This window comes from Melospiza georgiana, chromosome 1 (assembly GCF_028018845.1).
Source record: "Melospiza georgiana isolate bMelGeo1 chromosome 1, bMelGeo1.pri, whole genome shotgun sequence".
Lineage (NCBI taxonomy): Eukaryota > Metazoa > Chordata > Aves > Passeriformes > Passerellidae > Melospiza > Melospiza georgiana.
In genome coordinates this window covers 32072127-32144215 of record NC_080430.1, presented here as the reverse complement: position 1 = coordinate 32144215, position 72089 = coordinate 32072127, and the positions used below count along the sequence as shown (strand labels likewise).

At 38.2% G+C, this 72089-nt stretch overlaps 2 long non-coding RNA genes across 2 annotated transcripts; both read right to left on the bottom strand.

Moving 5' to 3' along the window:
- Positions 1-32377: 32377 nt before the first annotated feature.
- On the bottom strand, positions 32378-41521 carry LOC131093918 (uncharacterized). The gene is made up of 6 exons (XR_009115632.1): positions 40722-41521; positions 39143-39277; positions 38157-38235; positions 37196-37334; positions 35178-35302; positions 32378-34546 (listed from the first exon to the last, which is right to left on the bottom strand). It is a non-coding gene; the product is annotated as an uncharacterized LOC131093918 (long non-coding RNA).
- An 8474-nt stretch (positions 41522-49995) lies between these two features.
- LOC131092424 (uncharacterized) lies at positions 49996-71863 on the bottom strand. Its single transcript, XR_009115494.1, has 4 exons — positions 71784-71863; positions 68570-68837; positions 64613-64794; positions 49996-50076 (listed from the first exon to the last, which is right to left on the bottom strand). It is a non-coding gene; the product is annotated as an uncharacterized LOC131092424 (long non-coding RNA).
- Positions 71864-72089: the final 226 nt, after the last annotated feature.

Sequence of the window (72089 nt, the reverse complement as noted above, 5' to 3'; positions counted from 1 at the left end):
GGACACCACAATTTATATTTCCAAAGTTGTACCACCCCTGCTTATCTGTGCTTCTGAAAGATAGACTAACAAACTCTAACGAGGGCAGGATTTAGACCACTGTGGAGTTCTCCCTCTAAAGCTGAGCCTCTAGATGCCATGAAATGTCAGAAAATCAGCAGCATTTCTGTGCTAAAATTACCTTCTATCAGCTTCAAGGGGTACCAAGCAGAAAAGTAGCTATTTCTCATGGAGTTGAGATTCACTCCCAGCTGTGGCAGTGGAGGCTCTTCCCTTTGTGCCAGCCAGGCATCAAACCACCAACCATAACTCCAGCTGCCAGCAAATCTCAGCACACTGCAGAAGGGGGCCCAGAGCTCTGGTGTGGCCCCGTGGTGGGTCCCACTCAGCACCACATGGGGTTTCTCTCTCACCACAGAGACCAAAAGGCAGCTGGAGGCTGGAAATATCTCCTCACATACTATGTAAAAATCAAAACAGGCCAGGCACATTTAAAACAGTTCCAGATGGCCACTGAGTCATGTGTTTCTGAGGAAAATGAAGAGATAAAATGCCTGTCTTCATTCACCTCTGACAGCAAGAAGAGGGGTTCATGATCAAAGTTCAAAGGTTCATTTTCTAAATTTGTTGAAAACTGGACAAGCAAATACAAGATATCACTCCAGTCCTTTGAATTACAGTATACTTTGCCAGGATAAACAAATAGGAAATCTCCAGAATTAATTTCTGTTTGTTTCGAAGGACCCTATCCACATATACTAATAGCATAAATTCACATACATGTCTAAACAAGAGTACTGTATGCAAAATTAAAAGGGAAATACTAAGAAAACCCATTTAACTCCATCACTGTAACTAACTTTCATTTTGTCCTCTATGACTTCTAGCACACTTAAGCTTTATCATTTGTGGAGTCACATCTCCCTCATTTTAATGATTATTTATTGCATTCTCTACAAGACGAACCCAGTTCAATTAATCAAGGGAAGCCTAAAAATCAATTAATATGAATTAAATGAGCTACACCAACTCTTAGGAAAGTCACACATAATTTACCAAAGCATTGTCAATAATGCTTAGGGAACTTTGGGAAAATTGCTCATGAGTGGCTGTTGATGCAGTCAAATGTTTTAAGCCTACATCATTAATATTGCAATCAGGTTGATGCAGAAAGGCTTGCCGTTTTTCTCAGTAAGAAAACTCATTATTTCCTTGTGCCTTTTCAGAGCTAGTTTAGAAGAATACTTATTTCACCTGTGATCAGAAAAACAGAAATTAAAGCAAGAACTAAATAAAGAACGATTTGCATTTAGGGAAAGCAGAGGCAAATTGCTCTACAAATAGGAAAAAACCAGAACATCATTAGTGGAAGCAATGTAGTACAAATTCATCTTTTAGAAAATCGTTTGTAAAAGCAAGGCTAGTCAGCAGGAATAGACATTTTATGCAGATTTGAGCAGCATTTAGCTTCCAACTGAAATGCATTTCAGCCCTTTTCTCCTTTTTTCATTGTTTGCGACACACACGCACCCTGCAGTACCGCTCTTCCCAGTGAAAGACAACCTCCTCACACATGATCCTTATGAGAGGTCTCTACTCAGCAGCCCTGAAAGGCCCTCTAACAACAGTTTCATTTGTAAATCAGTGAGGGACGGAGTGGGTTCCGGTGGAGCTGGAAGTGGCCCGAGACAACTCGTCTCAATGGGGCAAAATAACTATTGTTATGGAGCTTAACAAAATGGCACAGCATGGGAGCCACGCCGAGCCAGAGAGCAGCTGGTTGTAATTCACACTGGTTTTCAGAAAACACTAATCGTTCCCGAACAGACCTCTTTGAGGATTGGTCTTCCCTGCATTTTCAATTTGTCACTTTCTCTTATGATAAGGTCAGCGGTGACAGCACTTCCTGACATTAACAGCTGTGGCTTTTAAAAGGGTCATTGTGGAACTACTAATTGCAGTAATTTCATTAGCATAAATTATTTATTCTGCCATTCATTTATCTCCAGGATTTTTTTTTATAATACTACATTGTACTTTTCAATATATGCCCATTCAGGGTTGTAGGCAAAGGAAATTATTATTGCTAATTTAGCCTTCTTTACAGGAGGAAAAAAAAAAAAAGCAAACAAGAAAGAGTTGATACAGTAACAAAATCTGATTTAACAGCAGTTCACTAGAAAACATAAAGTAGCTTGAAGCCAAAAATGAAGATTAGGCTGGTACAAATCAAAACCATTCATTAGTGCTAAAGACAACTAAGCATTAAACCTATGTACATTTTGAAAGAAAATATGAGGGTGAAGTAGGCTCATTCTTCTACAATCTCTCTACTCCAGGCCTTGGCTGATTGACTTTAAACATAAAAAACCCTTCAAGGCAAGTTACAAACAGTTTATACAGGAATTTTGCCTGCCTCCTCCCTCTACCTTTTCTCAGGATGTAAAATAGTCATTACTATCAAATATATAAATCTTAACTCTTTGCAGTTAGGTTGAGCTAGCTGAAACATGCCAAGTGAAGAACAAAAAAGACCAATATCACTGAAAATTAACACATGTTGCAGGCAATTACCAAAATTGAGGAAAAAAAGCCAAGTCAACGTTTGCTAGAAGGAAAAGGTAACCAGGAAGTGTGAGTGGGTGGACAGGGCGGAGTTTTAGAGGCAAGGAGAGAAAAATCAAATTTTACTCCAGGTGGACTCTTTGCCACACTGAATGTTGTAAAATACCTCAGAGTATGATGAAGTAAGAGCATAATGAATTTATCCTTGGTATGCTTAACAGTGGGTGATAAGCAGCAGAAAAGCAGCATAAAACACAGCAACAATAAAATACTCAAAGATCATAGAGATGTACACGGTTGTTATTTTCAAAGAGGTGAATTAAAGAATCCTGATCCTTTTATTCTGCACTGAGTGATATGTGACACCGGATGAAAGTAAGAAAGGGAGGGTGCCTGTCATGCTGAATTTGGACACAGATTATTTTAAAATACTGTAGATCATATCTTATATCAAATGAGTTATAAAAGCTCCTTTGTAAGCTCATGAAGCTCAGTACATGGATTTCAGAACTGCTACACCCTCTTCTTTTCTTGTGCTTCTTTAAAATGAAGCTCAGCAATTTCAGTACTGAAACGGGAGAGGGCTCTTTTCCTCTCCTCTCCTCTCCTCCAAGAATCAATCAGAATTGATTAAATTTCTGATACTTTCCATTTCCCTTCAAACATCTCTAAACTCACTGTTTCTTGTCCTTGACCCACAGATTTGGCCCATGTCCTTCCAGTTGAAAAGGGTCTTGCAATGCCTGCTTCCAACAGGCACCATGATTAGGGGGATCGCTGTTCCTTCTGTTCGGACACTTTCACCCAGGGTTAAAAGGATGTTCACAGCAGCACCCTTCATAGAACATACTGACCGTGCTGCTCACCATCTCCCTGCTGACCTCAACCTAAACCACTTTCCCTGGATAAACTGTGTCTTCCAGAAGGGCAATTGTTTTTTTAATAGAAAGAGCTAGAGGAAAAGATAAACTCAAACTAAACCTCCCAAAACTTCCTTCTCAGTTCCCATCATCACTGGGAGTTTTTTATGGTTTTCCATCACCATTTAAACTCAGAAATTGTCCATTTTTTATTAAGCAATATAAACATGATGCCATATTTGTATTGAACTTTTAAGAGAAAAAAATCCATTAGCTTAATTTCAAGCTACCCTAAATAAAATTAATCTGTAATATTGTTATACAGCATTACACAAAAATATCCTTTATCAACTACTATTGCTCAATTTTTTTGAAAGTGTGAAAAAGACAGTTAGGAGCTAAATGTCAATTATGCCAAAATAATCACTCAGTAGCAGACCTCACACAGCTGATCAATGATAAGGAACAGCACAATCCAGTCACAGGTGAGCACTAGCTAAGAAGAGTTCTGTGCTGAGAACAAAGGACTTTCCTGAAGTATCTAAAATGGAGCAAGCAAAATGAAACATTAACACTCCAGCACTAGGGAGAAGGAGAGGACACCACCTCCTATAAATCTTTGATGTAGAGGGAATGGCAGACTCTTAAGATTCCATCTTCTTCAGGGTGGTCTTTTCCACCCAGCCCCTCTCATTCTTTTGATGCCCTAATACATCTCTGCAATTGTCCTGCTGCCCCTCCCTTTGCTAACTTGGTCATTCTCCCTTGACTTTCCTTTTGCTCCTCCTCAGACCCTTTGCTTTACACCTCTCCTACCATTCTGGTTTGGTTTTTCTATTTCTTCCTGTCTCCTCTTTTCTCCCCACCCATAACACTGACATAGCTTCTCTGTTATCTCAAAGGGTTCTGAGTACCCTTTTCTCATCACTTTAAAACCTTTGCCCTGCCTTGTCCTATTATTTTTTGCATTCTGCTCTTTGTTTTTCGGTCTTCCCATCGGCTGCACATGACTCATGCACCCAGTATTGCTTTAGGTACATTGATGACACAAACCCCTTAATTCCCTGTCAATAAAGTGTCATGTTATTCTGTTAGTTGGCATTTATTTCACTTGCTGGGAATCAAACAAGAAAGATACTTACCAGGAGCAGTCAACACCAATGAAAGAAGAAACTCACTAACAGTTGCTAAGATCAGAGAAATCTTTATTATCTAAAAATAAAAGAATTATTAAGGAACATAATGCTTAAATTAAAAAAAAAAAAAAAAAACACAAAAAAACCAAACCAAAACAAAACAAAAAACCACCAACAAAACAAACGTCTTTTCTCCGTGCAATCACATCTGTTTCTTTCAAATAAGAAGTTGGTATCACATCAAAAATAAATGCGCTTGGATATCCCCCCCAGCTCACCAGACAACAAATAACTACCCTGATGACACTAGAAATCTGTTAAAGTAAAGCAGGAGCAGCTGATGGAACATAACAAACGCCAGGTTTATTTTCGAGCATCTCTCGCTCCCCTGCAGCCCTACAGGAGGCATCCGTGTGCCGCGGGAGCGCCGCGGGAGCGGGAGCGCGGAGCGGGCGGGTCCTGCAGCCCCGCACGGCCCCGGGCAGGAGCAGAGCCAGCCCCTTCCCTGAAGCAGCACCAGGCATCCCTTCCCTCTCCTTCACCTGCGTTTCACGACTATTGCTGCATTTTGTATGGGTCTGAAAGGAGGGTAAACACTGCAAATGCAGCCGCCTGGTGCAGCACTCAACTAAAACCCGACAGCACTTCCTTGGGAATTCCTGAAATCCTCAGTCTTACCTGATTAAAACCCCTCAATACAAATAAGTGGTCTCAAATGTAACAGCACTCCAGAGTGAAACTTCTGCAATGGCAGTCTCTGAAGGAGAGAAAGCATTTTCCAGGTCTATGCAAATAACTCCAGCAGTCTCTCTTGCCAGTGTGGAGGTTGCTACAGGTTTTCCCGTGCTGGGAAGGACATCAGAGGCAGCTTACTAAAACTCATAGAAGAATCTGAGAATATTCCTTTCCCCTGAAGAGAAACTCACTAATGCATGTGGTTTGTTTGGGTTTTTTTTCTGAAAACAAACATGTCACACTCTGCATCAATCAGTGGCAAGAAAAGAATAATTGCCCAGGTATTAAAGTGCTAAATGCATTTGCCGTGTGGTGCCATGGATTGCCTTTCCAGGGGAAACTTAAGTCCTGAATAGATGGAGAAGTCTTTGGTTCACCTGGACTCTGCACAGCAATATTTCACCCTTAATTGTTACAGCTCTAGTGATTATATTTAACTGCATTGGAAAGGGTTAAATGAACTCTGTGTCTGTAAGATCCTAAAAGGATCTTATAGATTCCTTCCAATCCTTCTTGAATGGAAAGATTCTGCAAAGGCAGTGTTAAGAATTATGTGCTTCTCTTTTCCTCACTTCTCTGCCTGTGCTAGGCAACTCCCTGAAATCTCGTGAAGGAATCAGGCCATGACATACCATTAAAATTCAACTTTTAGCAGGGATGAACTTGAACAACACCAAAGGCAATAAGTATGCAGCAAGGAGTAAAAAGAGTGTTGTTTTTTCCCAGCTTATTCAGTTATTGATCTTTCAGTGATCTCCATTGCTTTCTTAGGAAACTGATGAACTTGAAACTGTACCTCAACCCCCTCAGCTTCCTCAATGAACCTCCTGCTGCTGAAGGGCAGGGCTTCCCATGGCCACTCAGGAAGCCAGTCAATAGCAGGGCACTTAACTAAGGCTGGGAAGTTCCCAGCTCATGTTCACAGCATGGCAGTGCCAGGACAGGAACACAGGACAATCTGCAGGGAGGAGGGAGGGAACAGGGAGAGAAAAGGATCACAGGGCAACTTGAGGCCATCAAAGAGAGGCGTGCAATGAACCATGGTCCAGCACCAGCCAGTACACAGCTGAGGCTACAAGCCAAATTTGGCAGTTAATAAACTTTGTCAGTCAGCAACCTTGGGCAAATAGGTTTTGCTCCTTTCTCCTTTTACAAACATGGCACCTTTGCAGCTTCCTTCAGCTCTCTCCATGTCAATATCAATTTCTCAGTTTGATAGCTATAGATGGTAAGGCAGGCACAGGGACTGGCTGGCATGCAGACAGCCAAAAGGGGCACATTCTGCTGGTCATGGTGACAGAAACTCTGTTATTGTGTTTCTAAATCTATTCAAGCCTCTTTTTTTGACCCCTCTAAAAGAGCAGGAAGAAAAGGAGATTTGGATCTTAGCTTGCATGGGAATTTTAAGGGATTATTCTTAATAAAAGTGGAAAGAGATATACGAAAAGGGGAGGCCAAAATATTGAAGGGAAAATAAAAATGTGACTGGGTCATGACCAGGTCTACACAAAGCAGCTCACATTTGAGAAGGAAGGTTTATTCTAGTCCTCAGCTGATTCTGTGAACCTACTCATTGCAGTTAGCACATGCTTTGGCCATTGTACATGCTCTTGGTTAATTAGTAAAATGACAGACATCAGGCTGTTAAGACAGGAATGGAGTCTCTCCTCTATGCTTCTTACTAAAGGAGCTATTTTTGCTGCACAGGGCCTCTCAAACCATATGTCACTGATATTGTTAATTCCAATAGAAAACATCCAAAAGGTTTCAGAAGAGTTTATAACTTGTCCAACAGCCACAAGAGCTAGGAGAGCCATCCGGCATGCCAGGGAAGTGACAAGTTTATTCTTCATTTAGGATAATTGGGAACTGACATTTGTATAAGAGAAAACTGGATTAAAAAGAAGAGCAAAGAATTGAAAGAAAAGAGGTAAAAAAAAGAAGCAATGAAAGTAAGAGGTTGACCTGTCTCAATACTTCACTGAGTTTTAAAGCAGTCAGAAGGGATAAAGTGATATGAAGATAGTAACAATGGAAAATGGTTCAATGGTATCTGGAAAGAAGATAAAATAGCAGATGGAAAAGAATTGCCACTATCTCATAGTTTCTAAAATTACATATCTGCACTAGAAAACATAGGACAGGAATTTATGCAAATAACCTAGATAGTAGAAAAAAGTCAAACAAAGAATACCCAGGCTGTCCAGGAATCCACAAAGATGGGCCAATCAGCAAGTTGGCTTAAGGTACAGATGGAATCATCTACTTTGAATGTTTGAAGAGGCAAATGGCAGAAATGCCCATGTAGAATTCTAGCCAAGTGGTGAAAATAATACTGAAACTGTACAAAGACACAGAAAGATCTTGGAATTTACTGCTGATGATAAAGATGGGCACACACAGAAGAAAAAAATCAAAAAGATACAAGAATAAATGGTCTCTACCACAAAACTCTGAATCAGAGAAGAAGAGAAAATGTAGGGGAAGAACCTGCTAGATCTGTTTCACGACTCTTGAACACTGTTGAGTTTTCTGAATTTGGTTCTTGGTTACACTATGTATCCTTCAGTTAGATGTTTCTCCCCCATGTCACCTCATTTTCTGAAAAAAATTCTATGCTCAGTTGTAACACCAAGACTCAAGGTGAGCAGTGCTGAAGCCCAGGGAACCCAATTTTCTCTTTTTCATTCCCCTAGTGGCGACCTTCTCAGGCCTGCACACCATCCCTGCTATGGCAGCAGCAGCAGCAGTGGAGAGCCTGGAGAGATCTGTCCCTGCTCGGATGTGCTGCTCCAAGTGCCCTTGCTGTAGCAGTGGTGCCAAACTGAATCCATCACACCTCCAAAGCTGCAAACCATACACAGACTTGCTTGAAGTTTCATCTGCTACACCCTCCTACGCTCCTCACACTGCTCATATTTGGACTTAACTCTCAAAGTACTGGACTGCAAGAAGAGTTCAAATCAAAGTCTTGGGCCATTTGCCAAAGATAAAAACACCAGAATTTAGTATTTTCTTTAGTCTTATATCCTCAGTAATATTTTAATCTCTCTATTGAAAAATTGTTTGTATGGAATGATTGCTGTTTACATCAATCTTACACTGAACTTTAGGGGAGAGGATGCTTTCCCTATCCACTGTAATTTGTTAGAAGTGATTTAGAAGAATTACTTCTATATATAAGGAGCTGGATTAGTTTATATGAACTGCAGACCCCTGAGAAGGCAATACTGGGCTTTTAGGATTGTTTACTTTAGATGCTTACTCTAGCATCTAAATTCTAGATATACTAAGTGATACCCAGAACTCTTCTGTTCTCTCCTTGCCCTTGGCAGATGTATTCAAATGTGTAAATACAATCTTACAAGTACAGGTTTACAAAGTAGTAGGTAACAATTGAATTAAACTGTTACAAGGGCTAAGAAGAGAGAAAGTAAATAAATTCTGCAAAATTGGATTCTAGGAACCTTACAGCAAATGAAGAGAAATTATCAAATCAATTAAAAATGTAGCAATAGGTAAAATTAATTACTTACACAAAAACTTTGTATTTTATTGTGACAGAATGAGGTGTAGAAGAACAATTTCTCAATCATTTAATAAATTACTTCTTGGAATATCTGGCCCTAGAGCTCCAACTGTGAAATACTATTCAAAATTTCCATTATTTTTCCTTAAAACACATAGCTAAGAGATTTTTACTATACTGTATTGTTAGGCAGGAAATTCCAGAACAGCCCTGGATATAATATAATACCCCGATTAGATAACTATCTATTTGTAAATTACTTTTTGTGAACAAAAATATAGGATACAGCATATACTTGAAAAGGTAGTCATAAAAAGAATGTAACCAGATGCTGACCACAGCATAACCCTTCTTTTTCCTTTAGCTTTAGTGAAGTTTGGTAAATTCACACCAGGCATAGATTTGATATGGCATGTTTTCAGGGTTCATTTGCATTCTCCCCAGTGAATTCCCTATACTACAAAGGACCTTGTGCACTGCTTGCTTTGCACACAGAATAATGAAGATGCCATGTGATCTGCTAGCAAGAGAGCTGTGAGGAAAATTCAGTAATTATTACTGACTACATTTTGTACAATCTTTGCATAAGCAAGAAGGTCTTATTTTGAAAACATTTATCTTTTGTCCAAGCCATACATTACAGTTTAATTTGACAGAGGGGAAAAACCCCCAAAGAATAGGAAATTCTCCATGTAAAAAAATGGAGAATGTCTTGCAAGACAACCAGGATATAAATATCACATTGAAGATATTTCATCTAGAAATAGAAAGATGTAGTAAGTTTTTAAAGATAGACGCATGCTTTTCTTTGAGGATTTTTGAGATTTAAACACACAATGGAGTAATGAAGATGATCATTGAGGAAAAAAGCACTGCTATCTTGTGAAATCAGTATCAACTTCTGTGTAACATTCACTGCTCCTAAGAACACAACCCCTCTTTTCTCAAGTGTCCATATGAACCTCACACATGTCACTCTCACTACAGATGTGCATCTTACACTGCATTTTTTTGGCTCAGCCTCCTCCTGCTCATCTCAAATATGCAGACCCTCTAGGTTCACTAAGTGTTTCAAACAGAGAAAGACAGAAAACTAAACAGCACCTTGGCACATACTTGGCCACTGGTCTGATGGGGCTCATCCTATTTGACTGTTAGTGCACTCATCGTTTTCCCACGTGAAACTCAGCAGTGCTGGGGTGGGAATCAGGAGCTGCACAGACCAGGAATTAGTCCTGACCAGCTCTATGCCACCACCATCACTTTGTGAGTAGAGCACAGGAAAAGATAATCCATATGGATACCAGTCTTTTCGTGCTACTGGTCCTCAGGACCACAAAATGCCCTTCATAATTTTACTAATACAGATGTACCCTTAAAAGTCAGTTCTCTGAGTGCTCAAGAAGAGATGGCTGACATCCAAATCAGAAAAGCCTGGAGCTATTCATACAGAAACAGGAACTCTGTAAGAGCCTGCCAACAGAAGAAACAGATGTTTTCTGTGCTACAGAACTTAGAAATCCTCGATAGCTACTCCCTACTGAATCAAACAAAACAAACAACAAAAAATAAACCCAAACCAAAATCCAAAACAAATCTGGGGTCAGTATTAGTTTAACATAGAACCATAAATCCTAAAAACATAGTTCTCTTTGGCTGAGATTTAAGCACTCGAGCAGATAGATGTGTATTTATGCCCTCAAAGGAAAAACCATGACAGCTGGCCAAAACTGAGCTCTGATGGGGCTTCACAAGTTCCTCTCACATTCACAGATAAAAATAGATGTTCTGTCAGTAGCAAGACAAACCACAAGGAAAAGTCTAATTTGTCCTAATGAAAGAGGATTTGGAAATGAAAGACAATAATTTAAAAGAAAAGTAATCATAAAAATGTGGACAAGATTGCCTGTAGCAATGCAGGACACCCATTCTGCCTATGTTTGACTTTAATTCTGGTTGAAGCATGAAATTACTGCACTATTAAATTCCATAGAAAATGGAGAGCCAGCTAAATCCTGACAGGACTATAGAAAGAGGAGACAATTATAAGGATGTGATGACTAAAGCAGTCATGCCAAGCTGGAAGGAAATTGGAGAAATGACATTTCTCCAAAACTAGAAAACTTAGTTCTTAATGCTGGGACTTCACAACAACCACTGAAGGACTGTAAACATTACATGAGGAAAATACACTGTAAAGAAACTTTCTCAAGGATGGAGGAGCAAGTATTTGAAGTACTCATCAGCAGCTCGTGAAGAAAACTGGCTGCATATGGACTGAATAACAGAGATTCAGTTCAAAAGAAAAATCATTTAACATGTCTGATTTTGGAATATATAGCAATGTTTAAGAGCACTGGAGGAGACTGAAGTGAGAACCTGGAAAACATGCAAAAATGAAATGCTGCAAAGAGTATGCTTACTGGAAAGAGTTCATTAAGGTATATTTGTGTAGGGCATGAGGGCTGTGAGGCATTCAGACATGGCGTTCACATCTTTGGGGAAAAGCCGAAGGCTTACCATGACCAAAAAGTGATGTAAAGTAAAATCAGATGCAGCTCCAGAGACAGCAAGACTGACTGACCTCATCATATTCATGCTTTTGAGAAATAATTGCTTCTTCTGGCCTTTGCTTTTCCAAGAAATTTTGGTGATGTGCAGAGTATTTAAGACTGATTACTGCACAGAGATTGGGATATTAAAAAATTCTATAACTCAAGTAAATCACTGAGCTTCAGAAATGCCTCATCCTGTTTGTGCCTTAGACCCATCAGTGCATTAACATTTACTTTTTTTGCTTGAGCATCATTCTTCCTTTATAATTTATTTCATCATTTGCTATGAAAGTTTTTGAAATTCTTAGGTGCTTATCTGTCCTCAGATACACTTCAGTTGTGGACTCATATTTTATAACAGTGCCACCCATTGTCTTCACCTGACATACTTGCAACTCAAACTTGCACCTACAAGGTGCGTTCTCAGTACATTGACAACAGAATTGATTGCAATGTCCAGATTGAAAACAAGCAAAAGAAAACCAACACAAAACCAAAGAGATTCAAAGAACAGCACTGAGTAGTTTTGGTTCCTGAGCTACAGATTCCTCAGCATAAACAGAACTGCAGGATGTAAGATTACAAGTGAGCTCAAGGGAAAATGTGGCTTTATGTAGGATGCTGATTTTTCTAAAATGAAATGGAAAAATCAAACTGCATCACTTCACTGAGTTTTAACATTAGGAAACTGTCTGAATTCACCCTTTTGTTCTCTTTCTCATTATATTAGTCTTCTATTCTTCAAATCTAGGGAAATGAGGAGGTGATAGGTCACCCTGCACTAGCTAAAATTTCATATGGATATCTAGCACTGTGTTAACTCATGAAATTTATGTCTCCTTCACTACTATAATGTCACTACTTTGCTCCCCTGTAACATGAATAGGTATCTCCTGTTCTTGCCTCCAGAAGTGCTAATTTTCACAGTAGGGTACTGATGAAATTGTTGCAAGGTAAAAGAAGTTTGAAAGCTGGCTTTCAAATGGCCCTTAAAAAGAAAAGAAAAAAAAAAAAGGAAAGAAAAGAAAATAAAATAAGAAATTACTGTAGGAATAAGGAAAACATAAAGGGTAAAAATGTGAAAGGAGAAAATGAAGAGAGATATTAGAAATAATTTTTCCCCGTTCTTTCTTAAAAAAATACAAACACAATAGTAATGAAACAGAGACAAATAGCACTCTCAGAAAAAGAATGCAGAAGTTAAGCACCACTACTGAACATGTTACTGAAGTCTAAAATAGAAAATGATACAGAATATGTCACACTAGATTGTTCGGAAGTCTCCATTGGCCTTTAAGTTGCAAAATAATTTTGTGTAACGAAGAAGTAATGGTAACAAAATTACAGTTAGGAGGGAAACTTAAGCAGGATTGGAAAAAGAGAAGAGGAGGGAGGGGGAAAAAGAGAAGTGGTATGTTACAAAGTACAAGAACTTGGCAAAAACTCAGTCAAATCAGAATGCTCTTTAGAACAGTGGTGGCTAAGCACCTCAGAAAAACAGAGCCTGCACAGAAGATCATTGTGGAATAATCTGCTATGGGAAGGCTCTTCTAATCCCCAATCAAGCAGATCATTTTAATACAAAAAGTATGAGGCAGATATCCCTTCCAAAACATTCTCATTCTTAAGGGTTAATGGCTTTCAGACTTCTCATTTTCTTAACAGTTACACAGATATTTCAGATGATGAGTGAATTGAAGCCTACACAACCTGAAAGTTCCTAAAGATGCCACTGCAAAACCAGTTTTCCTAGCTACTGCTTTCCAGCTCTCAGGAGAGAGCTACAGTTTCCCTCCAAAACAATGTCTCTGAAAGAGAGTTTAGGTGAGACACTTGCTGCAATTATGGTATCATATTGTGTATTGCTAAACAGTTTTACAGATGTACTTTAATTTTTCCAGTTTTATACGGCATAGGAAAAGTAGAAAGAATTAACATTTTCTATGAAATTCCAATCATTTGTGCAAAAGTTTGAGAGTTGAGTACATGTACTCAGAATTACTATGTGTAAAAGCAGGAAGAGTATTTACAATTGCATTAACAGCACCACAGACTCCTCATGAGCACCTTCTCTCTGAAGTGCCTCATTATGTCCAAGACATGAAACTGAGACACAGAGCAGCTGTGTGACTTTCCTCTGAACAGGCAGGAAGGCAACAGCAGATCTAGGAGCAAAACTTGGTGTACACCAACCTCCACACAGGCAGGTTATTGCAGGGGTGACAGAGGAGAGGCAAATTCGGTGCCACACGTCAGCAAGGAAGCTTTCAAGAGAAGTATGCCAACATATGCTGGGTTATGAGGTAACTGAAATGTGCTGCTATTTTGATCAGCTCATCACTGTTTCTTGCCCCTGAAATATGCCTTACTTTCTGCTGCAGCCCCAGCCTCAGGAATCACCTCCAGGAGTGTTTGCTGATGTCCATCAGGCCCAGGGCTCAGACTTCTTTTCTAACTGCTGCAGTTGTGACCTTCATGTCTTCATCACAGAACAGATCTGGAGCCTCTCCTGTGAAAAGACAAAGGGGTAGGTAACATGTGACAAATAATTTTCTACATGGTATTTAGCCCAATGTGTTTTAAGCACATAACAAGAGCTACAGTATGATGCTACATATATCTAGTAACAAAACAGTCTCCTCTTTCTCCCTACGTCTTTTTGCCTAAAAGGATTTTTTAAAATTTTTTAAGGGGTAGAAAACAACTTTGTTTTGAATTTTCCCTGATAGGGACTTCACTTCTAAATTATGTTCCCCTCAGAATGGTGGTTTTTTTTTGTCACAGGCTGTTTACATTGTTTACTAGTCTGGTTGCAAAAGTAAATATAACTTTATAAAAAATCTTTCAAGATGCACTCCAGGTATCTAGAGGTGTGGTTTCTTCTTCCATTTTATCCCCACACTCAGAGTCCAGATTCTCTAATCTTCCAAACATGGGTGAAGCTTCATTGCTACATGCTACACTTGTACAGTCATGGCAACATTGCTTGAAGTTAGTGAAATCACACCAAAGCAAAAATGACATTAAGTCAAAGGAACATTCTCATTTCCTCCCAGATCAATACATTTTTGCATGGTAAACCTTAGCAATTTGTCTCCTCAACAGGTCATGCTTTCTTAACCAAGTTTGACTCAATGCTCAGGTTGGAAGGCTTGACATGGGCTCTCTAAAATCTCCCCCTACAAATACCTGCAAGAGAAATAATCTCTTTAAAGTTCAATGAAAACACAGATCATTTGTCATTGGAAAAGATCTTTCAAGAAATTTGTTGCTTTAATCACCTGATGCCAACAAGTCATTAATCAGCACAAGAAAGCATTCATCTGGAACTTGGGCATCTGTCAGCAAAAACACAGTGGGCATGTTCTTGGCACCCGTCTTGGCAAGATCTACCTGTAAGAAAAGGAGGCAATCACTCATATGCTGTTAAAATGTTGATACAGAAAAAGTGTGAAATACATGTTTGTGGTGGCAACACATCGCTGACTTCTCTTTACTTTTTTTCAGTTTATTTACATATCACTAATTTGCTGTATAACATCCAAAGTGAAATGCAGTTTGCCATTTTTTCCCCTGTATCAGATACTGAAGTTTTGACGTTGTCTAGTGGTAAAGATTGAAGAACTCTCTCCACAAATGTACTAAAAAGGGATATTGCAACCATGAAAGCTCCCATCAAGAATAGCCATTACCATACCAAAAAATATGTGGGAATGGTGTTGAAGAATCAGATCCATTTTAAAATCTGTTTTTTTTTTCTGAAAGACTAGTGAATTTATTTAGGAAATCATTCTTATCTGCAAAAAAACCCCAACAAAACTGAGGTGTGCACTGTTGCCCTGAGGGAGACATGGTGTGGGATCATGTGGTATAAACATGGAATACTTTTTGGCTTGGATGTCCAGAAAGAAACCAACACACATCAGTTGCATTCAAGTGTGACCAAATTTGAAATACAGAATAAGGTCAATGCTGGTTGTTATGACCGAGCTGTCACAAAACCTAGCAAAGCAAATCTTTAGGCTCGTTAGCAGAGGCTTACAAATTTTCCTGCTTGGAAACAGCAAGGAGGAAATGACCGCTCAAGTCCACATCTTACCCTGCACCTCATTTGAGCAGGGAAGGAGGGCACAACAAGTTGGACACCATGAACACACTGAAGAGCAATCTGCCTTTTTCAAAGCAGAACAGCCTTCCCCTGAAAACCAGAGACTGAGAAAGCCTTGAGCTACACACACAGTGGCAGTTTGGCCCTGGACCAAGGAAACAGAAGGGCTTTTTGGGGACTGGCATCCACCAAATTTGGCCACAATCAAATCCTCCTTCAGTCACATCTGAGATTCAGAAATGTTGCTTTTCCACACAGAGCAAAACCGAAAATGTTCCATCCTTTTCTGTTTGCTCACATAGGGCTCAGCCTTGCAAGGTCTGTAAACCTGATAAGAGCATCTCAATCAATTCCATTCCTAATCATTGCACATGGGCAGTTTATGTGACTAAGGGACTCATATGCAACAAGGACAAAATTTTTTCCTATGTTCACCCACTTCAACTTTACATCCCTAAACCAATACATGTTCAATGACACACCAAAATTTATATTAAATCACTAACTATAAACACCAGAACTCCAACCACATCTTTGTAACATGTGAAGCAGCTACCTTGGAAAAAGCGGAGAAACTACTAAAATTCTGTGAAGAATATAAGGAGAGAGACACTAAAATACATTTTGACCATCCAGTTTTCAAAAATAAAGAAAAGAGGTACAGCTGGAAACCACAGGAACCATGGAGTTGTTAGTGTAAATTCCACTGTTTTGCCTGTGATTTTATCAAGTTTATGCAACAACAAAACACATTCTTGAAGTGGTGAACTCAACAGACTAAAATAATATCTATTAGTTTACCCTGAGGCCCTGATTTCTTCTGTGTAATTTGGAAAACCTCCAGGGAACAGATGTATCCTGCCAGTCCAGACAAGCTCTGTTTACCACCTACTCCAATCAGAAGTTCATAACCCCTAGAAGCTTATAGGATAGGATTGATTCAGTGCCTGATGTCAAAACATAATAAAGTAACAGTAACATAAAATAACTTCAATAACTTTCTCAGCAAAGCTCCTAAATTCCTTTTAATTGCACCAAGCCTTCTACCCCTCCCCTCTTTCCTTTTTTTTTGTCTGTTTTGAGATAAAGTTCTCCTGACACCTAAAGGGACATTGTCTTTACCTCAGCATTCTCTGTTTCTTGCAATATTCGAGCAAGTGGAAAGAAACATTCTTTTCCTTTATCTAATATTGAAGGTCTGCCAAGGAGCAGAGCAGTCTAGCTACACATTCTTTACATTGAGCTGCTCCAAAGCATCCCACCAGGAATCTGGTGGGCCCTGACTGAACCCAGAAGAGAGACCCAGTGAACTTGGAGGGAGGTTGACTGGGCTGTAGGAGCACATGAGAATTTCACATCTGGCAGTTTGCACCACAAAGGCCAAAGGACAATAAACCACTTAATGACAAATTTGCATCAAGCTTTATTAACTCTTGGAATATCTCTCCCAGACTAATTAGAGCATGCTGTTATTTGCTGATCATAGAACTCCATAGGAAGAATGAGGCCAGATGAGGACTTTGCCCAAAATTAGATGAGATCCAATTGCTAAAATTTTGAAATGTGTGTATTGAGGTAATTCCTCCGACAGAAAACTATGTTTGAGACATTGAAAGAAATCTCTTGTGGTGTATATTCTAATGATTTATATAAGCATCTAAAATGATTTTCAAATTTTTTTTTTAACATCAGATAGAGATTCTAAGGGATGAAAGACCAGAGATGGGAGACAGCAGGTTGGACTTTTTGCTTAATTTTTGCTACATGTGTCATTGAGATAACCCCTTCATTGTCTGTATGTCTCATATCACTGAAAAAATTATTGAAAAAAGTCTTGAAAAAAACATTGTTGAGAACCTTCTCAAATAAAGAGATAATGTGTCTAATCTGGTTGCATCTAATAAAGAGCTAAAAACCTGTCCAACCAAAACATTACTGGAAGCAAATTCTCCTTGACTTCACTGTAGAACTTTGTCAGCCTTATTCATCATTTCACAATGGATCCATCAAAAGACCCCATAAAAGGTGCAGAAAAAACTTACAGGATTTAATTTCACAACCACTTTTCCAGGACTGCCAAACTGTAAGCCTAAGATGCCCTGCCACTTTGTTTGCCAAACTGAGATCCCACTCTCAGTCACCAGACTTTAGAGAGAAGAAAATAGCTTACCAACATTTTCAGACAAAACTAGTGATACCTGAGAAGGCTTCTTTCTGCAGGTCTGATGATTATCACATCAACCTCCAAATCAGCCTAAAAAAACCCTAAATCTACAATCCCTATGAAAGGTCCCCATGATTATCTTTGAAATTCAAGCATTTCCTTAATCCTCTTGGAGCAAAGCTCCTACAATAGATTGCTTTGTCAAGAGTGCCGTCTCTTATATAGCTCCCATCTGATAATGTGCAAAGTGAAAGCCGATGACACTGAAATCCTAGTACAGCTCACTGAGAAGAAAAGTTTGTGTGTTAAACCATTTGACACTGCAAACAATACAAACTGCTTCAACAAAGCTAATCTCTGCCAGCAGGGGCCTCTGTCTCTTTCTGGAAATCACTGATATTATACATGACCACAGTGACGGTATCTGTTGAAGAAAGATCACAAATAATGACAAGGAACAATAATGACATCTGTCCCTCAGTTACTCAGCAATATCTTCATCTTCGGAAAACTGGCTGGTTTTCTTCTGGACAGGAAAACAAAGAAAATGTAGTAAATCAGATTTTAGAAGCAGAAGCTGAGATTTGGAGCCATGATGGGTACTAAGATATTGCCTGGCGTGAAAAAACCAAATTACATTGAACTGAGGTAAGGTAAGCATATGTATGAAAAAATGTTATGGGTAAATAAAATAAATCTATGATGACACTTAGAAGTTCTGGCTTGTTTAGATTTAAAAGGTACAGCAGCTGGACAGCAAAGCAACTCCAGGTCTGCTATGCAGTGGTATTATTTACTGTATGCTTAAGGTATTGTCCTTGCTTTGAACTAATCTAATTTTAAAACATTTTCCCATTCTTGGAAACAAAAGACAAATATTGGTTTTCTTATAAAGGCCTGCTACATCATTAACTAATTAAAAGATAAGGCAAACTATCTACAGCATCATAGATTATCTCTCCAGCCTCAGAAAATAAGTGGTGTTAATTTCTGTGGAGTGCAAAAACACCCAGTGAATCTCTGTTCAAACAAAATGGAGATTATTTTTAACACTGAGCCACAATCTGCTCTTCCATGAGGGCACCAACAAAGTCCATTTATCAGCTCTGCTGCTGCATGGTGCCCTGCATAAACCTTCCATCAAGAGTGTTACGAGTTTGCTCTGCAACAAGCCCTGAACAGCAGAAAGCAATGACTTCTTGCAAGCACAGCATCACGATGGATTACATGTTCCCTTTATAGATATTCCAGTTACACCCACTGCATGGCAGCCTCAGACAAGGCTGGGCTCACAGAAGCAGGCATGTCAATGTGCTCCCCAGGAACTCCTCAAGTAGCTCCCCACAGCTGGGTAGAACTCCAATAAACAAGACCTGTCACCACTCAATTTTTAACTTGCTGGCACAAGGCAAAATACTTTCCAGCTACCAACATATCTCAAAATACTTGTCTGTAGTGTTCATCACCATCTTATAACAGAAATGACAGTCTTTGCTTTCCACTAGTTTATCCCCATAGACATGTGCTGACTCATGACCAGAGATAATGACTACCATTTGGTTGCTGTAAGCATTTGGGTGCAGCAAACAAAATGCCCTAAAGATAAAAAAATATTTTCTTTTGTAATATTTTCATCTGGCATCAAAATAGGATGTCTTAAGGAAGACTAACTGGTATGTTCTGCAAAGACATTAGTTATCCTTAGCAGATATCCAGTAGACGTTGTGCTTGAACCTATACATTCTTGAACATGAACCAGGATGTCTCTAAAATTAGCAAGTTCTCCAGTCAGTTGAACATACAAAATATAGTTAAAACGAATGGCTGCTCTCCACTGACTGGCACACTTAGGTGGGCCATTACGGCTTGAGGCTACAGGGCAGTACAGGACACACGGAAACATCAGCACTGCCAGGACCTTCCATGGTCACTAGCCCTGTTTTTCAATACTGCTCAAGAAAACAGGACAGAGGTCATCGTGACAAAAGTAGCACTTTCTCAACAGTCACCTCAAGCTTCCTTCTTTCCCAACTTCCATGACAGGAGGGGTGCAAACGTGTGTGATGGGCCAGTGCAACCCCACCAAAACAAGGTGTGTGGTGTACAAGAGGACCTGACAAGCCCTTGCCTCCTTGCCTTCGCAGTGATCCATGGGCTGGGCAGACAAAAAAATATTCTGTAAAAGAACAGAGCTGCACTCCAAGGAACAGAAAAGCAGATAAAAACAAACCAGGATCAGACTTACCTGGTTTTACAAGTGAGGGCAGGATTTGCTGACCCTATTATATCCTTCCCTCTCTGAAGGGAAAATCCCTACTCTGAAGTCTTGAATCCCTACTCTGGTGTTCAGCTACCTTTGAAAACCCTAATTCATGGAATGGGTTGTCAAGCACTGGAACAAGATACTGAGGGATGTGGCTGAGTCACCATGCCTGGAGATATTTAAAAGATGTGTAAATGTGGCACTTAAGTATGTGGTTTAAGGGTGGACATGGCAGTGCTACATTAATGGCTGGTGGTATTGGTCTTAGAGGTCTTTTGCTACCTAAATGATTTGTGATTTTATGATTATTGTTTTAGAGCTTTTTCAATCTCTGTTTTGTTCTACTTAGTCTTCCAAAAGTTGTTTTACCCTTGAAATGTTGACCTTCTCTTCTCAACAACCAACCAACTGAAAAATCAAGCACAACAAACTTAGCAAACCATTGCTCTATTTCCACCAAATATATTTTCTGTCTCAGCTTCCTATCCATCTGATCTTTAGGTCACTTCATGGACGGGACTGTCTTCTATTTTGGACAAAAAGCATCTGTTCTTCACCAGTCCACAACCCAATGTCCATCATTAGATTATAAAGATCAGCAATAATAGAGTGTTGTCAGGTACATTAGCCCATGATAGGATCTGAAAGCCATTGGAGAGGTCTCTTATATTTAGGATGCAGTGGAACCTCATATCAGTTGCTGGGAATTTTTGAATCCTTGCCTGGTGAAGATATGTGTCTGCTTGTACTGTGGCTCAAATATTCTTGATTATTGGTGGAACAAAAGCTTGTTGCTGGAAGTGGAAGCCAGCTATCTTTCTGTAGATGGTAAGCAGGGAACCTGAAGAAAGGAAGTCGGAGGCAAATACCTGAAGAAAGGAAGTCGGAGGCAAATACTGCAAAACGTCGCTGAAAATATAAAGGGGAAAAGAAATGAAGATTCTCAGCAGATAAGAGTCAATGAAGTGTTAAATGAGGAGACAGCCTGGTGAGTATACATCTACTTGTGTGTCACAGAAAATACTTCATTTCTAGCCTCATCCTTGATGCAGTCCCACAGCAGTTGCACGTCTGGTTATGAGCCCCAAGGGCACATCTGACAGGTGGATGACCACATGAGCCTGCAATTCAGGGAACTCTCAATGTCATAATAAATCCAGTGTGTCTCTTTCCATTTAGCTATAAGAACAGCAAGATTTTCAACCTGCACTAAATTTCAAACACTATATTTTCTCCTATTCCCTTTCATCAGCTACCTATTGTAGTGGAAAGCTAAATAGCCATTATTTCATGTATTAAATACAGGATTGCTATAATATGACACTTCAAACCCTAGATGGAACTTAGGCTTGATAATGAAGCTGCCAGCAGCTAGATTCATAAAGGCAACATCCTGAAAATTATTAATTTCTTTAATAGTTGCCTTCTGTCTATCATAACTGAGAAATAAAATGTAACTTGATTAGTATTAGCGACAAAACACTGAAGCACTGTACATTTTCAGGCTTAACCTCAGTCGAAGGATCAACAGTTCTGTCCTACAGGAAATCTGGAATACAAACATCCATGGGAGTATCGAATTGGGACTGACATTTTAAAATAAAAATTAAACATACATTTTCTATCACATAATATTTTGTTCAGAATTTCTGTTGCAATTAAGATACTACATTTTTACAAAGTTTCTGATGATAAAGGGTTTTTTTGGTCATGAAATTGGCTCCCAGCACACTTGGAGATGAGGAAAGCATGGTCAAAACAAGTACAAGTCATTTTGAGAATACACACAAACATCAGTCATCACAGATTAGAGGAAAATTACCTGATCTCAATAAGAAAAATACCAGAAAATACCATCATGGAGTATGAGGGGGCATCCTTCTGTCTTTACTGCATTATCCAATACTCTTTCTGGCTCTCCAGATGACATAGGTCCAGGTGAATTAAAAGGAGGCCACCTAAAAAGTGGGTAGAGATTGAAATGAAATTAAAAAAAAAAATTTTAAAAGGGCTCTGAGTTGCTGGAAATTTGCATTCTTTTTGTCCAAATAGGAAGAGAATCTTGTTTCTTTAGATGCTAGTGTACATGTCAACTACGACAAGCAGGTCTTTAAAAGAAATACTATAAAAGGAAAATTCATGAATAATGCAGTTATTCCCTGCTCAAATCAACAAATACTTCCTTCCCAGAACTTCATAAAACAATGCATTCTCTTTCTTTGCTTGTGTTTGCAATGAATTTTACTCTATTTTAGAATTCTTAAGTAGTTATATTAAATTCCTGAATTTCATGGTCAGCACTTTTCTTGATCTGTTTTATAAAAATGGAAATTTTAAATTTTTTGCTAGATTTTGTTTTAAAAGAATTCAAAACCATTCAAAAGAAAGAAGCAACAACCCTTTTAAAGCACTAGGGATTTTGAGATCTTAACTTTGAAATCTTTGTGAAAGAATAAAAGGTTTCCCGTCTCAAAAAGAATATAGTTTTGGGAAGAAAACAGGAGAGTATTGAGATGTTAGCTTTGCATGTCACCGAGTTAGACCTGATTTTCCCAAGCCAGAGATATTTCAGATTTGAGTAGTCACTTACTTTTTTTTAATCTTTACAGCTTGTTCCTTAACAAGATATTTAGCTGATGCCTGGTGTCAATCCTTCATGGGATGAAGTATGATCTAGTAAAAAAATTTATACAATTCATCTGTATTAAAAGATGCAAGAACAGTACAGATAATTCAAAATGTTTTCTTTGTAAGTCATATATTTGTGTCATATAAGATGACATGAAGACATGACATCTGAACAAGAATCTAATATGTATTTATGGTAACAGTGAAGTATTTACACAGAATATTGGTCTTCCTGTAACAAAATTAACTAAAACACTAATCTGTTGATTTTGGACTGGAAACTTTATATTTACACAGGTTCTGGTGAAGGAATACATTATATTTTAATTGCCAAAAAATTAAATTGTCATTTGGAAAGTAAGAAGGTTGTCACCTACTCTAGGTGGCACTGTCTTGACATCTTGGACTAGATGATCTCCACAGGTCCCTTCCAACCCCAACAATTCTGAGATTCTGTGATTTTGTAATTACCTTAATTTCCCAAACCAACTGAATTACTTTCAGTGGCCATCTTCTATGCTTTTATTCTCATGGCAGAAAAAGTCTGTTCATTGGAAGCAGCATCATAAAGTTTCTGTGGATTTTGTCTGATGTCTTTACAGGTGAAGAAATTGTTGTATTTACAGGTGAAGAAAACATAGAGGGTTAGATGTTAAACACCTGCAATTTAGGGAATCAGTGTCTGTGCCTCAGCCATGACTGCTCTCTACAGTCAATCAGTGTGGCCAACATCCAGCAACTTCATTAAAGGAGCTGAAGGATATTTTCCTTCCAAAACTCCATAGCCCCTTCATTTTCTGCTTCTCTTTTCTAAAACAGTTTATAACCTCCCAGGAATATGTGCTTTTCTCTTTAATCAATTAGTTTTGAGGCTTTCAGGTTTTTTCTGTTGTTAATGGTTGCCATCATGGACCACAGCAAAAAAATTATGTCATAACATTAAGTAAGAAGCAAATTCTCACCAGTGTCCATAATCAATATGCTGCAAAATCATGAGGATAAACAATTTAATATCTATTCACTTCAGGCATATTCAAATCATTAATAAAATATAAAAGTTTCTCATTCTTTTGCTGGAACATAGGTTTGACCATGTTCTTCCATTTTTTCCAAACATCCCTGAAATGTAAAACAAAGGCATAAAAATTATTACCATATGAAGCAACATTGAAATTAAACAAAATCAAGAATTCAAAATCATGCTGGCTAAAATTTCTGGAACATTTCACCATATTGCGGTTTTTTAACTATTGAAGTCCTTAGCAATCAGTGAAACTCACAGATAGTCTTTGAGAATATACACCCTTGGGATTCTGAATTCCAGAAAAGTCTTGCTGATTTACTTGATTGACTACTTCACAGCTTTTGAAAGTTTCACAGCATATCCATCTGCATCCTTTGAAACTGAAATGCTGTGAATGTGAAATCCCCAGGTATCCTGACACTCAGAAAATTAATCAGTGAGTAGATTATTTTCTCCTTCTCTTGGGAAGGATTAAATAAGATCTCTACCAAAATATGTAAAGTGCAAAAATATGAAGGATAGATCTCATTTAATCAGGACATTTAATCATGAATCTAATGCAATAACATCCCCCAGACAGAGGAATATTAAGGTGATTGTACTAAATTTCAGCCTATTCCCCAAAATGAGGTGCTTACATGATGGTCAGTGGAGACCATTGGGTTACAAATTTACTACAACAGTGAACAATTTAACTCAAAGACCCTTATGTATTCATCAGAACTGCAGAATATTGAGACTTAAACGTTGAGTTTATACCATTTTTATCCAACTGCATTGTTTTCCTTAGATGTGTAAGGGAAAAAGTAGCTACAGAAAGCTGCTAAATCATGTTGAAAACACAGAATAAAACAACTTTCATTAAGCATTATTATAATGCTGAACTCTGGTACGATGTGATCCTCAATTTTGCCACTTAGTGAAGTATTCTATAGATACATATTATAGGATTCATCATCCACAGAAGTTTGATTTCTAATTGCATTCTTCCAATTTTGTGCATGGAAATTAAAAACCTGCAGAAATCACTAGGAATTTATTAAAGCAGGACTGGAAAACTAACAATCTTCCTTCCTAGGTCATATATTTTTTGTTTTTCAAATTCTCACAGAAGGTATTCTGCACAAAATAAACCACAGTAATAGGTGGACTTCAAGGAAAACTTCAGTATTGTCTCAGTGACTGAGGCTCTCGTCTTCAACAAGCAGCCTAAATTCTCTGTCTCATAGCTGGGATTTGAACCAAAGGGTTCAAAAACATTTGAAACATTTAGGGAATACAGTGGTTAAAACCCTTATAGCACAGCAGAGAATGTGCTGCAAACTCAATACTGTTCAGCAAGAGGAAAAAGATTTCTCAAAAGTTTTGTACATCTAACCCAGATTTTTTTTGTCCAGTAAATAATGTAATGCATTTGGGATACACCTGCTATTGATTTTGAGATTATGAAAGCCAGAATTTAATAAGACTTGAGTATTTTTCAATAAGAAATGCCTATATGTATTTTTAAAAAATGAAAAAATAATGATGAGTTCCATGTATAATAAGTAGAAGAGGAAAAGTGTAGACTACAGATTTAAATTTTTTTTCTGTTACATAGTGTATTAAAATACTTTGGGTCAGGCAAAATAAAATAATGAAATGTAAGTATATGGTTTTGAACTTGTCTTGCTTATTTAAAAACTGGGGGACGTGTTCATGAGAGCCTGTAGGAAATGGAAAGTGCACTTGCACAGGGACAGCTGGAGGCTGGACATCGCAGCACTGGCACAGTCCTGACTCACAGCAGACTTATGAATGCCTTGGGCAAAGCAGAATAAGCAAACACGTCACTGCAAGCAGTTTCCAGTAGGACTGTGGAAGTATTGTCATGGATTTTTCAGTGAAATGAATCATCTGCAAACCTCAGCGGTGATTTTGACTGGTGAGCTCAACGAAGGTAACAAATACTTCCAAGGCCATTTCTGTCTAGTCACAGTCAGCTGAAAGGATGGTTATTGACTGGAGAAGTAAAACAAGAAGATAAAGAGTGGAGGTGTTCTGGAAGACAGGACAGAAAGGGAGAACCTCAACAAATTTGTTAGCTGGATGATCATAAATTCTGGGGGCAAAAGCTGTGGTTGCACTTACCCTTCTTTCTTACCACAGAAGGAAAAACTTCTTGCAGACACTATGTGCATATGAAAGTCTTAAAGTCTTTTAATTACATAAAAGACCATTTTGTTCTTTTAGCTCAATGTGCACCCCTAATTTTAAACCCCAGTTTTCTTGATCTAAATTTTATATAATGCCCACAAGTATAAACATTTGCACATTTTTGTTCTTTGTGGCAGTGTTCCAGACTCAAATACTATTGAGGACCCCAAAATTATTCTACCAATATTAGTTTGCATCAGAACATGCCTCCATCAAGCAACATTTTCAAATTTTCTGCTGTTCTAGAGGCAGAGCGGGTGAGTCATATGCCTTGGGGAATGCTAAATAAAACCCTACACTACATGCTAATCTCACCCACTCTAGCAGATACCTCAAAAAATGTTATGTGGCTACAGATAAGATGAGAACTGACAGAAAACACTGCAGATTAAAAGCGATATGATCTGTAAGAAAAATATCTTAACCTCTGAACTATGGAAAGAACATAGCAATGAACAGTAGTGAATTGCTGTACTTTAACAAGTTCATCTCTTAAGCTCTTTTTTATGAACTAAGACTTAATTTAAATTGCTCATTTGTGCAGTTTGCTGTGAATGATTCTTTCCATTATGAAAACAATCCACAATTTGCCTGTTCCAGATAATTGCTTGGAGTGATGGCTTAAGACACATGAAGACGCTTCAGTGTAGCACTTGAATGCATTTACCAGGAAGAAATATTGGTACACACAAACACAAAAATCATGTAAGAGGCAGTCATTTTGATCTACACATGACAGTACAAAATCATTCCATCACAGTTCACTGAGACAATGCTGTAAATGCAATGGAAAGGGAACACAATTTACTTGTTTCTGGATTGTCATGCAGTTCACCTCCTGGGATTAGTGGAGGGACTTGGTGGAAGAGCATTTAACAAGAGGAACTTGGCTGAAGAGCAGGGGACAGAAGGAAGAGGTACAGACAATGTGTCCACTGCCTTGTATATGCCTTAATTTTTCTTAGAAGGAGCAGTGGATGGTTTACAGTACTGACTTAAAATGTGAAGGAATACTACTAAAATTTCACAGCAAATCCTTAAAGGTTCATAAACTCTCAAATTTTATGCCACGAGACTGTTGGTGGGTGTAACATACTTGGAGAACAAGCCCCTGTGATGTTGACTTCACATCCTTGGTTTATTTAACAAGTTTCCTGCAAAAAGAATACACAGCCTTTGCTGCCCATGAGCTCCTTTTATCAGCTTCTCTTTGCAATGGAAAGTGTTATGTTTTTGTACTCTAGAGCCATAGCTGTGGTTGCCACTGGAATGGCAGTCATTACCTGAAAAATCCCTTCTTGATCAGAGGAATTTCTGAAAGCCTTTTAAGGCTGATTCCCCATTAAAGGAGCTATGACAGTTTGCAACAGCTCGTGAGCTCACTCTGACGCACAGCAAATTTCTTTTCTCCAAAACTTTCCATTCATTTTGATGGGCAAAAAGGCGATTGAGCTCTATTAATGCAGGATTCTATGTCAACATGAATTTGGAAACACTTCAAAGAATGAACTAAGGTATAAAGAAGACAAAATGATCTTTGCTTATCTGATGTGAATACAGAAGAAATTAACACAAAACATAAAAGAGAAAACAGGGTAAAAGCTTTTTCAATTAAGATTTGTGGATTTATACCTACTTTTTTAAACCTGGTGAAAATATAATCCATTAGCAGCGATGTAGATTGACTGGAAAATTAGACAACTGATTGGAAAAGCAGTTAAATTACACATCAAACACACTTAAATGCTTCTAAAGATTTTATCTCAATACTTCTAAAATTATAGAAAGTTTTTAAAACTGAAAAATCTTTTTTGCTATCTTCTTCCACACATTTACAAGGACAAGCTAGCATATTACCTTATAGTGCTTTTCATGGCATGAAAAAAGAGGACACAATTTTTTTCAGTATAGTTTCCTGTTCAAGTTGCAGGAAGGATAAAAAAAAGGGACGGTAAAGAGGGCATATCCACTGACAGCTGGCTCTACCTCGATCGTGTTCTTCACAAAGAACAAAACAGACAGCTTATATGAACCTATTTTGCTTTGACTGTCTGACTCCTCTTGTTGCAAAATCTACCACCAGTACAACAGTTTTGGCCAACATACAGCCCTCTCCATTTGAGTGTTGTATTAACATTTCCTTTGATCTGCATCCATCTCACCTAGAGAGACTCCAAACTCCACCAGACAAGGATTGACCCTGCTTGGATGTTTTGTGGTACCTGGCAAAAGTAAACTCAACTTCTGACTGTCCATTTCAGTACACCTACAGGCACCGTGCTGAGACACTCAGGCTGGGACAAAGCTGGCTCAAGGCTTCTTGTGAACAGAGGTTAACCCAAATTTTCTCATCTGCAATCAGACAGCAATTTGTGGGAGCACAGTGTCAGTTCCAGTTTGCACCAAGAAGTTTCATCCTCCTCCTTTCCCCTTGCTTGCCACAACTTTCAAAGTTTTCCAGTTTGCAAAGCATTGAATTTTGCCAAGGCCCAGACGAGCAGTAGCCAATGGTTGCAATAACAATGTAATTACTCTGGAATATATTTTATCACTGCTGTTGAGGGAAGATAAATTTCTCAATCTGTATGGAACTTACTCTGGAGGACTGCTGATGTTGCGTGGTAGTTGAATGAATTGTTGGTCTGGAGCTTGTCTTCAGAGACAGCACCAAGCCTATTACCTATAAACACTGCTTTTCCTACTCCAGCATTTCCAACAAGCAAGACTGCTTTGCCTTTTATTATGAGTAAATCAGTGGAGTACTGGAGATGTACAGTCTAAAATGTGTGAACAAAGACTGACTAAAATTGAAAAGAAAAAAACCCATCAAACACTTGCACATCACAGTTTACTTTTAAAAGCAAACTGTAATTTCTGTCTTTCTCTCTGGCTAGGACTAAATTGTAAAAAGTGATGAAGCAGGATACGCGATTCTTTTATTCTCAAAGAATTGTTAAAATAAATTGTTTTACTTCTTACACAGTATTTCTACTTGAAAAATTTTATTCAACTTCTAATAGGAAGCTTTTGAAATGTGGTTGTATCTGGAGTGCCTTCATTCCATCTCAGGCATTTCAGAACCAGTCTCCCTATAACTGTTAGAGAAGCAAAGACTGGTGAAAGATAAAGATGGTTTAATTTATCAATTATTTCAATTAATTTTTGGCCTGGCTTTCAACTTACCTAAAACCATTTGGACAAAGAGTTGGCAATAAACAGTTTTACTTACTGTGAGCACATAAAAGCTTCCTTGTCTGATAAATCTTTCTTTTCCTAGCTCTTCAATTGTCTGATAAATATTTCTTTTCCAAGCTCTGTGTTTTCCTATCAAATATTAACCCTCAAAGACAACAATAGAGTTGATAATGGATTATATCTTTTGATCATCAAATCCATGTTTCTGTGTCCATAGTCTTCTAATCTCCCCAGGAAAATTCCTACTCATCTAAGCATTACAAAGTTGTACAATACAAGTTAATGCAATCAAAACACCATGAATCACTTCAGAATATCCTATGCAAAACACACTGAAAAAAGTGCAAAAATAACCATACCTTCAAACTGAGGCAATTACAACTAACAGCTCATGCTTTCTAATCCTCCACTAGTAGGTATACATCATACTACCTTCAAGAGTTGTCTTCTACAAATACAACTCTAACTTTATAAATTTTTCAAAAGCCTAGTAGGAAGGTGATGAAGTGATTTGCTTCCTCTAGATCTCATACACTTTATTTGTGTGAAGTTAATTTAGCTGGCAAAAAAAAATTATCTGTGCATAGATGTGGCCATAGGAAAATATTAAGGATCAGTTTGTGGTGCATGGTTGCTGTGAGCATTATTTTCAATGACTTAAATGGACTTGGAGCCTGAATTTCTCTTACTATGGATAAAAGGTACCCCACAGAGAAGTTGGTAGATGGCCCAGAAAGGCTGGAATCCTATGCTGGAAGCCTGTGCTAGGGCAGGTTTCTGGGAGGACCTGTGAACCTGCATAAAGAGGAGCCCACACTGGAGCAGGTTTGCTGGCATGACTCGTATCCCCATGGGGGACCAAAGATGGAGCAGTTTGTGAAGAACTGCAGCCTGAAGAAAGGACTCAAGCTGGAGAAGCTCATGGAGGCCTGTCTGCCACGGGAAGGACCCTGTGACGGAGCAGGGGCAGAGTGTGAGGAGCACTTCCCCTGAGAGGGAAGGAGGAGCAAAGACAATGGTGGGCTGACTGCAACCCCATTTCCCATCCCCCTGTGCTAATGGAGTGAAGAGGGAGAGAAAATTTGGAGTGAAGTTGAACTGGGAAGGAGGGAGGAGTGGAAGGAAGTAATTTTTAAGATTTTAGGGTTTTTTTGACACTACCCTACTCGGATTTGATTGGTAATAAATAAAACTAATTTCCCCAAGTTGAGTCTGTTGTGCCTACGACAGTGTGCTGTGCTATTCGATTCCCCTGTCCTTATCTTGACCCAAGAGTCATATTTTTTTCTCCACTGTCCAGCTGATGAAGGAGAGTAATAGTGGCTTGGTGGGCTTCTGGAATTTAACCAGGGTCAGCCCTCCACACTACTCTTCTGATTAAGTAGTACACATAAGAGAGATAAAAAACTCCACTTAAATGATGACAAAATTCTCTGAATGCCTATTTGGGGATATATGTGGCCACCAAATGAATAATAAATTAACAGAATAAAAATTAGAAGCAAGATTTAAATAAATAATCGAGTTTGATCCAATTAATCTTCAAACTGGATGTCAAAAATGCCAACTGATATCATCAGATACTCACGCGTTCTACTCCAGGCGCTGGGGTTTCGGGTGATGAATACCAGCTCTGGATATTGTAGCTGGGGCAGCAGCTCTTAAACTTGTACCTCAAACAGCAGCCACATTTATAAGCAATGAATGTGTGCCTATGACTCTGTCAGGGTCACAACCTAGAAATTATCAGTAAACTTTTCAGGGAAAGAAAGTTAAGATATGTTTTTTAACAAGAACATGATCAATCATGTTTATTACAGTGCCACAGAGGATTATCTGCAACACAATGCATACACTGCTCCTTGAGCAAGCTAGACAAACTCTTTGAACATGCCTTAGTTTTTTTTACCAGAATCACAGAGGGTGACAAATTCAAAATTTTTAACTTGACCTTGCATGAGTTTATTAGAGTTTAATTAATTTAAAAGGTGACTAGCCTGCTTTACCAATGAGAGCTCTCCTGAAAGCAGACAAATGCAGAGGAGGGGAAAACCTCTCTCAAGGTCAATGAAAATAATCAGAAGATAATTCAGAGCAGGAGTCTAAATTTAGGTTAGATTCCAAAATGTTTCTTGAAAAAGCCACTTCCTGTTTCTCACAAAAAGTTAGATTATGCGGCTCAACCCTCCAGGCACGTTGCTGAGTAACCAGAGGATTACTACGGTTTAAGTTTCTAAGACAGGAAAGCATAAAACTCCCATCACTTTCCAAAGATTACATTCAGATCTTAGATTTGTATTTCATTACATTCCAGCATTTCAGAGAGCCCACAAAACTGGTTTAGCTGTATAACTAATAAGAAGGAAAGAAGGCTGTATCCTACTGTGCTTAGACTGACTGATTTAGATTTCCTACACTAATCTCCCATCAATGCCTTGAGAAGGCTGACCTAGAACAGAGACCAGATAGAGTTTAAGAATAAAGTAGGTATTTATTAAAAGGCCTCAATGGACACATCTCGGGTGGTAAAAGAGCCCAGACAGGGCTACACCCAAGATGGACCCAAAATGGTCACAAATGGACAACTGGTCATGGGGTGTCACATTTCTATAGGTTTTGGTCCATTAGCATATTGGAATTAATTGTTCAATTATAACTTTAGGTTATGGAGTCCCATCCTTCCTGTTTTTCTCTCTTCATTCCACCATTGTTTGTGCTCTTGGTCCTGAAATTTGTATTGATTGTCCTTGGTCCCAGGCTAGAAAAGGAATTGCTTTGTCTAGCTACTCTGTGAAGAAAGCTTACCATCACTTAATATGAAGCTCAGAACCACACAATAAAGCAGCACAGAATCTGAAAAATATAAAAGCTAACTTAAGGCATTACAGTGATGCAAGGACTTCAATAATGGAATCTTAAAGCTATTTTACTGAGAGACTTTCCAAATACCAGTTTCAATAATCTCATCATTGATTTCTCGAGTTACATCAGCTCACATCTAGGAGGCACAATCAGCATTACAGTATTCATAGGCTAATTTAAGGCTCTTTTCTATGCCAAATAGGCAAGACGTAAAGTGTAAATTAGGCATTAAACATTACTTAGCAATAGTGAAAACCAAAGAAATTATAAGAATAAAAGAAAAAGGCATGCACAGTGCAAAACTGTCTCCAGAAAAATAGAGGAAGAAGCAAATGGGAAAACAGGTAAAGGGAATTCCACTGTAATTGTGTCTCAATGGCTCACCTTGTTGGCACCCATAACAGTGTTGAGGGACTCAGTCTACATAGGAGCTGTATCCCTATTTAAAACAAACCTTTGTTACCCCTCATGGGTAATATTGGCTTGTCCTCTCAGAGAAGATGACAGGAGAACTGCAAATTATATTTCAATAGAATCTTATCACTTAAGTGCTCAAACAACAACATTGTACTGCAATTAAAACTTCAGAAGATAACACATCACTGAAACAAGAAGCTTTTGTAACATCAAACCCATGTTTTCTTCCTTTGCTTTTTTATTAGGTAGTTATTTAAAATAACAAAAAATTCAGTGAACACTCAATACAACAAAATCACTGCATTTTATGTAATAATGATCTGTTTTGATTACAGGAGAGTTGGTCATTAGTGTTCATGATACAGGAGATACAAGGGAGGTGCTGCGGGTCTGGGGAGAAGGTAACAGGCCCTTCAATGCCACTGGATTAGAACTGTGCAGGCCAATACCTTCTGTCTACCAGCATCCTGCCCTGCCCTCCAGCCTTTCCAGAACCACCAGCGCTCTGCACCCATGTCCTGCTGCATCAAAACCTCAGAAAAACGGAAGAATTCTATCTCTTATATTTTCTCTGAATTCTGGTATTGTCCATTTTGGACGGAGAATGACATTCTGGCAAGAACACATGTGTTCCTTGCCATCCTTCCACTCTCAGGTTTCCTGGTGTGTAAAACCACACAGTTCATCAGCTGTCAGAACTTCTGCATTAAAAGTCAATTCCAAATGGGAATTTGTGTTTGCATACATGTGATGAAGAACTTTCAGGACCTGAAAGGAAGGAGCAGGATGAATGTTAGTAGCATCATTTTCATATAGTAGGAATTGTTCACTTTTTTCTGAACTGGAGCTTGGACTGAAACCCTGTACTCAGCCAACAGTTTACATTAATTTATTCTTGTCTCTGTGCTAGTTTAGCCCCAAATTTCCATTAAGCCTAAGGATAGAAAAGGAGATTCCCAGTCTGAAATGGCCATATTCTGCACTCAATTCTAATGGAAAGTGTTAAATGGAGAAGAAAATCTATGCAGCTGCCAACATTTAGTAGCATAAATAAGCAAGCATTATGTATTAGAATTATTTGTCTAGTGTTTTGGCAGGACATTCCATGATGTCTGTCTAGGAGTCTAATTAAAACATCCTGCTTCTCCTTCCAGAACAAAGTATTACTTAGTCTATCTGTCAAATTGAATGTTCATTACTTCATGCCATGATTAACTGTCCTTTGGGACATGCAAACAGCACATAAAATGTAGAATTTGCTTGCAACATTTGCATTTTCTATTGCTCATCATGCAGCTGACCGAGTGGCCTCAGCAGTGTGTTATTACCCTGCAGCCTCAGGCAAAGGCAACATGAAGAATTTTTTGTGCAAGAGCCATGGCAGTTTCTTTACAAGGTGAGATGGAAAACATGCTGCATAGGCAGGCAGGTACCTTACCCTTCCCATTCCCTGCAATTCCACCAACAAACACAGAGTGACACACTGCTGGCTGCTTCTCCAGCTGAACATCCTTACACACAGAAAGGACATGCAGGGAGCACCTCTCCTCTCCTCTTGTAGTTCTTATCACGGAGACACAATTATTCACAAGATTTTTTCCCTCTCTGCATTCTTATTCCCTTTAATAGGAAAAAATAAAGCTCGCACTTTCTTGGCAGATTTGCCTCAGCAAAGCTAATGTTGCATCAAGCAACACGGTCTCTCAGAAAATGGTAAGAGTTAGTGCAAAAGAATCAAAGCAGTTACCTCAGCAAGTGAGAACAAATCCTATTCTGCCGGACAGCCACACAGTCCAGCAGGACTGTGGAAACCCAAGGACACAGAACAGTTACCACAATTTTGCCACTGCTTTGGCAGAGTGGATTCTGCAATCAGTTGTACAGCTGGAATTCAGAAAAATACAGTCAGTCTCCTAAAGCAATACATTGCTTCCAAAGAAATAGTTGTATAAGTCACAGAATAGAAATAGCTTGGCTGCTTGTGGATTTCTGTTTTAGTGAAGAGTATTCATTGTGATTTTCCAAAGCCTAACAGGAACAAGTTCATGATCCTCAGTGCTTGTCTTCTGATTTACTCAGCAGGAAAACAAATACTCTGTTAGAAGGCTGATTGTGAGTTCATAATACCTCAAGGCATACCTTACTGTTTTTCACCCTTCTGTCAGGATAATGGAATAGGAGAGAAGAGTAGAAAATCCTTTATAAATCCTCTGATCAGTAACATTGAACTAGCTGGGTTATTTCCAATATACTCCAATAAAGGTAAGGACGTGCTGCCTTGGACGAACATACAGCAGGTGTCGATGTTCCTTGAAAAAAGGTGGGAATAAATACACTTTTTACTTGGTCTGCATACTAATTAGTGTTTTTATGTTTCACTTTTTCACTCTGTCTGTAAGTAAAATAAATAAATTAGAGCCTAAATTTAGATTATGGGCAACTAATTATTGTGAGTATACATGCATGCATACATGTACCTGCATGTATTTAATGTGTATTAGCACAACATGGACTATACTATACCTAAAAGCCAGAGCAAAAAGTCATATGTAGCCATGCACATTCCAAATCCACACCTTCTTATTTATGTGTTTTTGTTCCCTTAGTCCTACCTCACTATAAATATCTGACCAACAAGGAATTTGCTACAAAATACAAATTCTTCTTACCATGCACAAACAAACGTTTTTGTCACTCTAGATTGTCACTGTACACAGCTTTTCCAAACAGGACACATGTTTCCTAACGGACATATTTATCATACTGAGGAACATTACTGCCATGATGAAATGCCTTTGCAATAATGAGTCATTGAGAGACGCTTTATCAATGTTTTAACATATTCAAAAATAATCTTTGTGTCTAATACAAACAACTCATTGGTAATTATCTTGATAAAAAATCTTAAGGGGAATGATTAAAGACAATGAATTTGTTTACTTTGAGAATAAAGTTCTCTTCTGGCTGCAAGTACAGCTCCAGGGTAGATTGTTTAACCATCTGCTCAGACTGTAGGTTCCCCATCCTCAGAACATCCAGAGATGGAAACAGGTCACTGATCACGCCTGTGAAAATTGGGATATCATCTGTCACTATTTTATGCAAATTGAAGTCTCTTAAGATGCACATAAGCACATGGAAAAAGAAGGTAAACAATGTATCACAAGAACATTAAATAATTTTTTTAGGAGTCTCTTTTTATTCAAAGGAAAAACACCAAAAACATATTTTACCCAGTCCTCAGGGATGTTCCTATCTCCTTGTTTCAGAAATTACCAGAACTGATTTGATAGCATGAAGTCCCCAGTCATAACAGCCCTACAAAGACATTTTAACTAATCATGTTAACACATGAAATAAAACTAAGTGGTAATGTTCATGAAGAAAATAATAATTTTACACACAGAGTAAAAAAAGACATTTTTATTCACTTGTAGTCTTTCAGTGGCTTTTGGTCAGCATTAAATGTTGACTAAAATATATAAAAGGCTGAAATATATATACCTGTATATCTATTTAATTTTCAGTATTCCACCATTTGATTCCCTATTCTTAACTGGCTACCAGCTGAGTAAGGTTTGAAAACATATTCTGCAGCCACACCTAGGAATTCAGTATAAACACAGCCTATTAGTATTATCAATCCCCCCCCCCCAAAAAAAAACCCAAAAAAGCCAACCCCAAAACAACAACAAAGAAGCAAATTCACAACTTAAAAATACACCATTTTAAGTTGACAGATGCTATGCATCTATCCTCTTCCATGACAGTGGTAACTCTGGGAGTGAATAAAATGTACTAAACACAGCACAAAAAATAATTTTAAAAAAAGTAATTTCCAAACTCAGGACAGTTCATGATCAGTAAGAAAAAAAAAATTGGAAGTAAATTATTATTTATCTATTATCTGCATTGAAAAGGATTCTCCACACTTTAGAAATGGTACATCTGGTCAAAGAAGTTAAAACAGAATTGATAATGAAACCAGGAAATTTAGGAATGGACTGTGCTTAATAAGATTTTTGTTAGATTTAGGCAAGGATTTTTTTGGTGTATTTTGGCTTTTTCTTTCTTTTTTTTTTTCTGTTGTTGTTTTGGTTTTGGGGTTTTTGGTTGGTTGATTGGTTGGTTGCTGGATATGCATCTTAAAAGCAGCCTCATGTGTTTAATTTCATTATCTCTAGAAAATTGCAAGAATGTGCCAGGAAATCTTCAGGAAATTTAGACATAATTTCAAAATTATGCAGGCATGAAAATAAAGTCGTTTTTTATTTCATAAAGGCCCTGTTGAGTTTATGGTTTAAGGTTGAAGCATTCTTCAAGTTATAATTCCATTGATAAAAATGAATATTAGGAATATCTTGCAAAAAATTATACAGCCGGAGATTATTAAAACAGCACACATACAGGAAAGAGTTTGTACAGTTTCTAGGGTTTGCATTTTTAAGATAAGATTTCTAAATATGAATCCTTTCTAGTATAATAATTAAATCATTTAGAAATGCTTTTCCATTCCCTTTTTTCCAGCTTTTTTTCACTGCTTTTACTGGGGAAAGTTTAAAGACATGTCCATTCAATTACAATATTCCATGTGTTTTTCAAAATAATTTATACTCTGTTATTATTCTCTTCTCCAGAAGATTGTTATTTACATGGGTGTTACACAGCAGCCCAATGTTGTCAGTCATCCCAGGTATGAAGATACACAATTGGTGATATACAGTTGTTTAATGCAAAATGAACACATTACAAACATCCAAAGGTAAGAAGAAAGGACATTTTCCAAATTCATGTCTGACAATTTATTAAGGATGGACACGTGATTATTTAGAGTGTCTTTAAAATACAAGATAAGACAATATGCATAAATCCCTCCTATTATGCAATATTCAGCTGCACTGGTATGGAGTGTGTGCTAATGGATATGCATTAAATCCAGAAACCCAAAGAACCCTCACCTGTTCAGGGAGCAGCTCCTTGCAGAGAGGTTGGAAGGTGATGAACTTCCTGGCTAACAGACAGGCATCAATAAACCCTTCAGCAGCCAACACCATTCCAGAGACCAGTTCAATGTCAGGGACAACCATGGCACAGGTTCTAGGGAAGGAAAAAACCCATAATTCAAATGCACAGGTTAGTATTTAAACATGGTGAGAATAAGTCAGCTAAATCAAATGTCTGGTGTGTGCAAACATTTTTAAAAACAGAGCTCAAGAGAGTCACAATTAAGAGTGTCAATCAAAGCTGACAAGGACCCGAGTTCAAAGCAAAATGAGCTAATTGGGCACTGGTGATTGTTAATATTCCATAACATTGCTGCACAAAAGAGGCATCTGAGAAACACAGACAGGTACTGGCCAAACTCAGAGCAGGCACAGGCTGCAGTGATGGCACTTGCCAGCAGCTGTGCAGGGTCTGGAAGCCAAGTGCAACACAACCATTGCTAAAAATGGCATCCCTTTTTAAAGCTCTTCAATTTTTTTTTTTTTGAGAGCTTTAGTGCTTTGATATGAAGGCTTGGTTACCTTTAAAGGTTTTACTGTTTCTTTTCTAAATATAACTGCTTAAACTTTTAGAACAAACACCCAGAAATTTTAATGACACAAATGAAAAATATCTCATTAAATCTCATTTTTAAAGCAACATGAAGTAATAATGTTATTGCCAAACAATTTCACAGTTTCCTCATTAAAAATCTTTACTTAATTTACATCCTAGCAAAAAGGAGATCTTGAATTTTGTGTTCAAGCCAGCTACAAACCAGCAAATTTATTCCTCAGAGCTCTTTCTTACTACTGAAAAAAACCAAATATTTCTTCTTTTTCCCCATCCAGAAATCTACTGCTGAACTAAATGACCAGTTTTAATTGTGTCATATTTGAGTATGAATGGGGAACTTCTCATTTAATTCTGTCTGACCTGCACATCCAGGGATCATAGTAATAAAAATATTCCAACTCTGGATTTCAGTGTCGTGTTTTCACCAAGAAATACAAATCTGTTAAAAAAAAAAAAGATAACACAATGAAGACTTAAAAGAAAGATACTACTTACAATAGAAGAAAACTCACTAGACCTCGGAAGCAGAGGTATTTTAGCTTTTAGCAGTCTGTCTGGCACTGAATTCAGAAGGAAAACACTGGACTATTAGAGCCCCAGAAAGTGCACGTGGTTGAAGCATGTCTATAGGAAGAATCACCTTTGGAGACACAGAATAAAGGAGACTAGTAGGGATGCAGAGGGTTTGAAAAGGCCAGGAGACAATATTGACTAAAAAACCCCAAAATGGAGAACATCGGACAGTGGGAAAACAAGGCATGTCTCAAAAGCACTGGAAAGTCCTGGAACCATGGAGACTTCTTGCAAAATTGAATCCCTCCAAACTTCTCACCCATAGGGTTGCCATGATCTCACATGGTAGGACTTGAACTAGTTTCAATAGCAAAATTTTAATTGTAATCTGATAGGACCAGAATTTACTCACATTTATTCCTGCAGTTTGAAGAGAAAGTTATTTTTGGGTAGTACATTACACAGATGATTTTGTGTTACCATCTAGTCTTTCCTGTACAAATAGTTTCAGAGCAACTTTGGAGGAAGATATTACTGGTTCAGCATTTACAGTCTGAAAAGAACAAAGAAGCACTCCTAGCACACTAACTTCTTTTTCTTCCCAATTTTATTGTGGATAGGCTTTAATTGTACTGCCACTACTGACTATACATCCACCAAGAGATGACTGAATTCCTCAAAACTCCTGTCTGGACCAAACCTTTATAGATACTCCCTACAGACTAAAATTAAAATATTTAACTCCTTTTTTTTGAAAGCAGCAGTTTCCAGTGTAATTCACATGAAAAAGAAGCTAAACAACAATCTCCATACTGCTTAACAGAACATCTCACCTCATCATCCATGTATTCTGAATAGTTGAAAATTTTCACCATCATACCAAGGGCACAGCCTAAATCTTCCATAGTCTCTGTCTTCTCTGTGCCAGCTGCTTCTGCAGTAACACCACTCACTGCTAGGTGGAGAGCCTGGGTTGGAGTAATAGAACACCTTAACATATGAAAAAAGATTTTTTTGGATTGCAATGAACTTTCACAATATCAGGAGCTTTTTTATAACTCTTATGTTTCATGGATGATTTATTCCAAGTCCACTTTCTCATTAAAATTTAATGTCTTAAACCACAAATGTATCTCTTCCATAGTCATGTAAAATCATGGTGTGGTACTACTTGGAAAGTGCTTATTTTAGAAAAGAAAGCTAACTACATCGATATTTTTTATCAAGAAGGAAGATCCTATCAGTGATCACAGACGACAGGAAATAGGAGGGTGTAGTTGCTGCTTTGCTTATTTCAAAGACTTGAATTTGGCCTCCCAGCTGAGGGTTGAAAGCATTAAGGTAGCCAGGATGCCTGACTGTATCTTTTTTGATCACTTATTTTAACAAGAAATTCCATATTGGAGCCAAAATATGCCGAGAAAAAAAATTTTCACTGTATGTGGTATAAAAAAAATAGTAGCTTGGACTTTCATAAATGAATACAAAAACTTGCTGAAAGATTCTGATTAACCTTGGCAAAGATCTGCTCATATTCCCCTTCAGACTAGACAATAAATATGTTAGCTTAAGTTATGCAAAAAATATTTCAGTTTTTATAAATGTAGTGACCATTACACTCATACCATTTCTTATGTGCACCTACATGCACATAGATTCTGAAATATATTGTGTCTTGATAACCTCATAGTATACCTATGAGATAGGAAAGAACTCTAAACTTCTAAGAAACTTTTAACTTTTAATTCCTGAAACAGATAAAGCAGACAGTGTTATTTATAGCAGCCATTACCTGTCAGTCAAAGGTGTAATAACTTGCCAAGGGATATTTCCCAAGTACTCGTAAAAGTACTGAAACTGAGCATCACAAATGTTGGCAAAACTGTTTCTGGACATCATCCCATCTGTGGCATACCTGTGACAGCAAGCAAAAGCTCTGGAACTGGAGACCTAAGAGCCATCAAAGAGCCATGATGCCAGGTAGGAGCTATTCAGGTGGTACAAATGCCACCCATCACAAAGCTGCAGCTGTCATCAGCAGGTCGCACAACTCATTCCTAGCCACTTATGACTAATAACTACCACAATCTATTATAAAGGATTAGATGTACCTCGAGGCATTTGTGCTCTTATACAGATGCAAGTTTAATAGAAGATCATTTTAATAGAGCTATTACAGCAGAACACAAGGGCTCTCCACGCAAACAATGCAGTCTTTGCAAGGGAGCTGACATTACTTTGACCACAATGAGTTTCATTTTTACTCCTCAAGCCTTGTTTCCTCTTATCTGAATGCCACCTTAAAAGCCTATTTTATTTCTGAGGCTTAGGGGGGAAATAAGAATTTTTTCCTGTTTCAATTCCAATCCAGTGAAACATTTTGGACATTCAAACCAACAGCATTAGTTTTACCTGAAATAAAGTTGTACATAGAGTAAGCACTTTGGTTTAAATAAACATGCATTATTTCAGTTGTCTGCACATACAAAAAGTCACCACAGGAAGAAGAGATGCTCTGGAGGTGCACGTGCCTCTGAAAGGAGAGCAAAACACTGTGAATTGCTGAAGGCAGAACAAACTGTGAATGCAAAATACAGCTGATTCAAACACGCACCCTCTGGGCTTGAAGGCTTGCTGATACCTCTCTGCCATGAACATCTTTGGTACAAATGGCCATGATTTTTTCATGATCACCCGAGGAAAGTTCTCCAAGCAGCATGGTAATAAAGAGCATTTAGCTCAGTGACCTGAAAAGATTTAGGTAACCCTCTAAAACCAGATGGCTTCCAGTACTGCTACCATTATTATTACTAGAAATTAGTTCTGTCTACATCGTGAACTAATTCACCATAAAAACAGGCTTGTATATACAAATTTTCTGATGTTCAGCATGAGATGCCAGAAGAAATCCTGGTTTAAACCGAAATTTGAACCATCTCCAAAACAACAACAACCCAGGTGAGCACAAATGCTGCAGATGGTCAGCTAGGCAGGGTAGGAGGAATGGATGGATAAGAAGTTGTACATGAAATGGAATTGAAAATTCTGTGGTTATAGTCTCCATAGAGATATGTACCAGACTTTATGAAATTGTACTAATTGTACAAGAACATTTATTGGCAAACTAAAAATAGTCCTTAGGAAAGATCAGAGACATTTTAAAAATAGACAAAGCAATAAGGGGATGAATACAAAATACTATATAAATGACTATACAGGGTTATGCAATGCAAAGTGACTATGGAATTATTCAGGTTTCATATTAAAAAGGGGAGAAGAAACCCCAATGTCAGCTACTGCTTGTAATTCAAAGGAGGCAAATGTAAAAAAGTATGAAAATATGGATAGAAAGATATAAATGCATTTTCTATTACAGGGAAAACTTAGATAGTTCTGTCAGATATTCACGACCCCTTTAAAGTCTCTTTCCTATTTTGTATTTCCCTTCAGCAGATATTCTATTTTGGAAAACAAAACCAAAACTACTGAAAGTTTTCACAAAGAGAAAGAGTACTCACAGCAGGAGAAAAACATTTAGGAGAAGTTTGAGGTAAAAAGGGGTAAAGCAAAAAATCAAATGGTACAAGGTATCCTTCTGAAATGGCACATGGTATCCTTCTGAAAACCAAACATAGATGTAAACTGCTTGGTTAGACATAAACAAACCCTATAGTTTTGGCTTCCTTACATTAATCTATGGGTATACATGTATTGAATTGTACGTACATATACTGAATGCATACTCTGTTCTTAGCACACCATTGTGGCAGTATGTTCACTTTTAGCTTTTGTCTCAGTTCAGAATAATCCTCCAAAACCCAGTAATTAAGATGTGATGCCCATGAGGTAGCAGAAATGGAAGAAAAAGTCATGTTTCTTTTTTCAGTAGGTGCTGTATTGTTTAATGTGTTGTAGTAATATGTTCATATGTTTAACATTTAATATGTAAACCATATTAATATGACTATTTTTATGCTATATTTACTTTCTGTGAATTAAACAAAAAGGAGATGTCCAAACCTGCTTCTTGTGTCAGCCCTTCAGGGCTGTTGCCAAGCTCTCTTTCAGCCTACCAGATGCCATTTCTACATCTAAAACCCATCAAGTTTGTGAAGTACTAAGCTCAGCCTGGGCTGGGTGGTCAAAAACTCACTGCTCTCTCTGTCTCTCTTCATAGGCCAGTGTGGCCTCCATGAAGCAGAGAAGTACTGCATTGTATAGTTTATTCAAGGTGTTGCAACCAAGACTCAACCTTTTGAAGCGAAAACCACCCAAGCATGCATAAATTTATGCACATAACATAAATGGTATATTTTGTACTAAAAATAAAGGAAGTTCATCTCATTAATCTTCACAAAGGATTTTCATTGCATCAGTAATTTATACAAACTTGAAATTTTCCCTCCATTTTCTCTGTCACTGTACCTTCAGCAGGATTTAGATGAGACACAAGATATTGGAGATATTTTTTTTTTACATATCCACTTGATTTGAACACAGACATACTGTCTTAAAGCTCCAAATAAGAAAGTGTGGAGTTTTTGTGTTCACAGCCCCAGAGTAGGCACAGACAATGCAGCAATTTCTGTCTCCATGTGCTCAAACATAGTTTTTCCAAGATACAGCTATATCCAAGAAGCAAGCTGCATATACTTGTCCATTCAGTCTGGGGCCTCCCTGCTGCGACAATCAATCATTAGAACCACAGGCAACATTGATTTTATGCAATGCGAGTGCTTGTGCATTCAGCACTGTTCTGAGAACAATAAGTTATTGTCTCAGAAGTTGCTGATCTGTTCTCCCTGACCTACCACTACCCAGTTAGCACACAGGCTGGCTGGCCAGTTGGCAAATATGAGGCTCAGAACCAGCGGAAAGGTTCAGCTGATGGGAGATGTGTGAGAGCACTGGAGGTTGGAGAGGTGTGTGCTAAAGGATAAGACAGGAGCGGATCTGAAACTGTAACAGAAGATGAAGTAAAAAGAGCAGCAGGACAGAGAAAGTATGAGAAATGCAATATTCAACCTTGATCAGTTCTGAGACTTTTAGTACTCATATTTTCATTTTCATTACTTCCAAACAGTAGATTGCCTATGCGTCTTATAAAACCATTTTATGCACAAGAGAAAGATAGACAATTTATTAAATTATAGTAAATGACACAGTATTGGGTAACAAAATGTTCTGGGTTTATTATAATTTATTATTTTTTCCAAATTTATATAACTAAAAGGAACAGTTAATGCAATTGAAAGTGTCTATTTAATTTACATGCCAAAGAAGGCAAAATTCATGAAGGAGATTTCACATAACTCAACATGTCTGATCATTAGATCTACATTTGTCATGGGACAGAACATGCTCCTTTTCTGGTTTGTATTTCCCAAGGGCAATATTTATATATTCCTCTGTATTCTCTTGAAATTTAAGATGAGCAGCATTGTCAAAAAGTTTGGTAAGACGATGGGCTATTTGCATCCAAAAATACCAGATATATAAGGAAACACTTTACATTAGATTTGTGTCAATCACACTAATGCATGCCTCTGTTAAAGTGGATGACTCTCTGACTGTTGCATGATTACAGCACACAAGGTTTTTTATGGGGAAAAGCTGGGCCAAAATGATAAATCAATGAAAGGAGTTAATTACACTTCTGTCAGTTGTCAGAAGAGTCTGAAGGACAGAGCTCAATATAAAACTGAGAAATCTTGAAATTGTCATTATTTATGGCTAACACTTATTCTACAAATGGACTTATTAAGGTCTAAATGCCTTTTCTAGCTACACATCTCTCCAAAGACCATGGAACTTGAAAATCACTGTCTACACACCAGCACGCATTACGCCTGACACCCAAAACAGAAGACTTGCTTGCTGGCCTTGTGTGTGGATGAAACAAATCACAGAGATTTAGTTATGTGGAGAATCTATAAGGGCATACCATCAGGTTTGAAAAGGCTCCACATTCAAGCCTTCATCACCTCTGAAAGCATCAGTTCCTCTGAGTTACAACTCACAGCCCTTCAAAAAGGTTTTGCCTGGGGCACACTTAAAGCTGTAGCACTCAGAGAATTGATGGCTGTGGCTGGATAGACTGAGGCCAGGAGTATCATCTGGCATGTAGATAACATAGTATGAATGAAATACATCAAAGTGCCTGTGCTTTTATACAGATGGGTGCCACAAAACCTAGGAGATCATTGTTCAATTGAGGAACACAGAAGGGTAGCTACAAAACATTCTGTGTGCAAGGGGCAGCAGCTCAGTCAGTAACAGCCTACCAGACACCATAGATCATCCAGTCTCTCTTATCATTACTATGCATTGCTTGCCTGAAAATCCATGCTAGAAGAAGAATAGATTTGATGGTCTCATTGACCTTTTTCCATCTCTAATTCCTGCAAACCTACAACCCAAAAATCCAAATAAATGCAACTTACATGTGGCTAAATTTCCAGAAAAACAGATCAGGATTTGTAACTTGTCTATCATCTCTTCTTGATGAACACCTTGTACTCATCTTAGCTGGGAGAAAAAAAATGTTTGCTACCTTAGGCAAAATGTTCCTATTTTCAAAGTAAATCAGAAATTTGCTCAGAACAAAAGTGCAATTCAATGATATTATCAGCTCACAAGGTTATCTGGAAAACTTCCTTTTCTGTAGAGAAAATGAAGTACATTAATACACAAAGAGGCTCAGCTGTTTTGGCTGTGTTCCTCTTTAAAGGATGTCTAGCAAGTCTGCTGAAAAACCGAAACAGAAGAAAGGAAAAAGCATGTGCTTGCTTTCTAAGTATACAGCTAAAGCTTCTTCACAAAAAGAGAGTCTGAAAAAGAGACAGAGATTTTAATGATCACCTTAAAGCCAGGAATTCCCTCCCAGTTACGGTAAAAGTCAGACCAAACATTAGAACAGAACAATATAATCCACTATTGATTTAAAATAATAACAATGAATACAGCTGTAAGGAACAGAGAAGGCGGCAAGTCTTTTACGTTTCCTTTCCAGAAAATGAAAGGGGACATAATTTAACTCAGACTAAGGAAACTAGGGGAATAGAACTGTGCCAGAAAAGTCTCCCCAAAAGGTAAGTCTAGGCAGGGGAAACTCCTCCTCAACCTCCCAAAGAGTCCAGCCTTAGCAAGTAAAGGACGAGGAAAAAAATTTCTAACTTAACAGGGCAGTAATGTGCAGATAAATTTTAAAAAAAGAAACCACCAAAACAACAAGTAACAAAGTAAATAAGAATCAGTTGAGTGGAGGAGGAAAGAAACCACTTTTTAAAAAGATACATGTATTATTTTTGATGTACAAAGAGTTAAAAGCATGAAAACACGTTGGTATTGACACAAGAACAATTAAGGATCAAAAGATTAAATTATGTTTGACTGATGCACTCCAGCTTTTAGCTTGGTATCTCAGAATAAAAGTCATGTCTCAAGAAACAGGTTTGTGTTGTTTTTGGGTTTTTTTTCTAACTTCTTATTGCAACATTTTCCTGCAAAAAGAAAGACTGACTCTAAACATGGCTGCCTCTAAAGCCAGGAAGGGTGAATGCAGGTGGGGAGTTCAAGGCATTCCTGCGAGTGTGCGGAAGGAGGACTTTGGCTGCACAAATCCACCACGTCCTGTTGCAGGTGTGAAAGAAGGACTCCCAGAGTACGGATAGGGAAAAGTGAATTTGATCCAAACAGAACATACTTTGAACACATTTGACAATTCTGACATCATGCCATCCCTAAATAATGAGCCAATGCCTCAAGTTGAGCTGGTCATGTAACAAGCAGTAGAAATCTGGTATATCAAATAGGAACAAATGACAAAAATCATTGGAACATCTCATACCTGCACAACAAGGAAACAATCTGACAGCTCTCATTTCCTGCTTGTTGCAGAACTACACTTTGGAACAGTTTGTAATCATACTGGAAATTTTACCTCTGCTGCAGAGCTTCAGAGCTTTCATACACCTTTGGCTTTCTTGTAGCTTCCATCATATTTTCTTTATTTGTTATGTCAGTCTTCCACTGCTGTACAGAAAGAAAGGGAGGTATTTCAACCTCAAATTTATTTTTTCTACTTCATATGGTTTACTAAACTGGGACAATAAAAACATGGGAAAAAGAGCTGGAAGAACACACCTAATCAGCTTGTTTTAAGTTCTATTTCTTAGATGGAAAAAGAAAAAAATTAAAGCCACAAACACCTATTTTGACAGTGTTTAGACTGAATATGAAGGAAAAGTAAAATGAACAGAGAGAACTGCAAATACCACTGATGATATCTTAAAACTCTTCAACAAGATAAAAATTACAGATTTTAGCAGAATTATTAGAGTATTTTTGCTCATGCAAGGTCAATGCCTTTTTCAATATGCACTATGAAGAAACTTATGTATGTTAAACAACGCAAATCATTTCATTGCTCTTAACAGGGTCCTCAGCTTGTACAAAAAATGCTTTTTTAGCATATAATGAAACATGCTGCTGTCAATGTTTCTAAATTGCAGATTTAAACAATTAGAAATATATTTGAAATTTCAAGCACAGAATTTCCCTATGGAATATTATCCTATACTAGATTTTCAGAATTGTACATGGTGAGGACTTTTCCTAGATCTGTGGATTGAATTACAGTTATATTGGCAACACAAAATTATCACCTTTACTGTGCAAGGGTTCAGTGACGTTTTTTGGTCAGAATGAACAATTAAGGCATAATGCTTTGTGTCAGTTCAAGAGTTTATCTTGCTTGTTGGAATTGCCTTTAACCATTAATAAATAACAGATCTTAAACTTGTATTTCTACCATCACTTTCCTAAACGATAGGGACTTTGCAGAGAAGATTTCTGCACCTCAGCAGTATCGTATCTCTATGTGCCTCCACACAAATAAAAAAAAAGCTAACAAAGAGTAAGTAAAAGAAGATATTAAAGACATCTGAAGGAATGACACACAGATCTTTGTCTCAAATTGTGACACCAGCAGCTTCCAGTCCATGTGAAAGGAAAACAAGGCAGATAATGACTCTGATGAAGATACCACATGCATTGAAATTCTATCCACAGGGAAATGACAGAATCAGCCATGTCTAATTTACTTTGCCAGCCTTTCATTTATTCAATGAAATATACCACAAAATTACTTTTCCAAATCCCTTGCATCTGAAACTAGAAAAGCAAACAAACAAAACAAAACCAAAAAAAAAAAAAAAAAAAAACCACAGAAAAACTGCACAAATCAAAATTATTTATCAAACAGAGGAACTAAAGCTGACAAGAGCTTAACAAATTCTCCTGTAATTGTTGTTATTGTATATCATAAGAGAAGACATCACTAAACACTGAAAATGGACAGTATATTATTAAATGATTTTCAAAAAATTTAAGGAATTACAAGCTTAGAAAGTTATTTTTTTTAAGTCCTACATGGAGACAAGAATGTTTTTAGGATATGTATAATTACACAGCATAAATGTAAATTCCCACTACTAACATCTGGAGAAAATGTAAATCTGCAATAAAGATTCAGGAAGAAAAAGTTTCACCTTGCCAAGTACATTAAGGGAGTGAACAATATTGATACAATAATAATATTTCTAATAATTAAATTCTTATTTGATTATTACCTAAAGTTTCAAGTAGGTGTTCACTGAACTTTAATAAAGGATTTTCTATTCTTTTACGCTTTTTAAAGGATTTTCTATTCTTTTACGGTAAGAAAATTCCATGGCAGTCCATGTTCGGCTGATTTCTTCCAAAGTCTGGGAATAATAAGAACAATAATAACATCTGTCTATATATATATATCACATTTCATATGGGGAATTGAGGAATTTAATTAAATTATATGTAATTTACAGTGATGGTAAACTATACCACAGACAAGAAGTTCATTTTGCTAGGCTGTGAATTTTGATACCTAGAGAAGTCACATGAAAATATTCAGGTCTATGATTAATTTCTTGAAACAAATAGTTTGTTACATGCTATTCTGCAAAAATAGAAGGAAAAAAAAGTACATCTCTCACCTTTTCAGTACTCAACTCTTGCACAGCATTGACAACTACACTTTGGACTTTATCTCCTACCTTTATGAAACTGGAGTCCCAGAAGGTCTGAGAAGGTCTTCTGCTCCTGAAAGCCCAACCTGTAAAGAAAAGAGACAGCAGGAAGCAAATTAAGACAATGAAAAAGTCCAGCATAAGCATATAGCTAAGTGTTCAAATGGAATCTAACTAAAAAACACAATTAAATAAGTTAAATGTACTCTAGATACCAGATACATGTTCAGATTTGCCACAGAAGTGTGAACTTAATCAGCCTAGCAGAAATAGTTCTTGATGCTGTTACAGGTTTAAGGTTCTTTTGCTTTGTTTTGTCTTGTACTCTGGTGTTTTGTACTTCATAACACTAAAGGTAAGTTTATTTGCACAGCTGCCGCTGATGCAAGATACAGATTTAGTATCTGAGACCAGAAACCCTGGGGAGTGATGGAGATATTTGCAGTATTTTGTGGCTACTTGGTAGGATTAATGAAATTCAATTTAAAAAACCTTAAAAATTCTACCAATTATTTGAAAAGATAATGGTCAATTATATTTTCATTTTCTTTTTGTTAAAATAAATCACAATTTTGTGCTAATATTGTTAGGAGGTCCCTGCATTAAAAATAGGTTTAAATGCACTTTCATTAAAACTCTATGTGATTAATCATTGTTATACTGAAGACGAACAGAAAAATTCTGTTACACACTGTGCTACACTTTCAGATTCAAAGTTTTTTAATCTTAAAAATGAAAAACAAAAAGGAAATTGGTCTTCAATATTTTTTTTTCAAAATGGTTCAAAAGAATTTTATTAAAATTTTGAAAATCAACAAGTTCTACATGTTATAGCGTATGAACCAAAACCACTGGGATTTTTTTGACTAAAAAGAAAAAGTATCAGAACTGGGTAGGTGGAGTTCACACTTTTGAAGCAATTTAGGAGAAAACATCTAGGATGAAATTTGATTTTTCTCTTAAAAGACTAATAAATAGGCATGCAATAGAGATAATTTCTTTCTAAATGAAACAAATATGAAACAAAAAGAAATTTTATACCTGTTAGGTTTCAAGACTTTGTATTCAATCACTGTGCTGTCTGTGGGGCATAGCTGTAGTGTCCTGCAAATAGTCTGGGGAGTCTTTGTTGTTATTTTCACTTTGCACTTCTCTTGTCCCTTTGGAATTTTCTTCTGCAGGGCTACTGTCAACAAAACATTGAAATACTTCAAGCAAAAGAGGTGCCCTCCCTTTAAAAATGAGCACCTTTCCTGCAGCTCCCAACCCCCTGGAGCTATGCCCATGAGCAGAGCAGATGAACCTCTGCAAATTCTTCCTGTAAAAGTGATTGTTGTCTGGAGGGGTCTGCCATAAACCCCCATCCTCTTTTTTATTTCCCATACTGCCTCAACTCAGAGAAATCACAGCATGATTTTACGTGCAATTCCACAGGGGCTGCAAATCCATTCAGAAAAATAGTTTTAAAGGAAAGCCCCCAAAGCAAAGCATGATCCAGAACATTCAGCTTGGACATGAGTAATAAACCCACCAAAACATCCAAGTGGGTGGGAAGAGTGGGGAAGGGGTGGTGCTGAGACAGACAAATTGCAGAAATAGATGGCTGTGGAACCTGCCTTGGCAAACCTTCTGAGCTGCACATCCATCTGTTCCACATTAATCTCTCTCCACTGGGTTTCAGTCCAATCATCAATGCTGCTCTGAAACAGAAAGTACAGATAAAAGCATCACAACATTTGGTGAAGACAAGCTCCTGCCACAAACCAGATAAATGGATGCAGGGGCAAGCCCATCCTACAGCAAGAGTTCATGGGCCTAAATGTTTTCCTATACCACCATTACTTTTCAAACACACATAACAATCCATCTTCTCTAAGTTCAACTCAAAGACCAAGCATGTTAACAGTTTCATGTTTCAGTATCTGATAAAAACATACCTGCACAACTTTCTTGTGCTATCAGACACACACCCATACCCACAGGTAACATACAAACGAACCTGGGAGATTTTGGGAAGATGCCCTGCAACTCCTCCTGGGGGTGCTACCAACAAAATTACGAAATTAAGACTTAGTACACGTATTTTTAACCTTGCTTATGAAAGGCAGCATCTTGAGGGAAACAGAACTTTGCAAGACTGATTCCCCATACAGACCTGTACAGTGACTTTTCTGGACTCTTGCCTCTAGATTTGTAGAGCTTTCTAATGTACAGTTCTGAGTTCTGAGTTCGATTTTATGGATTTCTGAATTTTTACTCAGTTACTTAAACTAACCAAGCAAGTTCTGGGTATTAAGAAAGCTCTAAAGGAAACTGCAAAGTTTGTTTTGCTTTGGGATTATCTTGAAATTGGTTGACTTGGGAACAGAGATATTTTTACTCTGGGTATCCTAAAACATAGCTACTATTATTTCAAAAACAAAAGGAATAGTAAAATCTTCAGTATTTAATTTTTTAAAATCCAAACTATAACACTCCTAGGATCAAATTAAAAATATAACATTCAAATATAGTCTAAATTTATAAGTAATTTGTAAGTAATTTTAAGAAAAACCTTACATTAATGTAAACATGAATATCCCACACTTTCTTGAGCAATTGCACTTTTCAACATTGTATCATGTGCTTGTAGCCTGGAATAGATACTTCAAATAGTTTTGTAGATAGATTCCCACATTAGAAACATTTCTTTTTCCAGCATCTCAAGCTCTTGATTTGCTGGAAGAGGGAAGGAGCACTCAAAGCACAGTTGTAGGGTATATTGAGCTTACTTAACCTGTCAGTGAAATCTATGGGTCCTGCATATATGATTCAAGGTAAGAAAAGCTGAGAGAATTATGGCAAAGAGGCTACAAAGCTGCATTTGCATTGCCTCTGAAAGCACCCAAAAGCCTACAAATGACTCTGCATTGAAACCACAAAAGAAAAGCTGCATATAAAGGAGTTAATTCATGTTCTTGCATTCTTCAACTTATTAAAGCACTTCTTCCTAAAGTTGTATAAATGTTAACAAAGTCCCCTCATGAGGTTTTAAAAAAGAGCCACTTAATAGTCCACTTTAGGCTATTCTACTCAAGAGCACATTATGCTGTGTAAAGGAACATGAGAAAGTATTTAGAATTTTAATTTTTTTTTTTTTTTTTTTTTTTTTTTTTTTTTTTTGGTAAGCATATGCAACACTGGAAGAGAAACAAGAAACCTGAATTTGGTGGCACTAGAATTATAACAGCATTTTGAAAAAAAATCCCCAAACCCACAAATAAAACTCCCCAAAACACCAGTAAAACAAAAAACCCTCCAAAACAATGCCTCAAAAAACCCCAAAAACAAACAAAAAAGCCCAGCAAAACCCCAGAAGTTCCAACTCACAAATATTTTTAATGTGTACATTGAAATATCATTAACTTTTGTACTGAAATATTACAAGCAAATATGCTTTTCTGAGAATCCTCATCACCTTATTGAGATGAACATATGGATTTTCTACACCAAATGGAATGGGAGCTTCCATTTTAAATCTTTCTCTGAATCCCATCTGCTTACCCATGAAGAACAGGTAGTGACATTTGTCACTGATTATGCTCATTCTTATTAAGAAAAACAGAGACAAAAAGGGCTGATCCCAGAATTCAATATATGTCAAGTAAAGTGCATTTTCTTCTGATTAACTGCAATGTCAGACACCTGAAGAGGAATTACTTTGTGCTATACTGACAGAGCTCTATTCCTCATGGCATCCTGTTCTTTGGGCAATTCCTGTTTAACAGAGTAACATTTTCTTTAAACAACAACAAAAAAAATCACACATGGTAGAAATACACCAGTAAAATGTGTATATTAACAGTGAGAATATCCCTGCATCTACTCATAAATAAGAAATTAGAGTGGATGAATTATTTAACCAAAACTATACTCTATGTTATAGCTTTTACTAGAATTTTTTAGAATTCATTTCATGGATCACTGGTAATTATAAACTACTTGAACTTAATACACTCAGTTATTTTAGGTATAATCACATAAAACTTCATTTTAATTATGTAGGGACTCTTCCACACAGTAAAAACAGTGAGTTCTACTCCTGCTGCAGTACCCACTTTCAAATATGTAAAGATGACCTGGAAGTAGCTTTCTCATTCCACAGATCTCCCCACAAAAAAAATTCAGTAAATCACATGAAAAAAAATTCCATCAGGATGAAAAATATACCTTGACATGTGGCTTTTGTCTGTAGCAAAAGTACAAGAAAGGGAAGTTCAAATCTGAATCACTTCAGAGTAATGAGAAAATCAGCTAAAGGTACACATCAAAAAATCCTACCAAAAATTAGACCAGATGGGCACAGAAATAGAAATTTCACCATGGACTGGCAGTGCATATCCCAAAACAGACCAAATAAAGGTTTCTCATCTCTCATATGCAGATGCTGCTCTTAAAACAATGTTTTAATAAGTTCTTCTTTTAGTGTCAGTAAACACTATAGCTGTAGTGTTTTCCCATCTATTCCTCTCACCAGATTTTTTTTAATTCAGAAAAATTACACTTGCCACTCATAAAAATTATAACTGGGAGGGGTTGTGGGGCAGAATATATAGAGAAAAAGGTGGCTGAGGATGTCTGTAAGACAGCACCACATAACAGCCACCAAATTCTACCTTTTGAAAACGTATTTGAACGGTCCCAAACTACTGCTGCCTGTGATATGAAAGGCAAGGAAGTTTAGATTGGATATTAGGGAAAAATTTCTTCACTGAAAGGGCTGTCAAGCAACACAACAGGCTGTCCAGGGAAGTGGTGGAGTCACCATCCCTGGAATATTTAAGAGCCACATAGATGAGGCAGTTAGGGACATAGTTTAGTGGTGGGCCTGGAAGTGCTGGGTTCAAGGTTGTGTTTGATGATATTAGGGGTCTTTTCCAACATGAATGATTGCATGATTCTATAAAAATATGTGAGGCTTAAGATTTTAAGACTCTTTCATACCCTAGAAGATTACTGTCATTTTTTGACTGTGAAATCAAAGACAAACATCCGTTACATATTTAGTTACAGTTCTAAGTAGACACCTTAGGATCAAAATTCACCATCAGGAGTTGGTTTTGAGGATTATGCCTAATTTGGTTTAAATTAAACTGACAAATTTAATCCACATGAACATTCCACTTACTGTAGGTCTGATCTTCATACTGCTCAACAGATTTTAACTTCTCCACATATTTCCAAGAAATAAAGGTATTTTCTGGACTTTCTAAGAAGGTCTTTCTAAGTGGACTTTCTGCAAGGCAAAAACCCACACCCAACCAGTTTTTTTCTTTTACCGATGAACAAATGCTGGTGGAAAGTTTTAGTGTCCCCCTCCTTGCATGTTATTAGCTATGTCAGTTTTCAATGTTGGACTTGGTACTACACAATAATTTAATTCATGTGTGTCTAAAGCTCTCACTGGAGCTTCCATCCTCTGTGCTCCCACCTGAAAGCATGTTTGCTTGGGATCAGGACAAGAGGAAGGGACAGAGCACCATTTTCAAACAACTTGGATGTCTGGGTCCCCCATAAGTATCTTTGAAAATTTGTCCTCATACAAGAATAAAACTCTTTATGGACTCCGATGAAAAATAGGACCAAAATGTCTGTACTTGTTCCTTCAGTTCTTTAGAATATTTTAGCTTTCCCAAAGTAACCAGCATATTTTTGTTAATGATTTAATTATAACTTCCTCCTAATCCCCCTACTTATTAGAATATAAATTAAAGTATTATGAACCAGCAGGAAAATGCACTTTTATTTTTGATTTGTTCAATACCTTTTTAGTGTGTTCATCATGTTCGTTTGCAGTTATCTAGTTCTTCACTAAACAATTGCAATGAAATACTGCAATTAGGGCTAATTATCTTCTCAGACACGGTTTTTTCAGAAAGCTTCCAAGATTGTTGAAAGTTTGAAATGAAAATAAAAAGAGAAAAAAAGTCAAGTATCAGAGAAGGCAGTAGAGTTCTCTTTCTGTAATAATCTGAACATGAAATCTCATCCAAAATATTTCTGAAGTGCAGAGACTGGCACTGAACCAAGCTGTACTATTGGTATGCGTCATGTGCTTACCAACAAACCACATATTTCTAAATATGATCTCAAACTGTCCCCAACAGATGAATTCTAGAATGCTAAAGAATTACAGATTAGCTCAGATCCTAAAAAGTATGGAACTAGGCTTTCCAGAACTAGACATATACCCCGCACTCTTGATACTTTCTAAATCACAGAATGACAGAATATTCTGAGTTGGAAGGGACACAAAGATCGAGTCCACCTTCTAAGTGAAATTCTATCCTGTACTTTTCTCACTTGTTTGTTTTCTCCCCTTTTTTTCCCTCAGATATATTCTCTCTCATAAGTCACTAGGCTCTTCCTCCTGAGTCTCATAAAAATTCCAAGTCTTACTTGTAAGCTAATGTTTTCTAGAGAAGAAAAAAGCACCTACTCCTGTAAAAGCTTACCAAACAAGTGGCAAGCAAAAGTGATTTCTTCAAGTTGCCTTCCACTGTCATTGGTACGTGTAAAGTTAAGACAAGTTATCAGCCTCTTGAAAGAGTAGATGTAATAATGTATCTATTGTCTGAAATCAGTGAGAAAACAAGTTTGGAAAGAAACAGGATAAACATTAAATGCAAGACACTAATTTAATTGCTAACAATGCCAGAAGTGTCAACCTAAGGAAAATTAATTTATTCAAAATTAGTAGCTAAATATTCATTATTATTGCCTTATACCTACAACTAATTTGCAATACTCTGCCACAGTTTGAGTGTAATACAGTGTCATAGAAATGTACATCTAAAAGTGACTTCAAGAGTAATTAGACCACGTTCCTGCTCCAAGAAGAGGTTTGCTATACCTATGCAATTTGCAAAAATGTTTTTCTAGCTCTCCCTGGAAGATTTCTCAGTAATGAAGAGCCTGTCACCTCCTCTGGCAATCTGTTCTAGCAATTCATTATGCTTGGCATAAAGTGGTTTTCTCAGTCATCATACTTGAACCTTATGCACTTTAAATTAAGTTCAGTATGTTCTGGGTGTAGAGAATAGACTACTTCCTTCCTAAATGTAGAAATCTCTATTGTATTTGAAGACTTATGCCTGTTGTCTCTCCTCTTCTTCAGCCTCAATGAATATCAACAGATCCTTTTTCCTGAAGTGTAATGTCTGAGCACAATACTCCACTAGAGGCTTCATCAAGGCTGATTGAAATGTGACATTTCACATCCTTGTGCCTTTCAGGACAACCACTCATTTGAACACTTACATACCTCTTTAAACATAAAGAGATAACATGATAACATGTTACCTCTTAATAACATGACTTCGCTTACTCACGTTCAACATATGACAATACCTAAATCATATTAAAGAACTGTTTCTAATCAGTTCCTTCCTATCTTATTATTCCTGTGCAAGAATAATACATGCTCCTATGTGCTACACTGGATGGAGAGCCTGGACACACCTGCCATCCATGAATTCTCTGAACCTCATGCAGAAAAATGCAAAATACTGTATGCTAGTGAGCTGAAAATCTCGCTGTTTCTTGAATTGCATTTTAGATCTGGCTTTAGCTACAGGTTAACTTCTGGAAGGAACCTGCAGTCAGAACATCACTAAAGCAAGAATAGAATCAGAGAACATGGTTTGATTCCCAGCTGCAATATATAAGTCAGTATTTCAAGGCATTTGAGTCACAAATAACTTAGCTAAAGCTGTAATTTAAGCAATGAAAAAAATTATCTTCCTAATTATAAATAAACAGTTTCATGTATATGGCTACTGGCTTTGAACACAGATTCTAAACTAGAACAGTCATGAAGTCCTACAGAAAACTGAGGCAACATATCTGTCAAGATCCAATGTTTTGGCTTTAAAATCAGTATAATCATCTTCAATCTCCTGTAATATTAAAAAAAGGAGAAAAAAGTATAAAAATGCATGTTTTTCCAATGGCAGAAAAATCTGACGGATGCCATATGGTAGTGTTAAACACACAGCTCACCTCTGCCACTGATCACACTTCTGAGATTTTTCTGCACTGTTTTAAACAACAAGCAATGATTGATACTGCTAACAGTGATAGTTGTTTTGGGTTTTTTTTAAACAAAAACAGAGTTAGCTGCTAAAGCATTTTCCGAGAAATACAGATTGAGTTTGAATTACAGTTTAGGATATAATGCAAGTGTACCACTGCAAAATCAATACATGTGTATACTAGGGACACCTTTGTTTAAGAAGCATAGTGAGAGGGATAGGCATCTACATTGCCCCTTACTTTGATACTGTTTCATCCTTTTAACCCTCCTGTTAAATAAATATCTTCTCAACAGGTTTTCACAAAACCAAATTATGCCTATGTATTGTCATTAAGAAGGTTATTATGCACAGCAGACTTCAGCTACTCAAACACTTGAAGTCAACTCACTAAGTAAACAGTATCTTTTGACTCTGAATCATTGTTACATTTAATTAGGGAATCTTAATCCATGGCTACCATGTATCAGGCAACAGAACAAGTCATTTTCTACAGCACAGATGTACTCTACTAATACTCAAGGTAATTAACCATGTTCACAGACAAGGACTTTTGGAAAAATAATAGCAGGGCAGAAAATAGAGGTGCATACTAATGCAAGCTCATGTTGGCTCCAAAGGGAGAGCTCCAACATCTTCTCCTTTTTTCCATTAGCAACATAAACAGCAACATGCAGCATGTACATGTAAATCTACACTTGTTACTTTACTAAATATGTTAAACATTAATCACTTCTGAGAATTTTTTTTCTTTGCAGCTTGTCTGCATCTCTTTTCGGTTGCAAGCCACTTGAAAAATAAATAAACAAACATGGAAGTATCAGTAGCCATGGTGGACATTTAAATAAAAACCCAGCATTTCTGAATAGGCTTATCAAATTAACTTGTTTATTTAAAAATCTTCTTCCTTTCTAACTCCATCCATCCCTTAACTAACATCAATTTTGTTTGTTTGAGGTTTTTTTAGATACGCAGCAAAAGCCTACTCATATACACAAAACCCATGACAGGATGAACTACTGCACTTCTCCAAGACAAATAAAGGAATTTAGGTATAGTTCTGTGGCTAAATTAGAAAATATTTTCTTTTAGAGGTGCACGTATTTAACTCACCAAGAATCCATTTAAGCCAGTAAGTCTGAGAAGACCACATTTGTACCCTGAAACCTAAGTATCCTCTGATCCTCTTTGGGATCAGACCCCCCAGTCACACCACAAACCAGATCATTGCTCTGTTCATGTTTTCAGGCAATTCCACTCACATTTTAGCCAAACACATTCCTGCCTTTCTAGAAGCATGTAAGGCTTGTTCCTGCAAATATGTGGACCCTATTCATATATCATGCACTTAACAGCACAAACCTTCAAGCTTCCAACAAATAAATTAACTGTAAGATGACAGCTATTGTCTGATAAAGATCTGGATTAGGACTGTAAAACCCAAAGGCAAATAGTTTCTGAAGAACCTGCAACATAAATATTTTAGTGGTGACAGTAAAACCAGTGCAGTAATTGGTGCTTGGTATTTCACCTGTACCTCTTCTGTCAACACTAAATCTGCATGCATGAGGAAGAATGGCTCAAACTTGAAAACTGATATTCATTGACTGTGCTTTACCTGGCAATAAGCTGGAAAGTCAGCAAATTTACAATGCAGAATGCTCATTCAGAACTGTGCTAAAGGGCTGCTTTTGTCCTGAGTCACTAAGGAAGCACTCCTCACCTCAAAAACTGCCCTCTTACAGTCTACATCAGGCCAAATTGTTGTACCCTACAGAGTAGCTTAAAACTGACTTTCAAGCATGTCACCAAATTTGTGTTTATATACTGAGCATACAGGGAATCCTCTAGAGGTGAAGGCAAGACTGGGTAAGCTGCACACAGACCTCAGGAGGGGTGTCTTGAGTCCATATCTGCCACAGACAAGGCTGGTTCAGAGAAGAGAGAAAAAAGGCAGCAGTAGGTCACTGCTGCCATTCACTTCTCCTTTCTGAGGCAGCTTTGTGCAGGGATCAGCAGGAATTTACTGTGAACCATAAGGGATTTTAACAGGAGCAATGAAATTCAGAAGTACAGTAGAGAGAGTCCTGACCCCAAGACATGGAAAGCTCTGCCACGGATTAGAAAAAAGTACCAGGATTTTAGTCCAAAGGCATTAGCAACTTTACAAGGCTTCTGCATGAACTCAGCATGTGCCATTCATTTAGTTTAGATCTCGTTTATAACCATTCCTCTGGGTTTTTAATAACCTAGATTAAGATACATACTTGCAAAAAAGATCAGTGTATGCACACGGAGAATATACTTCCTACCCAATCTAATGGAACACTAAATCTCTATATTCTGCTAATCCTTTCCTTATAAGGATCGTTATTATATGTTTTATCAAATTATTTTTGTTATTTATCATTTTAACAACTTTAATATTTGTGTCTGCTCCCAAATTTTTCCTGTTTAAGTAATACCTTACCAAAAAAAAGCATTCCTCACACATGCAGCAATCTCTCTCCTTAGCACACTGCCAAAATTGCCACAGAGCAGATCCAAGCTCCTGGAGACCAGCAGAGCTCACAGCCCACCTTCTAATGGTCTGCATCTGGGCAAACCCAGCAGCCTCGTGGGTACACAGGTGCCAGGAGCACAGGGAAATGGCAGGGACACAGCCAGGAGAATTCCTTTCTGGATCAGGATAGTGGAGAAGAGAGTCATCCCAGGGCACCCATTACATCTGCACCTGGAGCTGGACACACCTGGGCTTCACCAGCCCCCTCTTCAAGGGGAATTTAATCAATATCTCCCTGCTCTGCAAAGCTGCAGGGTAAAAATGAAGGAGACAGAATTTGGCTGCCCTCCTGCCAGCTAAGTGCTCTAGCCAGCAGGCAGTAAAGCCAACTACATAATATGATAGAGTACTTCTTTGCTTGAATTTGTGTTAAAAGGAGATCAAATCCTTCCAAAAACCTAATTTTACAAGTTCATAGATATTTTTACAATGAACTAACACCAAAATCTTGAAAATTACAAGAAAAGGTGTCTTAAAAAGTACAGTAATAAATATTCTGTTTTATTTTAAAGATATACCATGATTGCAGGTGAGCATAGTGTTATTTAAGCTTTTATTGCAAGACACTTCTATAAACCAATATTTTAAAAACATTCTCTATCTTTTAAGTAGAATCAACTGATTTGGTATCTGCACCAGAACTGCATGTTAATTACATCTTAACACTCAGGAAAAAAAGCTTACAGAACTGACAGTTCTAAATATTATATGTGAAAAAGTGACCTTTTATCTTTTTTTTTTTCTTTTTAGATTTTGGACAACGTTGCTGGGATATTTTGTTTTACTTTATCCAAATTTATTTTATTCACTAAAATTTAGTTTTTCCACTCAAAACCTTTGGCAAAAGCCATCTGAACGTGTCTCCACACGTGACACCTGATCAGGAAACACAAATCTAAGCTTAAGAAAATTAATTTCTGTCTTAAAGAACAAATGGTAGACACTGTACCTAGCTGCATTGGAAGCCTGTCTCATGCCTCTCTAGTTCAATTCAGCACTATAACATTCCCAGAGTCAAAACTCCAAGTTTACAGATACTTTGAATAAATAAGGAAATAATGGTACAACGGTACGATGTTAACATATTGCTGTAACCTAAAGGATTGTATATTATCTTTCTGAAGAGCTTTACAGAAACTATTCAGTAATTCTGCTCACTTTAACTATGCCCCTTGAGTCCACCAAAAAACAATTTTTTCAGTTTTTGAAATTGCAATATAATGATGGAAATTTCCTCAATCAAATTAATTAAAATTAATTAACCACTACAAAAAAGTCAGTAACAAACATATGCTTGAGATAGTCTTTGCAATTTGATCTTTTCCCTTCTGGTTTAGCAGAATGAGCAGTTAAGCCTGTGCTGTCTTAAGTAATTTCTATGAATGAAAAGGTGAAGGAGCAACAGATATTTCCAGCAAGGCTTCATCCTGGTTGATTCTCTTCCAGAATTAAAACACAAGTGGAAATGAATTGCCCCATGGAGCATACACATTTAACTCCATTTCAACTTCAGCAGATTGAGTTAAAAAAGACCTAGATGAAGAAGAGCAAGCACTCCTGAACACGTACTTTCATGCATAAACACAAGGTTTATTATAGTAACAGAAAATGCTGCTATGAAAATTAAACTTAAATCTTTCCCAGAGGAATAAAATTGAACACACTTTAGCCTCTTTAGTAACAGTGCCAAATTAATTTCTATGGTCTCTGATTTCACTCGAATGAAGTAATTGTTTTATGCCCCAAAGGGATGAAAATAATTTTTCCCTTGTATGTTTAGAAATCAGAATAGCTATTCTCCCTAGCAGCAAACCAGTCATGAGTTCCCCAAGCAGACCCCTGGTCACTGCAGACCCCTTGTCTCACCACTGTCATCTACAGACTTCCCTCAGCCCTGGCACAGGGCAGGGCTCTCTGTGGCCCCCCTGACTGTGCAGAACCAGCAAGAGCTCCTTCACGTGCAAGGGCTGTGCACGACGTCTCTGACAGGCACGAGCTGCCACCTTTGTGAAACTGCTGGCACAGGATGCTCTTCCCAAGCATCCACAGCTCCCCCACCCACCAAAAGAACCTCAGCCTGTTCTCATGACAGTCAGCCAAGATCCAACACATTCACCCCAAATCCCTTCCACAGATTGTGCTGGTGGGCACTGTCAGACGCTGTAAGATTGGGTTTCTTGCTCTCAGATAGTAATTTAAGGGGTGGCATGGAGCAGCACACTGTCTCGATAGTTGCAGAGGTAAAGTACATAATTTTCCAGCTTAGATCCCAAAAGTTGGCCTCACATTTCCTAGAAGGGCATGGGTCCAGAGGAGGGCCACAAAGATGCTTAGAGCCTCTGAGAAGAGGCTGTGAGAATTGGGATTGTTCAGGCTGGAGAAGAGAAGACTCTGAGGACACATTATCAGAGCCTTTCAGTACTTAATGGGGACTTACAAGAAAGATGTGGACAAACTTTTAAGCAGGGCTTGTTGCTACAGGACAAGGGATAATAGTTTTACACTAAAAGAGAGTAGACTTAGACTATGTTTTAGGAAGAAGTCTTTTTTAGTATAAGGGTGGTGAGACACTGAAGAGATTGCCCAAACAAGTTGGGGATGCCCCATCCCTGGAAATGCTCAAGACCAGGTTGCGTGGGGCTCTGAGCACCCTGATCTAGTTGAAGATGTCCCTGCTAATCACAGGAGAATTGGACTATGTAACCTTCAAAATTCCATTCAAATTCAAACTATTCTATGATTCTGTAATTCCAATCAGCTGCCAGTCCTGTCTCCTACTACAACTGCTTCCAGTTTCAGTAAAGAACAATAAAAAAGCCCCAGGAGAAGGAACCAAAAACTATGGCTGCTCCCATCCTACACAGCTGGCTAAATACAATAATAGACAAATATTCTGCCTTTCTTTCCTGACCTCAGATTTTTCATTTTCCCTTGCTTAAAGGCAGAGATTTAAAAAGAGAAATGGAGTTCTGTCTCATCCAAGGACTAGCCTAAAAAACTACAATTTTTATAGCTATAAATAGATGAGTCCTTACAGGCAGGTACTATGCTCAGGAGAAAACTCAAGCCATGGGCTGCATGTGGAGACCAGAACTTTACGAAGGCAGCTTCCAAAACCCTAAGAAGTGGTGGATTTAGGAATCACCTTTGCAATTCCTCATAATGCTATTACTAGTCTGCTCCTTGCACAGCATGTGACGTTCTCATCCTGTTCAACACTGTTAACTCTCAGTGCACTGTGATTTTGTGTTCTGGATATTAGAAAGCTGACCCTTGCTGTCTGCATGGCTGAGAATAGCCCATATTTCTCAGATACTGTATTCGTCCAACAGCAGAGATAATAAGCCATACCTCAATCCTCAGTGAGCTTTTAGGGAACATATCAAATCTTGAAAACAACATCTCAGATGTGAAATCCCATGGTTTAAATTCCTTGGCACAGGCGAAGTAACTCTCCAACAAGTTTCTGTGATTAAAGAATAAATCCTTAAAGCTTTTTTAGGTAGTTTTAGCTGTTTTCACATACTCTAATGCTTCTTCGGTTTCTTCTTTGAAAAGATTTTTGGTGAAAGATACAATCTAGACTAGAATGTAAATAAATGAACCACAGAAAAAAATTTAAAAGTTACTTTTCAAAATGTAGTCATGGCATCAGTCATAAAATTACTTTTCAATTTATATATAAACGAAAATCCCAACATGTATTATATTTTAAAATTTTTAACTCTAATGATTCAAGTTTTATAATTATCTCGTAATGCAATGCTCACTTTTGAGGTGCTCCCAGAGCGCCCGCAACCTGCCCAGCTAGACTGACTCTTAGGTATCACCTTGTGTATGTACAGTGAGCATTCAGAAAATAGCACAGTAAAGAGAGTTCCTTCCTCTCAGTAAAAGTGATATTGGAAATTTATTCACCTGTTTGACATAACACTGCCATAGCTTTTGGGTACTAATTCTCCTGTGGCACATATTGTGCCAACAAATACAGGAATGTCAATATGAGTTCTCTAGATTTTATCATTTAGTAAACTTGCAGAAGAGGGCTTCCCCAACCCCAGAATCAAACGTAGCACACACGCATATGTAGTGTGTAATTCTCCTACTTCCTGACCAACAAAATTCTCTAGAACAGTGAACCCTACACATTGTCTTTGCTTGCCAGCATTTACAAGTGCTCAGGCCCCCAGCAGTCCACTTGGTTTCAGTGGAAGCATGGGGAAAGCTTATTGACCACAAAAAATGCCTCCAGGCAGGTCATTCACAGCTTGTTTGCAAAGTCCATATTTTCTTGGCTTGTGCAGCTCTTACCAGCATTTTGAAATTCACAAACAGAAATACCTATTAAGAGATGTGATAAGAAAAGAAGCAGCAAACTTATACCAACAAAGCAGAGTAAGGAGCAGCAACCTATCCTGGAAAGGTTATATGGCTTCTAGAGAATTTGTTTCTATATAAGAAGCATATTTTGTATTTAACTGCACCGTGCCTGTATGTCTGATGCCTATCTGATAATTATTTATTCATCTTATCTTCAATTTAATAATCTAAAACTGTTTGAAAGTATCTGTAATGTAATTTTAGTGTTTATTAAGCAGCTAAAAGACGGACTAGGTCCATGTCTTTTTAAATAGCATCCTGTGTATCAAGTAACATTTATTTATTAGGTACTTTGGTGGTTTACAACCCTTACTTGAAGCTACTTGAGCAACAAGTAGGTTGTGACTTACTACACACATAAACACAAAGTATACATCTCACTCACTCAACCCTTACCATCTTCTATTTCCTGGAGAACATCCTGAAAAGCTGGGTAACAGCTGCTTTCTTTGGCTTTTAAGATATTAAGAATTGTTTGTTTAAATCCAGACAACACTGAAACTATAATTTTACAAATGAGAAAGAAAACAATTGAAGATCATGGTTGCCTGTCAAAAATATACAGTTTACAAGTACACTCAGAGAATTGATGAATAAATATGTCCCAAGCCTACTACCAAATAAAGACTGATAAATGCTGGCTGAAATCCTTAGAAAGGTTTAAAAACTGGGGAATGAACTGGATTCTTCACAATTCTCACTCACCTGGCATCATGGCATCAAAACACTGTGAATAACAAGCATGGAAAAAAAAGAGGTTTAAACACAGCTCCCAAAATTTGGAAAGTAAGTAACCTTGCCTATTATTTTAAATTAAAAAGAGCTATTTTGCTTGTAGCAAGCTATGATTGTTATCATTAATCAACATTGTCTGATTCATGGCCAGATTTGGCAATAATTTCCTGAATATAAACTTCATTCTCCAACTCATTTTCTCCAGAGTGTGAGAAATGTCATGGGAAGAAATTTAGAAGAGATGGACAACAACAGAATCCCTTACAGCTGTTTAACCCCTTAACACTAACTTCCTCTTATATTTAAGTCAGTCTTTCTTTTGTAATTTATGCAAGCCCTGCTTACTTTGGGAAACCACTATAAACTATTTGCAAAAACAAAACAAGATAAAGTTGTTTTGGTGCCTCATTTTTCAAAGTGCATAGAGAAAGGCAATCCAAAAAAAAGCTCTCCTTGATGCTTGCAGAAATATCTGAAATCTCTTACTTGTTTATTTTTAAATAAAAGGTTGTCTTTTCTTGCTTTGCAGAAGTTCAGCTCAGTTTGGAGGCCTGTATGGAGACCATGCAGCAGAAGAAGAGCAGAATCCTTTCTCACAGTGTCAGGAATGTGCTGTGACCAGCATAGATTCAACTGCATGCAGCAGTGTCCTGGAATTAGAACCTTGTCTGCAAAATACAAAAACAGCCCCTGAATACTAACTCATGACAGCACAGAGCCCTCCATCCCCATACCTATAAGCACTTTAAGGATGAATGACACTGAAATTCAGAATTTAGTTTAGAACAAGATTTTAAAAAAATCCTGAAGACAGAGCCAAAAGACTGTTTATAAAGACACAGATCATATTTCAGCTGTATTTATTAATCAACACCATGCCCAAACACCCTCTCAAAATCATTGGCTGAAGATCCTTTGAATGGTTCCTTGTAGTTATTCCAGAAGTGAAAAAATCTGCATTTTACTATTTAATTTCTTAATGTTATGTGGTAATTTGTTTTTCTGAATAAACATGAGAGTTAACATAAACCTAAAATATAAAATTGATCTTATTTACTATATTTTATTACACTTTGGCAGTGTTTACAAATAGAGAAATTATAAATACACAGCAAAGCATTTTAATGAAATATTTATGGAGCATTAAAGCTTACATTCTGCTCCACAGATTATTTTTTCCCTTTCACTTAAGCCAATTCATCAGTTTTGCCTCAGTTTTAGCTGAGTTTTTAGTACTTACACTACTCTGCCTGGCACATCTGCTTCACTGCTGTGACACAGAGCAGGGAGCTGACCCTGGCCAGAGCCTTCAGATCATTTTTTATTGTGACAGGATTATAAACCTCAGTTATTCAACAATTGATTATCAATCCTCTCTGTACACAGTCACTCCCAAACTGCAATCAAATCTTCGGTTTGCTTGAGCTGTGAGCACTCTGGAGCACAGCCCATATTATTGCTGTCTCTACAGGTAAGAAAGTCACATCTGAATAATTAGTGTCACTCTTCTTTTTGATGCCATCCTTTGATATTAGTGTTAGAGTAATCAAAAACAATAAGATGCCTTTTATGATATGAGCTTAGCTCACATGAAATGCTCAAGGCAACAGAGAAGGGCAATCTATTGAAAATACATTTAAATGGTAATTCAAGAGAATAATCCTATTTTGTACCCTGGAAGCATAGCTTCAACTGATTCCAAATTTTGATGACTCTAAAGAATGCTTAAGTCTTACCCTTGAGATTAATGAACCCAAAATATAAATTCCTGAAAATTCATATTTCAATATGACAAAAAAATTACACTTTAAAAAACACTTATTGTACCAAAACCATTTAAAACATTTTCAGTGTCAAATATCAAAATTGATAAATAACCTTTGAGTTACAGAATTCAGGGAGATGAACCCTTGCTATGAGCTCAGTTTTAGGGCACTGTGCAGCTAAAGTTTTGCTGCTGCATCCATAATGCATCCCTCTGATTCCTTTCTGTGCCAGTGACTTACAAAGAAGAAACTGGAAAATAACACAAAAGGAAGCAATAAGAAAAATAGTGGTGCAAGTCTGCTTTTGCATTACTCAAACTCATGGTGCAGTTTAGCTTGTTTTGACAGAGAAGACATGAGCAGCACAAGAGCAATCTCAGCATAAATGAGTAACAATGGCAAAGCAACAGGTAAGCAAGTGGGCAAAAAATAAAATGGAGAAGCTAGGATGAAAACCACAACACTTCTATTGGTCTGTTTTAACCATCATCCTTCTCCCAAAATCTAATTTATTAGGGCCTGATAGAGTAACAAACAGCTTCTCCAGCACCTTGAAGCTCAGTTTCCGTCCCAGCCTGTCCCTGAGCACCAGCAGCTGCTCCAGGGCAGCAGAAGTCTGCTCTCCCAGAGCCCATCCTCCCCTCCTAAAAGCCTCCTGACATCTGTCATGCTGGTCAGTTCCCATCGCATCCATGAGGAGGGCATGCCTTACCCTGCTTGTGTGCTCCCTGGAGACTCATAAGGCAGACATTAATTTAACGAGTTCATTTGTGGCTTTATGAAGTAATTTATGCTTCCTTAACACAATAAGCTCCTTAACCTTCATGTCCTTCATAAATCTGATAGGGTTTGGACTTGCTCCAGTATGGAAAAAAGGAGCAAAAATGTCATTAGGAGGGGTTATTTTTCTGTTTTTGAACACTAAAGCCATGTTATGACATGTAACTACTGGATTTAAATACCAAAGTTATGAATTAAACTCCTTTTGTATATACTGAGTGAGCAGTAAATTAATGTCAAAACCTTTTATTTCTCTTCTAGTTTCTCCTTTGCAAAAGGTTGTAAGATATTTTAAAATAAAATTTTAAGCACTTTGTGATTACAAATATTTTGTTTTGGTTTGTTTTTTTTAAATAACACAAACACATGGAAATTGAAAGTTATAAGATACAAACTTCAGAGGGTAATCTGGGAAATTCTGTCTTCCCTTTGCAGAATATGCTGGTCAAGTAAACTGCCACAATAGTGCTACAGATACCACTTGTGACACCCAAATCTTATATATTCGTGTCCCTAGCATCAAACCAAGGAAAAAAGTAATCCCATTCTCATTTGAAGCAGAAACACCTAAGCCAGCTGAATGCCTGTATCAGTTGTCACAAAAATTAGCTTCCTTAATAAGTACAGATTTAGCAATGAACTGTGAACTTGGTCGTCAACTTCCTCTTCTCTTTATGCTTGTCATGATTTGCTCTGGGTATTTTTCTTTTTCCTACTAATCTTTGGAAAAAACCTTGACCTTTCCAAGCTGCCCAACAGTGGATTTCAGATGCATTCAGGTTGCTGTGCTAGGATTCTTTCTGCTTTGATGTTGATGGGAGTTTTGTCATGGGCTTCAATCGGAGGAGATTTCCGTCTCGGCGGGGGAGTTGAGGTTCTATCCCTGCCCCTATTCATAACTGCTGCCTCTCAAGATCAAACTGAAAAGATAATGACCAGCCTGAAACCTGAACACTGCTAACAAAGTGCTAGCAGACAAAAAGAAAACTTCTCATCTTCCTGTCATTGCCATTGGTACTTATACAAAATATCTGTAATACTGCAGCATAAATGGCACACATTTATTCCCTCCCTGAAACTTCATTTTCTTCCATAAAAATGCAGAAGTGATAATTTAAAAACTCTGTGAAAACTGTTTGACTTTCCTGGTCTTAAATTTGGGTTTTCCCAAGCAGAGTTATGGACATGAATCACTACATTCCTCTCCCTCCACCAAAATTTGGACCTGTATACGTACATCAGAAAATTTTCCATGGGACTGGAGTATTTACATTTAAAAACATGTTATTTTGATGAGTCAAACCTTCCCAAAATTTTGGAAAAGAAACCCAAAAAGTCAAGATGAGGACCAGAGGCATGACTCGGGGGCAAGAAAGAACAGTACAAAACCTTTAATCCATGATGTTGCCTTTTTGTACTGAGTGTAAATCCACTGTTGCTATAACGCAGAGTTTCCAAAGCCATTTTAAGTGAAATTTTATTGCAAAGGTAGGAATCTGGTCTGGTTTGCAGTGTCTCTCTCTCCTTTTTCTTCAAAGTGTTCATGCAGACTCAATTGAAAAGTTGAAAACTAAATACTTCATGTTAGTCCCAGAACATTTACAACAAAAAAATTACCCTGAACATTTTGTACTTAGTCCTAATTCTAAGTGTCTTCTAAATATTGTTAATAAAGCAAGAGATTTCTAAAGAGATTTATGACATGTACACTAAAAGAAGGTGCTTTTTTTAAAAGAAAACCTTATCGAAGAAATTGTTTTTATAGTTTAACCCTAATAACTACTCTTACGTGACACATTGTGAAATCTTGTATACAAATCTCTTCCGATTTACACTTCAGAAGCAGCACCAATTCTAGGCAGACTCATGCAAAATTAAATATTCCTTCTATTATTACCTTCTTATGAGCTTTCCTCCTTTATGAGCTGTAAAAGTCTTTCATCTTGCAGCTTAATAAACTGCTTTTACATCATGTCGTCACCAGAGAGCTGATGGGAGGTGGTGATTCCTCGTGTGCCCAGCTCTGGTGTGGCAGCTCCACAGGCAGCAGAGGCAGTTGGTCACCACTGCCCACGGGGGAAGTGACTCATGCCTCATCCCTCACCATGACGTGCACTGGACGAGAAGTACATCACCTTGCACTCTGCTGGGGATGGCTCTGGAGACTGGAGCACAAAGAAAAATATATCTTTCATGCAGTAAACAATTCAGATGACAGCAGTCACATCCATTATACAAAAGGCAACAGAAAGAAAGGAAGAGTGACATGCTAGACAGAACCAAGCCTCCAGCAACAAGTCACTTCTGATGATTATATTAGAAATGGGATAGCTACTTTTTTTAAAAGAGGCACTTCCATAAGAGCTATTTTGCATCAGTTGTCTCTGATACCAGTCAAAATATCATTCTCTTTTTATTTTCTTTTTTTTTTCCTGCTTTATCATAAGTATTCAGATATAAAAACCTCTTCTATGAAAGCCACTGCGTGCTGGAGCCAGCTCCCCAAACTGAAGGTCTTTTCTGCTGTTCTCCATCCCAAGGCACTCTGTGGTGCTCCTCACAGCACAGACAGCTTTCTGCATCACCTCATGTGGCACCCAAATCAAGTGAGATGCAGGTTATTGGTTTGACAATACCACTGCTGCGTTTCTGTTTTGACAGACAAAAGATGAAGAGGGTTCAGCTGCCCATAAGAGCTCTCCAACAACTGATGCATAATAGAAGCCAGAACCTCAGCACATTTTTTTTGGACAGAGTGAGGAAAACATGATATGTAAATAGGAAAGTTTCAAATCCAGAAAATTTTTCTAGAACACCTATACTACACAAACATACATATTCCTTGTTCTTCCTCCTAAACTTGCTTTTCCAGCTTCCCTATGGATATTCACTGACCTTTCCCAAGCCTCTGGGCTTGGAAATATGATCATACACACCATCTTTTGAAAACCATCCCTGGATATGCCATAACACCTTTCATCAGTGCCGTATTTTAATATACATAATTGCATTTAGTCAGATTTGCTCTGCCAAAAATTCATATAGTTTTATCTTCCAGAGAGCCTTATTGGTAGGTAACAGATACAGAATCAGGGTCCTCCTTCCAGATACCAGCAAGTTGCATTTACGAGATGAGACAAGATTCTCACAGACCTAACTCTGTTCAACTGTATATATATACTTGATTCCTTAAGTTAGTGGCAACTAGAAAAATATTTGGCAGCATAACTTTTATCATAAATTGTGTCTTCATGACCAAAAATAAACTAACTCTTCAGAATCTTTGCCAGGGCTCTGTATTTCATGGCTTGGCAGCTCTGCAAGTTACTGTGAATTTCTCTGCTTGCTCAGAAATACAGAACTGAAATTTTCATTGAATCAAAATGCTTTTAGCCTACCTGAAAGAGTTAACAGCCTTTACAGAGTACAGGCTAAACTGAGCGCTGTCTGGGATGATACCAACAAGAAACTGGTTGATTCTGTGACACCAACAAGCACGTACAGCATTAAGTGACGCCTAAAACGAGCTGGTAGCCCACTGAACAGTACAGGGCAGAGGGCTGAGAGGGACAGAGACAGCTCCCCAGCAGAGGAGTAATCCCTGAGAGAAGGTCAGCCTGCTTGTGGCATAGGTCAGCAAAGGGAGGTAAGAAATATCAGCAATTGCTGCCATAGCATAAGCATGGCTCCATCGGTAGAAGGATGGGAGGGAGAAGGGGAGCTGCGCTTTGCCCAGCTGAACTGTTCACAGATTTTCCTGTTGGACACTACAGTCATGAAAACAACTCCTTTGCTACAGATATTTTAACTGGGACCAAGTTTTATACAGTTCTTGTAGTTCTAGTTCTCAACACAGATGTCACAGAGGCAGTACAGCAGAAAAATCTTTAGTGACCTTTATCAAAGTAAGTGGCAAGAAGATGTTCAAAACCATTCACAGTCAAGGGAGAAGAGGTCAGAAAAAAGACTGACACTATTCTTAAACTATTAAGAATTTATTAACTATTAACTTAACTATTCTAAATGCATCCACCTTACTGGATAAAAGATACATATTGAGCCTCACGGTGATGCAAAGAAAAGATGCGTCAAAAATTAATTTTTGAACCTGTTCTGTTGGTCAAACCAAGGCTGTGGAATCAGTCCTAGATTTTGTCCAACCCTTGTTCCCTCAAAAAAACCAATCAGACAACTTTTTGTTTCAGACTGACGCTATATTCCGTCGAGAGACGACACTCTCACTGCCTTGGTTGCTGGTCGTTCTTCGGGTTTCAAAATAACAAGCCCTTCGGAACTGAAAAGAAGAAGCACAAACCCGCTGCATTTCCCCACTACCCACCCCGGGAGACGGGGGAAGAACGCCCTGAAATTCCCTGCGAAAAGCCCCGATGGGCCGGCAGGAGGCACCCGCGGCGGCCGCCGGCGCTGCCCGGCCGGGGCTTCCCGAGGGACCGCGGCGCAGGGAAAGGAGGCTCGGCCGGGAAACGGGGAATCGGCCCGGGAAAGGGGGCACGGCCGGGAAAAGGGGGCTCGGCCAGGGAAAGGGGGTACGGCCGGGGAAAGGGGAATCGGCTGGGGAAAGGGGAATCGGCTGGGGAAAGGGGGCTCGGCAGAGAAAAGGGGGCTCGGCCGGGAAAAGGGGAATCGGCTGAGGAAAGAGGAATCGGCTGGGGACAGGGGGGGTGGCTGGGGAAATGGGATTCTGCCGGGACAGGTAGCTCGGCCGGGGAAAGGGGGCTCGGCCGGGAAAAGGGGGCTCGGCAGGGACAGGGAGCTCGGCCGGGAAAAGGGGGCTCCGCCGGGGAAAGGGGGCTCCGCCGGGGAAAGGGGGCTCGGCTGAGGAAAAGGGGGATCGGCTGGGGAAAGGGGGCTCGGCCAGGGAAAGTAGTCTCGGCCGGGAAAAGGGGGCTCGGTCGGGCAAAGGGGGCTCGGTCGGGCAAAGGGGGCTCGGCCGGGACAGGGGGCGCGGGGCCGGCCCCCCTCACCTGCCGCTGCCGGGGCCGCCTCGGGAGCCGCGCTGGGGCCCGGGATGAGGCTCCGCTGCCGCCGGCTCGACCCTTTATTGCCCCATACACACCCCCCTCGCCGCCCCGTCCCGTCCCCACGCTCACCGCGTTCCCGTCTCGCTGGGGGTGGCTTCCCGGGCCCTTCCCGCTGCCGCAGCCGGGGCACGGCGCTGCTCGCTCGGCGGAGCGGAGCCGGCCCGGTGTCCCCGCCTGGACGGAGCCCGTGCGGGAGCGCCGGGGCGCAGGGCACGGCAGCGCGGCGGGGTTTGAGGGAATTCGGCACCGTTCGCAGTGCCGAGTCCCTACGGAGCAGCGCTGGTGCATCCTCCCCCGCGCCGCCGGGAACGTGTGAAATACGAATCCCCGTCTCAGCATCTCTCTCCGCAAATGTGTAGAAAAGTGCCAAAAATT